The sequence below is a fragment of the Rhagoletis zephyria genome, unplaced genomic scaffold (assembly GCF_001687245.7).
Source record: "Rhagoletis zephyria isolate East Lansing unplaced genomic scaffold, Rhagoletis_zephyria_1.1 Rzeph_scaffold_00647, whole genome shotgun sequence".
NCBI lineage: Eukaryota > Metazoa > Arthropoda > Insecta > Diptera > Tephritidae > Rhagoletis > Rhagoletis zephyria.
The window spans coordinates 1-51,028 of NW_016157731.1; the positions used below are offsets into that span (position 1 = coordinate 1).

Below are 51,028 nucleotides of genomic sequence, written 5' to 3' on the forward strand. Positions count from 1 at the left end.
CTTGTGGCTGGCTCTTTACAAGAAACCAGAATGGTGCATAAACTTTCACTCCCCGGTTTTGCACTCCCCGGGTTGCTGATGCGACGAAAACAAAGAGTATGAATTTGGGAAAAATCGTAGCAAAAATGTACCTAAATTGGTACGAAAGCAGNTTATTTTAGTAATATAGTTTGAAGGCAACATTTTCTTGAATTTTTAAGTACTTTCGTTTGGTAAGGAAAAAAATATACTTTAGGGGGGGTAAAATTTTGTTTCTGCCCTTATCATGCGAACGCGACTTCAAAGCTTAAAAAGACATAAGAACGAAAAGTGAAGCTTCTCAAGACAAAAATAATGACATATCAATTTTAAAAATCGGCCGTCAAATAACCAAGTTACAACGAAAAAACCATTTCGGCTGTATTTCGGAGGGTTAAAAAAAAAAAAAAAAATTTTCCAGAACCCTCTCAACATAATCTTTAAATTTAGGGGCGGACATTAGCAACTTTTTTTTTTTGTATGGGGACCGACCCAGTCTAATATAGAGCCATTATTAAATACATATATAACAGCGTCAACGCGCTGATTTAGGTATACTTGCATAATACATATGTATATGTATACCTGCTACTCTTCTGGTATATTCTCCAACTGCCAAAATGATGAAAGTCATGATTTATTTAGATGCATATTTTAGCTAAATGCTATATCGTCGCCTGGGAAAAAATATTATCGCATTACTTTCGGCAGGTTTCAGAAATCGCGATTGAAGTTTGGAAATGCAATTTTACGACTCAAATGCATAGAAAATTTTGTCAATCGTATATATATTTATATCATATATCTCGTAAAATAAAGAAAATATTTAAAAACAAATAACGACAACAGCATTACTAACTTAATTTTCACCAAATTACCGAAAACATTTTAGTCAATTACTCGGAAACTAACGGAGATTACCCAAAACGGTTAACCAAAAATCGAAATATCTTATTTGAAATATATAACTGCATCTATAAATAATTTTCTTTTTTTGTTAGCTCGCGCCTTTATTCGTGTCTAGTGACGATAATGTGTTATATCATTGGGTTATATCTCTTTATATAGTTATAGTGACATACATACGTTCGATAATTGTACACAAACTTTATTTCGACTAATGAGACTAACTTACTGTCTCCTTTAGCATATAGCCATCGCAAGAGATCTGTCAGTTTCATCGCAAGCGAAATGCTCATCGCAGAGAAATTTTTATACTTGGGCATTTATTTCATCGCAGAAGATTTAATTTCAAAAAGTTCCATTCCACATGACAAAAATTACTATATTTGCAAAAATAGCTTACTCCACGTTGTTTTGAGTATATATTTTATAAAAAAAACAAGTAATTTTTAGCAAAAAAAAAAAAGACTTCAACTCTCATATAAAAAAAAAAAAATATATATATATACATCTCATGATCCACTGACCGGATCTTAACCACATTAGTATGGGACCTACCTTTCCGATGCAAAAAGAATTATCGAAATCGGTTGACGTGGTCCAAAGTTATGCGGTAACATACATCAAAAAAAAAAAATAAAATCTGACGAACTGATAACCTCCCCCTTTTTTGGAAGTCGGTTAAAAAAACAAAACTTTATAAAAATTCAAAGTTAAAACAAGCTGTGAAACTTACTATTGACATCTCATCGCCTGCGATAGCTCGCAAGCGATATCTCTTGCTATCTATGTATATTCTGCGATGGCAATGCCACGCGGTCTCCACAAGCGATTCATCGCCGGAGATCTATCGCAGCAGATGAAAAATCGCTAATGGAGACAGCAAGTAATGAATGGTAGGAAGGTTCAGACTCCGACAGTTACATTTCGCAGACATAACTTAAAGAAAAGATATTAAAAAACCAAATAGTTTCAAGTTATACTACACTCATTAAGAAATAGCTTTTACATTCAAACTTGACATTGTGTTTTATTTGCCGTGTGAAGCTTTAAAATTAATTTAAAAGCTTTTGCATACCAAATTAGGTTAAGATATCTCTAAAACAACTATCAGTTAAATTATATACCTTCAATATACCGTTTTTGCTACAAAATCTCCTCGAAAGGACCTCTGGACACATCCAATCAGGGACAATTTCCTTATGGCCACTTTTCGCAACAAATTTAAGCATCTGAAGCAATACAATTTTTTTCGCTTAACTTGTATGGGACGGCCCACTGTGTGGCGTTTTCGTTTCTACGAAAAATGTTACCTTCCCATCATTGCCCTCTAAACACAAAAACTAAGAATCGGGCAATGAAAGGGGAAAATATTTTGTAGAAACGAAAACGCCCTTTTTTATATTTCTTTTGTTTATTTAATGTTTAATACAGGGACGTGAACCGGGTGAAAAAATTAGCCGGTTCGGTTCAGTGGTTCGAACCGTTTTTTGCACTTTTGGATTGGTTCATCAAATCGGTTTTTTTGGTCTTTGAACCGGGGTTTCGGTTCGGTTCAAGGGTTCGAAAAACAAAAAAAAAAATAACGCGCAAGTTTAAGTGTCCAGTGTCTGTCAAATGAGATGCGCTGCCTTTACATTTGATATTGTCACATGGTAAACAATCATGGTAGGTATTACCATGTTTAACAAAAAGAAAAAAGTGCGTACATTTATCTATTGAAAATTGGTTGCAACGAAGCGCTAAACCTTTATAGAAAATGGTTCGGTTTTCGGTTCGGATCAAACATTTGTGGAAAATTTCGCTTCGGTTAATGGTTCAGTTAATTAATAGAAAAAAGCTGTTTTCCGGTTCACGTCCCTGGTTTAATATTGTTTTTTTTTTGTTTATAAATAACTTCATATAAATCCAAATTTCAATCTTTGTTCAAAAATTATAAAAATTCAACAACATTTTAAACCTTTTATTCATTTATGCAGTTTTACAGACCATTCAATTTTAGTACAACAAAAGTGCATGATTCTAGTGGCTACAAAATACCGTTAATTTTTGGCAGTTTTTGGTAACTAACCTCATTTTATGCTGGCGTCACTGATCTACAGTTTTTTTGCCTTGTTTTGAAAATATTTATGTATGTATTTACCTAGTCGTTTGTACGTACTTATTAGTACCAAAATTCTGCATTAAACCATACAATTTTTTCTGTGATTACACAGCGTTATTTATCGTACTCATATCTACATAGAGGACTTTATTGCTATTTTAACTTAGACCTGGTTTTAGGAAGTTTACTTCTGACAAATGAATTTAACAAAAACAAAAAAAATCATAGAAAGACCATAACTACGCGCATTAATTTTTTTTTAATTTCTATCATCTTCCAGGGTAAATAAAATCTTTTGCATTGTATTAGTAAAATATGTTGAAACGTAGCACCGCCAAATTGTGATGAGACTCAATCATACAAAATTCCTCATACACCAAGTGGAAATATGACATTTTGATAAGCTTTTTTTGATTTTATATTAATTTAAAATTAAAGTGATTTTTCATAAATTAACTTGATGTAACTTGTATAAACTATTATTTAATATGCTTATGATATTTATTAAGATATTAAAAAAAATATATAAAATGTATATATATATTTACATACAAAATATTATTATGTAAGCAATGCATATGTACATATATAGTACATACATAAACTGTTAATGCGTAATAAAAGAAAAAAAGAAAGAAATGAAATTAAAAATTGTTGTGCTAATTGCAGTGTGACCAGGTTGATCTTTTTGAGGCTAGATTTAGCATTTAATTGTATGCCATGGCCTCAGAAACTTAGATGTGACTTCGTAGCCTTTTTTACCTAACGCCCTATTTCAGAATTCCTCTCAAAAACGCCCTGTCTCAGCAGCCGAATAAAAAACGCCCGTTTTGAAGTGAGATAGGGCGGTTTTGAACCGAATTGTGAGATAGGGTGTTTTTCAAAAAAAATTCTAAAATAGGTCGTTCTTGAAAAGTTTTTTTTTTTGAGATAGGGCCTTTTCGAACTGGCTGCCGAAATAGGTCGATCTTCAACTCAACAATCGATATTTTTTCTGCATATATATGTTTTGAAGAGAATGATTTAAAAAGTTATTTACAGAAATTCGGATATCTTGCGGAGCTTATCGACTTTAAAGAATGAATATATACTGACTTCTTTTTAACTTAAATTTTCATAGCGTATAACTTTTTCTAACATTTTGTAGCTGAGTTTAGCTTTGCTTTTTTCAATCATCTGGTCACACTGGTTTATTGGGTAAGTAATTTTTTACAAGCTTTTTTAATTTATACTCAGCTCTAATTAAGTCATAAGCAATTAGGAGTGATAGTGAGCTTACTTTCCATAACTAAACCCTGAAAGAAAGTCCTAGACGTCGCCTTCGTCTCGGTAGTTGGGAAAGCTGACGGTCACAAACAGGAGGGAGGGTACTTAACAAGCATTTTTTCTATGATTGCAACTTATGCTTATTTATTTATTTTCAATATCATTTTGATTAAAAATATAAATATTTTGTTCTATAACGGGAATCACATTAATAAAAGTTTTATAGCTTGTACAAAGTCAACGAAAATTAATCAAACTTCAAAAAATTGCACACAAAATTCAAACTTTTCGTTAAGAATTTTTATAAAATTGAATGGGCTAAAAAACTGCATAGTCGAAAATTTTCTAAAAATCTTGAATAAAGAGTTTGAGATTTTAATGACATTTTTTTTTTTTTAGTTTTATTAATTTTTGTAAGCTTTGCGCATAGATCGAAGTATATTTTAAATGAAAGTATTAAAAATAAATAAATAAGTTGCAAACAATATCATTTTTAATTTTGCTCTCCTATCTTATTGACCGCATATCTATATATGGGTGTTTCCCTGTAAATGTAAACCGAAAATGTTAGTAAATGGGTTCAAACTACTAGGGTGTTCGATTATTTGTCATTTTTCCAAAACCGGTTCTGAGTTATTCGGAAAATTGCAATTTGAAAAAAACCGGTTCCCTATTTTTAAATAAAAAAAAACAGATAAACCGGTTTTATTTTACATAGTTTTCATACAGTGAAAACGCTTATTTCGGTATTAAGTCATGACCAAAAATTACAATTTAAAGATAGATTTTATTTAGAAAAAAGAATAGTGAAATGAATTAAAAATTTTTGTTTTAACTAAAAACTTTTTAGATCAAAAGTAAAACAAATAAAAATCAGATTTGGTCTTATTTTAACTTTTTTTTTTGTAATACGTAATTGCAATTTTCTGACTTTTTCCGGATTTGGGTAGTGCTCTTGCTCTGCTATTCGGCAGGTCCATGGTTCAGTTTCTGGTCGCAGCAACATCAAAAAAAGGCAATTATCCAAGTGTACTACTTCGGAGGTGGAGTAAAAGTGTAGATTTCTACATTTAAGGTATTCCCTGGAAAAAGCCTTGAATACTTCGAGATACTCGAAACTTTTATTGAGAGGTCTAGATTTGAATTTAATGAAAAAAAACTGGTTTGTTCGATAAAAAAACGCTTATAAGTATCGAAAAAATTGGTTGAAACCGGTTTGGAAAAACCAACTCAATCACCCAATAACAAACGGTTTTATAACTTGAAATCTCGTTTTCAGATGGCTAAAAAAGGTTATGAAAACGCGAAACGGTGGAGAGAAGAAAAATTCAATTATATACGTACATATGTATTATTAGTAAAAAATATTGTATGGGGGGAAAATCATGCACGTCCGATATGTCATGCCCGCTATCACATTTCAATTCAAAATAATATAATGGCAGGTTCTAGGCTCAGGAAGAGCCTCAGCATTTAAATGATTCATTAACCGACAATTCTCACGCCGCCGGGGCATTAGGTATAAATTTTTGAGCCTTTAACTAATGTTAACTGGATACTTAAGCAGGGACTACACGGTTTCTATATTTGGCAGTCATAGAAATGTGTTGTCTAGAAATTTGAATCGAGAATGAGTTCAGCTCAATAAAAACTTTCCTAACAACACCACTCTGTGACGGTTAAAATGGACAAATGTATCTATAAATCGTGTGATCCCTGCTTAAGTGATATCTGTGCGTGCAATTTCTTTTTGTAAGTGTAAAATGAACTAACAATTTTGAACACTGCACAAACAAAGGAAAACAAAAATTTACTGTGTATGTTGCTCCTAAATGAATATGAAGAAACTTAGTAGCTCGTTCGAAGTCAATTAGTGAAAACATTTCTTGGAAAATATAGGAAACTCGAGCGAAAGCAGTTTTCAAATTGGAATTTCGTTCAAAAAAAAAAACACATTGCAAAACATAAATTTCAAGTTTTTCAACAACTAATTCTGTACTATTGTTAGAATAAATGAAAAGGGAGCTACAGCGAAACATATTTTTAATAAGCCGTTATTTGTTTTGNATATCTTTCTGTACTATTGTTGGAATAAATAAAAAGGGAGCTACAGCGAAACATATTTTTAATAAGCCGTTATTTGTTTTGTGTAAAAGCTTGCGGTACCGAAAGTATTTATCCAAGTTTTTAAAAGCAGTAAGAGCAAACACAACGAAAGCCTTGATATTTTTCATCAGAAAAACGAAAGACCACAAAAACAACAAACAATTAATCTAAACAAAAAGAAAAAAAAAAACATTAAAGAGCCGTAGAAGAACAGGGAACAGGGAAAAAATACTTGAAAATTAATATTATCCTTGACAGCAGCCTGCAAAAACAAACGCAATAATTCCACCTTCGCGCTATTAAAGATAACCGAATTTTTTTAAACACCAAAGGGGGACACCTCACTCTCGAATCAAAATGGCCTTTTCAACACAAAAAGAATTCTTTCATGTGCCCTTCATGAACGAAACGGTCGACTATGAGTGCCGCAGAGCTTGCGTCAAATTGAAGACGTATCAATCGACCACCGACGATCGCTCGTGGGCCATGGATGAGTCGCTCCAATCGAGATTCCTGTCAGATTTGGTCACTTGCCAGACGCCGGTAAGCCAATACGAATACCCAACTCTGGAGTAATTTTAAACAAACATTTAATAAAAAATAATAAAATCCTTACTAGAAATAAAAACACCAGTTAAGGAATCTATGTGATAGCATAACATAAATGAAGTATTTTCCCTAATTTGAAACATTTTACTCGTTCCAGGTTGGCGGTTTCGGTATTGGCGACGATGACGAATATGAAAGCGATGAAGCAGGGCCTGCAGGAGGACAAAGACGAATAAATAGAAACAACGGGCGTGGAGGTGATGGTCGCGGCGATCGTGGAAAACATGCAGCTGATGGCAATCGCTATAGCGCTAGCGCTGGTATGGGTGGTGATGTGGGCAGTTCCGGTCCAAGTGGAAGTGGACGTGGAGGTGGATATGCTCCACAATATGGTTATCGCCAAGCCGCTTATATCGGAAGTGGAGGTGTTGGTCATGGTGGTGGCGCTTCTGGTGGTGGCGGCGGTGTAGCTGGCAAACAGGGTCAAGGTGGTCTCGTTACCGCTGATAGTGTACTTGCGTGCGCCAACGAACAAATGGGCCGTCTACAGGATCTGCTGTTGGACAAGCAGAAACTCGAAAAGCAATTAGAGGTGTCGAATGAACGCTTGAAAGTCGCCAATATGGAGAATGACAAAATCAAGGCGATCATGAATGATAGATTCGATAGCAATCATGCGAAGGATTTCTACAATAAAATACAGAAACTTGCAACAAGCGGCAAAATAAACAGAAGCGAAGAGAATGAACTACTCCACATCTACAATAAATTCGAAGATATGAATAAAGCGTATGAAGTTTTACAAGCCGAAAATGCCCATCTGAAGCGACTTATGGAGAAGCTGTCGTTGCGGGCCTCCTACGAAGCAATCAAAATGGAACCAGAAAAAAGCAATGATGTGCCGTTTCTACAGAATGAGGTAAACAAATTGCGCCAGGAGGTATCCATGCTAAGGAAGTACGAAGATGATAAGTTGAAGGGACGCACGGATAGTAATCGAAATAAGTCGCCTGATGTCGATCCCGACACACTCAAGGCAATTATAACGGAGCGCAATGCTTTGCGTGAGAAATGCAAAACGTTCAAAGATCTCGAGGCAAGGGTATATGAGCTGCAGAAGATAGCCAATGAAGCCGATAAAATGTCTGAGCATATTGTGAAAATGGAGCATGAGATGAAGAAGATGCAAGATTACTACGAAGATCAAATGGGCAAGCTGAAGTTCAACGAGGAGTTTTTGAAGGTGAGTTTTCTTTTCTTATTTTTTTTGTCGAAAAATTTGCGAGAATGTTTCAAACAAAAATGTATTATACAACGAAAACGAGGTAATAAGATAACAATAGCAGTCAAAGCTCAGTTGCTGAAACGATATTGCAGATAAAGGACTACCATCTGTAAGTTGCCAGTGACATTCTTACAAATCGACCCTTTAAGCGAACTAAAACCCGTATAATATACCAGGATCACGGCATCCGTTACCTCTCGAATAAAATTCGATTTGAAAATTATTTTTCTAAATTACAGCACTCGATAACCAGTCGCTTTTTCAATTCAAAATGTATTATTTCGATTTATAATTTATTTCATTCAATTCGATACGAGTTGATTGATCGTGGATGACGTCATTCGGGATCGGAGCTAACCAGCAGTCACCATATGGAACTCGACTAGTTTTTGCCTTCTAAAAGGTAGCAACTCCCTACCAGATGATTCAACGTTTTATAGGTTTTCACGTAAAAGAGTTTTAAGGGACCTTTAGCTCCTTATAGATTAATCTGTTGATCGTTAAAAAAAAAATCGTACAAAAATAATCGAATCGTTTCATCTAGACAAGTCGTTAATCGCGTTAATTGCTAAACCTTAAAGTATCACTGGTTCGCTTAATTTTCCCGACAAAAACTAGTTAGCCCTGCTATTCGAATAACTGATAATGTTAAGTTAGACGTGGCAAGGTTGGGTACTATCACCGCTGCTGTGGTTTTGCGTACTAAACAATATTCTTCTAAGTTTACACAGGGAAGGGGTCAAAGTTCTCGCGTATGCAGAGATGATGCGACATGACCTAGCCAGCGGAGCCGCTGAATTTTAATTCGCTGCACTATGTACATATATATCGTGGTAAAGCTCATCGATAAATCGTCTGCGGTATTCGCAATCGCCAACGCGTAAAGGTCCGCAAATCTTTCGCAGAATATTTTTCTCGAAAACTGTCAAGAGACGCTTCATCAGATTTTTTCGTTGTCCATGCTAGTGGCACAGGCATGATGAGTGACTTATAGGGTGTGATTTTTGTACGACGAGAGCGGACTTTACTTCTCAATTGCATAGTGATTCTCCGTTGGATTTCAAGGCTGACGTTATTATTGGTGTTAATGCTGCTGATTCCCAAATTAAACGAAGTCTTCTACCTATCAAATAACCAATACGTTTTTCTCTCTTCCCACCCACAGTGTCAGCTGGACGAAATGAAAGAAGACCTAATTCGTGCCAGATGTAGCGCACAAAAAGCGGAATGCTTACAAATGGAAATTAGCTGCTTGCGAAACGAGCTGATGCGACGTGATCGGTCGCTGAACGATTACGATTGCCAGTATAAACAATTGATGGTAAGTAAATTGTTCCGCTTTTTTCTTTTAACCCTCTAATGTACACGCTTGTCACTGGACAATTCTTTCTTAAAATCAAATAAATTTTAGCAGGACCAAAGCAATTTTTTGACAGTCAAGCACTATATATAATATAATTTTACGATAGCCAATCGAGAAGCTGTTTTCACCTTGTAACAGGTTTATTTTTTTTTTTGCTAGTTATGCAAAGCTCTGCCGATTGCAAGCACATCGAACTTAGTCCTTCATTTTTGCTTGTTAAAGCCTTTATTTTTGCAACAGGTGCCTAGACATCGTCGCGTCCAACACTATTTCACATTACTTCTTATCGTATCAAAGTTCTTGTCGCTCAGATTGTGTCAAAGATCGTAAGCATTCTTAATACTCTCCTATTATCTTACCTAGTGGCGCCCTCACCTTTGTTAGATAACGCGAAGCCAGTAAGAAATCAAAATAAAATAGAAAAATCAGAAACTGCTCTCTCAATTTCCAGCAGTTTTATCGTGATGCATTAGAGGGTTAAGACATATGTAGCTTAAGTATTTTAGCGAGCACTTTTTGTATGTATTTTCGTTTCTTTTCGATTTCATATGTATACATGCATAAATACATGTAGTACAAGGCCCAGAAATTTAGAAATAGTGGCTATTGTATGTGCTATCGAAACCCAGATGCTGGCCATGATAATGATAATTCTTTGTCGGATAGTTGACTGCAAGCCAATGCCTCCTCGCTAAATTCTATACATAAATATAATATGAATATTATGTTCAATAGCATTGTATTTTATGTTTACGTATTTTTTTCTACATATTTTTCAACGCCCATATCTACTACTGCATGCGAGGAACACCACTTTTATTACATCTAATTAGTTGTTTACTACAAATTAAACTGTATTTGCTTGCAATCTGTGTTTTTTTTTTGTTCAATACATATTTAAGAAATTGTGTGAAGTTAAATAAATCGGTTGTTGAAAAAAAAAAAATTTAAAATTTTGCAATGCAATTAATTCGAAAGTACGGGTATTTGCATAACAACGGCATTTAAAAAAAGAAAATATGCAGACAGTCAGAGGGATAGATTTAAGATAAAACAGGAACCGTAACGGTTATAACATATATATTGCGTTGTATAATTTTAAGACCGCCATATAGTAACAAGTTTTAACGTATTTATTTTTATAATATTTAATTTTAATTGTATGCTAATAAAAATGTTGTTCATCTATAACAAACACCATACCAATCCACTCTTCAGAATTTGTGCAAAAATTATAAAAAAAAAATTTTTTTTTTAATTTTTGGCATTTTTTTTCGATTGTTCTTGATGTTTTCCCTTGTAGACGAATTGCCAGCTGACTTTAGTACAACAACTTTTGATAAATAAATGTGCAAAAAATAGTTCCGATACTAGCAAGTCAATATTCTTATTAAGTTTCATTCAAAAATTCCTTGTCGTTTAAAGAATAAAAGGAATGCCGCATTATACTAAAGCCAGCCTTTCGAAATAAGCTACTTTTCCATACGAACACAGATGTAATAACTGAGAAGAAGCAAAAGAGCATATCGTTGTTGGTTGGTAAGCAAATAAATGTGATCACTGATAGTAGTTATAGGGAGTGCAGGCTTCTACGGTTTGTTTTTTAATTATAATTTTATAAAGAGGACATAAAACGTCGTGTTTTAATGTTACGTTTTCTTTTGCCTATATACCCAAAAATTATCTCGAATCAGTTTAAATTTTAATTTCCGAAAAATATTTTGAAATCGTATATTGGTCTAGGATATGTAAATATAAATATACGTACTTAAAATAACGTTCGAATATCTGCATTTTCAATATTCCCAACTTTAAAAATCTATATATTAATACGCTAACGAAATCCCATACAAATCTATTCCTCCCTACTGCTCCTATGTTTCTCAACCGATTTGAATGATTTTTCTTTTGTTCGAAAGGTATTATTTTCCGGTAGGCGCCCGATTTGGTTTCACCATCTATGAATTTTTAAATTATTTAACAGAATGTATATTACTCCACCAAACAGTATTAGGGGATTCACAAGACGTGTTAACCGTCGTAAAATCTTAAGCTTAACACTTGTTTATGTAAAATAGCGGTTAAAATGGTTGGGGGGCTGGCTAATTATATATTCTTTATCAGTTTAAAAGAATTTCGGTTTAGTTAGAAATCCCCTAAAACCATTTTAATTAAAAAAGATGTTAACCTTAAGATTTTACGACGGTTAACACGTCTTGTGAATCCCCTAATTGTGTAAGCGAGCTAGACGATTAACAGGTGCTGGTGGACCTAAAACACTTCCCTGGCATACAAAGCATGCACAGCGGTGACAACATATACACACATACATGGTACACGTTTTCACATGTAGTCACTTTTTTTTAATTCTAAAATATATGGTAACGAAGACGTAAGACGACATATAGATAGACATACATATGTATGTATCAAAAGCCTGCATGAATTCATTCAAAATGGCTTATAAATTATTTATATACAAAACAAATGAATGATTTCGGCTTTTTAAATTTGATTTTTTGCCGAATTTTCTAAAATGAAATAATATGAAATCTGAAGAAAATCGGTAAAGCAATGAAAACAATGGTGCTATGTGAAGAATTTCTTGTAGAATTTTTTCCGAATTTTCTTTATTTTTCATACAGAAATTTCTATACAGTTCGTGTCAACCCCTTCATATAATTTTCTTTGAAGATTCGTAAAAAAATCGTTACAGAAATGAGATACTCCTAACGATTTCCTTAAGATTTCGGGAACTTTGGTTTGCAGGGTTGCTAAGGGATCCGATTTTGTCAAGAGGGAGCGAGAGAACGGTTTTCTGAGCACACCTTTTATTATTGAATCATGGTATGTACTCAGTATGTACTTACATTTCTTTTTAAAACAATAAAATATACACATTAAAAGAAAATTAATAAAAAATAAAAAACGCTGCCCGGAGGCTTACCGGCGGATCTCTCGAATGGCGTGCCAGTGTTTTGCTAACTCGCTAACAAAATTATGTACAAGTGAAAAGAGCTTTTCACCATGAAAGTTAGAGCGTTTTTTTGTAAGACTATCGTGCCAGTGAAAATCATACCGATTACAGTGAAATATTCACTTCCTTAAAGTTCTTTCTTCTTTCTGTTCGAGTAGACTAAATACGCGAGTGAAGTATTCAGTGCTTTCTTACACAAATTCATTTTGTAAAATTAAAACTAATTAAAATTGGTGTGGTGTATGTATCTTTCATGGCTGGCTCTGGATCGGAAACGCAACTTGCCTGTCGTAGCTTCTTACTCATTAGATCAACATCTTTTCTACTCCCCCTACCATCCATTCAAAAAACCAGATATTCATAGCTTCAATCACGCTGGCCTTGATCGTATTTACAGCGGCAGTATGTAGACATGGGCTTGAAGAGCAACAGGAAAAGAGTTCGTTTTCGTAAGGTTTGGGCTTCGTGTGGGCAATTCGATCGAAGTTCATGGCCAGCAGACTCGACTACAGAAACGCAAATATTGACCACTAAATGCAAAAATAAAAGCATACTATGTAATAAAGTAAATGAATTAGAAAATCAGGAAAAGACAAATCAAAAATAAGTAAGGAAGAAATGCAACAAGATGATTGTTGCTGTACTGAAACATAAATTTGAATTTGCTACAAAAGAAAAAAAACAAGCAACAACATTACTCGGTAGAAAGTCTTAAGCGATTCGGTTGCACTCACAATTTCACTACAAATATGTATGTATTATGATTACAAAGTATTCATTTACTTTTTTCCTTCGCATCATTGATTTCGCACTTCACTTCGTCCAATGAACCGACGTAGAATGTCATCGACGAGTTGCAGGGCAACGCCATTCAAAATCTTCACGATACACAAACTCAAACTTGTGCCGATTATATGGAGGACTTGACATTCTTTGCGCGCGCCACCTTGAGCGAAATCAAGAAGGAGCTGAGGAAACGTGGCGGCGATGGCGACAAAATCGGTGGCGGCGGCATTTTCGATGGACACGCCATCACCGACGGCCTGAGTCCCGAAGAATGTTGTGCCGAAATGCGACGTCTACAAGATATCGTCAAGCAATTAACAAAACAAAACGAAATATTGCAAAGTAACGTAAAGAAAGCGGCCGAAGATTTATGCGCAGACGCTCTTAAAAAGTTAGAGGAAATGGAGGAGAAATATAAGAAAGCTCAAGACGATATTGCAAACTTGAAGAAGGATAAGGACGATCTTAATATGCGTGCGATAAATAAACTTCACGAGTTCTCTGATCGTGTCGATAAATTGGATTCGGATGTGGGTGAGACGGCAAAAGATACAGCTGGTATGGATAAGGATTTGAAGGAATCAATGAAACTAGTGAGGGAGATAAGTGATATACATCTGAAAAATGCGGAGCTGTCGAATGCAGTGCATGCGATTACCACGCGCGATGACGAGAAACTGATCGACGACCTACGGAGGCAATTGCTCGAAGAGCAAGCGAAGAACAATAAATGCCAGGAAGAGAATAAACACTTACAAGATGCTCTTGTCAAACGTGGCATTGATCCAGATTTGGTTAAGAAAGACCTCGTTAAGGGCACTGATGATGCGCAAAAAGAAGGTCCCGGTGTCGAAAGGGTCGGTCGTGGTGCCGATCAAGATACCCAGAGAAGGGGCCCTGGTGGCGGTCTAGTTGGGCAAAGAGAAGGTCCTGGTGTCAGTGAAGATGACAGAAGAGGGGGCTTTGGCGTTGGTCAAGATGACAGAAGGGGAGGCCCTGATGCCGGTAAAGATGACCGAAAAGTTGGATCTGGTGCCGGTAAAGATGGCCTAAGAGATGAACGAAGAGGAGGTCAAGATGAGAGAAGAGGAGAGGGCCCTGGGGCGGTCCAAGATGCACAAAGAGGCGGTCCTGATGCCGGCCACGATGACCAAAAAGGAGAACCAGGTGCAGGCCAAGATGACCGAAGAGGAAAAGGCCCTGGTGTCGGTCAAGATGCACAAAAAAGAGGACCTGGTGCCGGTAAAGATGCACAAAGAGGAGGCCCTGATGCCGGCCGCGATGACCAACAAGGAGGACCAGGTGCCGGTCAAGATGACCGAAGAGGAAAAGGCCCTGGTGTCGGTCAAGATGCACAAAGAGGAGGACCTGGTGCCGGTAAAGATGCACAAAGAGGAGGCCCTGATGCCGGCCGCGATGACCAACAAGGAGGACCAGGTGCCGGTCAAGATGACCGAAGAGGAAAAGGCCCTGGTGTCGGTCAAGATGCACAAAGAGGAGGACCTGGTGCCGGTAAAGATGCACAAAGAGGCGGCCCTGATTCGGGGCAATATGACCAAAACGCAGTACCAGGTGCCGGTCAAGATGACCGAAAAGGAAAAGGTCCTGGTGCCGGTCCAGATGCACAAAGAGGAGGACGTGGTGCCGGTCAAGATGACCAAAAAGGAGGACCAGGTGCCGGTCAAGATGACCAAAAAGGAGGACGTGGTGCCGGTCAAGATGACCAAAAAGGAGGACCAGGTGCCGGTCAAGATGACCAAAAAGGAGGACGTGGTGCCGGTCAAGATGACCAAAAAGGAGGACCAGGTGCCGGTCAAGATGACCGAAGAGGAAAAGGCCCTGGTGTCGGGCAAGATGCACAAAGAGGAGGACCTGGTGCCGTTAAAGATGCACAAAGAGGCGGCCCTGTTGCCAGTCAAGATGACCAAAGAAGCAGCCCTGGTGCCGGTCAAGATACACAAAGAGGCAGTCCTGATGCAGGTCTAGAAGAACAAAGCCGAGGCCGTACTGGGCCCGGTACCGGCCAAAAAGATCGACCCGGTGCGGGCAAATATGACGGTCCGGGTGCAGGTCAGAAAGGTGAGCCTGGTGCAGGCAAGGATGGTGGTCCAACTACTGGTCAGGGAGGGGAACCTGGTGATGGTAAAAGAACAGGGCCTATTGCTGGCATGGAAGGAAGCCCAGCTACAGTTCGTGAAGGCGGACCTAATGCTAGTAGAAAAGACGGGTCGGATGTAGGCATGGACGGTGGGCCAGATGCTAGTAGAAAAGGAGGACCCGGTACAGAAGAGGTCGGCGGATCTGATGACCTCAAAAGGGGTGAACTTTATACTTATTTAAAAGTTATAATATATTCAAATAAAATACATTCTTATTTTAGATGACGGTGCAGGCAGGGATGGCGTTCCAGGTGTAAGTGGACCAAGTACTGGTACTCCCGGCAGTCCCACTGCGGCTGCAGGTCCGTCCGGCGCTGACGGTGCTACAGCAGGTCCCACAGGGGATGGTTCTGCAGTCGGTGGCGGAATAACTGGCGGTGGTACCAGAGGTATTACAGATGCAACTGGCAACGTCCATGGTGTTGGTGGTGGTAGCCCGGGTAGACTACAAATGCGAAGTGGTGCCAGTCCTAGTGGTGGTGGGGGAAAAGGACGTAAAGGAAAAATTTCCGATGCTCCTGGCGACGATGCTTTCCAACAATTCATCGACGTTAATGCCACTACAATGATGTCAAATATAAAGGCTGGCAGTGCGCTGGAGAAGGAACTGCGCGGCATACTGAATGCTTTCATGATGGAGTGTGGATTCTGTTTCTGTAAAAGTCTTGTGCCGAAGAGCAAATTTTATGCCCTCTGTCACAAGCTATTGCACAGCGGCATACAATGTATGTCTTTTCGCGAGTTGGCATATATGCATCGAAAAGTATTCATGGCCGCTGACAAGTTGCATCCAGGCTGTCTACTAAATATGATACTCACCGAGCAAGGTTTCAAGGATGGCGAGCGTCTCAAGTGTTGCCATTGCAAAAACGCGCTCTGCTGCAGCAATTCAGCGGAAATGCTCAAAGAAAAAGGTAAGTGTGAAACGGTTAATTGGAGTACTTCATCAGCCTTATCATGAGTTTCATTTTCCCCGAACCGATTCACTTTTCAACTTTTGGTTTTCATGGTTTTACTATGGGTGGATGACAAATTTTCGGGTGAATTTTTTCAGGTGAAACTCAGGAGAAGACAGAATATCTTAATTTTATATATGTTTGTATACGTATGTATGTATATGTATTTTTTTCTAAGTGTACAAGTTGGAGCGGGACATTGAGATGGCCAAGGAACATCTGGACAGCTTGAGGGTGCAGTCACGATCGCCTAAGAGTCCATGTACAACACGCGGAAAGACATACCGGCAAATGGAAGACAGCTATTCAGAAGCTGTTGAAGAGTAAGAGCACAATCAATTGAGCATTTGCTGGAACTTGGAACAACCCACCCGCCTCATAATATTTTATTTTGTTTTTTTTGCAGACTTCTAACATGCCGGGAAACCAAACTTGCATTGTCCAAAACAACTAGCAAACACATGAAAACTTTGAAGGTAGCACACATTGGCATGCAATCTCTTTTTATACACTCAATTTAATGGTATTCTTCTTTCAGGCTCGCATCATGAAATGTTCCGACCTGATGCGTTGACGAATGTCGTCAAGCAATTTCTCCTGTACCTTTTTTCTGTGCGTTAGTGCCGTTATTTGTGTGTGTTTGTTTGTGAAAGACAGATTCATTGAAAATCCCAACGACCTTGTTACGCTGTATACATATTTACAGTATCTATTTTTAAGTTTTTTTTTTTTAATATGTTCATCGTACCAATAATGGTTTAGTTTATATAATATTTTCTCTTTTTTCGTGGTGTGTTACGCAGAAATTAGTGCAAATGATTGTATGCAAGCAGTAGTGTGTATGCGTTGTTTTTTTTTTATTCACTTTGCTTATGGAAACTCGTCAATTCCCTAAATACGTGTGAACAAAAGCACTCTCTTTGGGGAATATACAAGTTCTCATTGTCAAAGTTTGCAAAAAAAAAAAAAACATAGACGATGCATAAACCACACGATTTACGTGCTAATAACACTTCCACGGGTAACTTTTTGATGGCATTCTAGAAATGATAATTAAAAAAAAAAAACGCAAGAAAGCTAAATATAAATACTTTTTCAAACTAGTCAGGGGATATATTTTGAAAACCTAATACTGTATGTATGTATTTGTCACAGTCAAAACTTTGAAGTAGTGAAGGATTTTGTTTACTTGGGATGCAGCATAAACACCACCAATAATGTCAGTCTGGAGATAAAGCGAAGAATAACTCTTGCCAACAGGCGCTGCTTTGGGCTCGGTGTCCGATTGAAAAGCAGAGCCCACTCTCGACGAACGAAAAACGAAAATCACGCCCTACAAATCTCTCGTCATATCCGTACTTTTATAAGGCGTTTAAACATGCGACGTTTGCGTTTGCGTATTCTACGCAAAATCTATGGTCCCGGTCGCGTGGGAAACGAATACCGATGAAGATGGAATGAGGAAGTGTACGAGCTTTTTATAACGTTACAACATGGTTAAGTGCATAAAAATACAACGATTGCGCTGGATGGATGACTACGCTCCTGTGGAAAGATCCTACGCACCCATGGATGGAAAACGAAAGCAAGGGCGCCCAAGAACACAATGGAAGGACCAAGTGTAGAAGAGCCTGTCCGGCGAAGTTGTTTGTGGTCTCGGGCCCAAACCGACAAATTCATGCAAATTTTAAACTTTTTTTAGCCCAATCAGTTTTATTGTAATAAAGTAGAAGTTCTAAGTAGCTACGAATTACCGTTAATTTTTTTGCAATTTTTTTCACGCGGTCTTCCATACAAAAAAAAAATCGAAAATACTTGCATATGTATATGAAAAAAATTAAAACAAAAAAAAATCTCAATAATCAATACTAACTCCGAACTTGCATTTTTGATACTAGAATTTAATGGGCTACAAAACTGTATACTCGCTCCACTATATCTGCGTTCACCCTTGTTTTTATTTTACCTTCCTTTTATTATATTAATTAGCTCGGGATGTAACTATGTAATTTTGATGCGCCTAAAAGATGCAGCGATTTCTATTTTCAAGTTACATACCTGATGACAGTACGAATGGCAATTATAATGGGAGGTTTTAGTTTTTTAAACATAATTTTATTTTAAATATGCACAATGTTTTTGCAAGCAATAATTTTTTTGTTATTTTTATACAAAAATTATTTTTGTACAAAAATATGGTTCATGATACAAACAAAGTTTCAAACTGTACAAAATTAAGGAAAATTTGAAGATCATGAAAATTTTAACCTTTTTACTCGAAATTTTGTGAAGAAAATTTCTGGTATACAATTTTATAGCCCATTCAATTTTAGTATGAACAGTTTGAAACTTTATTTATGTGGTTTTGTTTGTAGCATGAATCATATTTTTGTACAAAAATAACAACGAATCATAGCTTGCAAAACATTGTGAAAGTTAAAAAAAAAACAGCATGAACGAAGATTTAGTGGAGCAAGCGTACATACTGACACATCTCTCTCAGCTCTCTCCACCGGCAAATCTGCTATTCAATCATTTCATTTCATCATTGACAAACCGCTTGTGTGGTGTATTTAGCTCTAAAGGTGAAATTTGTCAAGAACACAGAACTTATAGTTAAACGCAGTCTGTATACGCAGAATTTTGTCGATTACTGGAGCACTCGGTGTTGCCACTCGTCAATGCCTTTTCATAAACCTACCTTTTCAACTACAATTTTTCATGCTATAATAGATGCTAGCTAAATATAAACCATGATAAAAACATAGCTGTATTTATTTTTTTACTATATTTTTATCATGATATAAACTACTTATTTTCAAACAAAAAACCTTATTCGATGGTAAATTTCAAATATTTTAAACGTATTTTGAAAAGGAACTTATAACCATCTGCGAAACTGACGAAGTGGCAACCATCTATTAAACGAAGAAATTAGGTGACACGGAAAAATCTAAATTCCGCAGATTTCTGCGCTACGGGCTACAACTAGGGCTTGTTCGAGTTGTGCGAATTATTAAAGTATCGCGGTCTGTGTGAATTTCTAGCAATGTATGCAACAATGGTGCCATTTTTCATTAGTACGGCAGTAATGCCGCTTTTATTACGTGCTTCGAACAGGCCCCTTACAGAAATATTCTGCGGTGTTGAGTTCACTTGCATGGCGCTCTGGTTAGACAGATCGTGTCAGCTGACTCGGCTTTACGTACCGGTAGGTTTATGTTCTTGACTAATTTCACCTTTAACCGCTTCCGGCAGTGATGCATTTGGGCCCGAACCGTTAAGGATTGAATCACGAAATGGAATGTCAGAAAAGTTAAAAAAGCTTTTTGGTTTCGTTTTAATTAATTGGAAATGGAATTTTAAGTTTAATTGGGATGGGATATTATATGGGATCAAATGCACTACCGGAAATACAGAGTGAGAGCCCGTGTTTATCACCCTGTACTTCGGGTATTCCATTCCAATTATTTCCGGTAGTGCATTCCAGAAAATTTCCAGCAAGTTTGACATTCCATTTTGAACTGACATCCTAAACGGTTTGGACCAACTGAGCAAATTAATTAATTCGTGGGTGTAGTTTATAGTTTACTTGGCATTTGGAAAAGGCGAAAGAATTGTGCTCTACGTTGCTGATATCTGTGCCGTGTAAACATTCAAGTAGCAAAAAAGTGTATTAGCTATTAGCCAAGAATTTGTTGCGTTTGCGAACATTGGCGGTTGCGGCGGCAGCGGACGTATGTAGAAATTTGTTTATAATAAAAGTTTTTGAGGAATTTCAATTTGCATTGAATGTTGGCATTGTGGTGTGTGCGCGGAAAAAAAATCAGATTGGCCGTCGGTGTATCAAGATACAAAACAATTCTAAAGGGTGTGGTTGTTGTGCAGTGGTCGATTATCCAAGAGTTGGAATACATATAATTGATTAACAAATTCATAAATTTTCATATCTACATATGCGCTGTGGTTTTTGATGAAGCAGCATACGCAGGCATTCCAGGCAGCGGTGAATGGCCAACGAAAACGTATTTAAGATACTGTGAATTAATTTATGCGAAACGCGAGCGAAATTAATTGAAAAATGTATGCAAATTTGGCGATGTACGGGTTTGGTGGCGGTGATGGTAGCACGTCCGATTTTGTTTGGTATTTCAGGCATTGACATTGCCGATTGGGAAAGGGGATAACTCCGCGGTAGTGAAACGCTGCGACGACCGTGCTGCTCGATAAATAAGGAAGAAGCTCAGAATAATACAAAAGATTATTTCTTTATCATAAACAAAAAGAAATGCTGTCAACGTTCCAGCGCCTGCTATGTAGTGCATGTGTAAAAACAAAAACAAAGAAGCCAGTGCAAAAGTTGCATTGACGTTGAAAGCAGCGACGCCGACTTTAGTGGTGACAGCGTACTGTTGACTCCGACTGCATTTTATTACGAACAGGTGCATACAAAGAGCAAGACGGTCGCTTTGTTGGATGGCCGGCGTAACGAGCTAAAGCAAACAGACGTTGCAGAGACAACACCAACCACAAAGTTGACGAAATGTCCCGGCTTGCTGATTATTTTGTTATTGTCGGCTATGATAACGATAAAGAACGTGAGTAATTTGTCACATACATTTTTGCATAATTTTTTGTTATACATACAGTGGTGGCATCATAATTAGAGGCACAAGTTCTTACATATGTATATCTTTTCTTTATTTTTAACCGACTAAATACATAGGAATATTTATTTTTATGTATGTTACCGAATAACTTTGGCCCACGGCCGTGATTATTCTATTTTTTCGAAAAGATTGTACGTCAAGGGTGATGGAAGATTGTACGTCACGGGTAAAATGCTCAAAAATTGGAGCTACTTCAATTTTGCACAATATTATGATTAAAAAAATTAATGGACTACATATAATACAGCATACACGATTTTTTTATAAAAATTTTTATTAAAAAGTATGAATTTTTTATTCGTTATATAGTTTTATGGCCTTATTCATAAAAAATAAAGTAGGGTTAAAGAGCTTTATAAATTGACGTTTTCATACATTTTTCAATTTATAAACCTTTTGTAAAGCTACTTTATTTTTTATGAATAATGCCATTAGTTTGTAAAAAATATATTTAATTAAAGAAAAGTCGTGTTCATAATTATGTGGTCACCACTGTACATACATACATACATATGTATGTACCGTGTAGAACAAGAAATGGTTGGCAGCTTTAAAAGATCTTAATTATTTTGTATTTTTTGTAAAATAGGATTGTTTAACAAAATTCATTTAAGGTGTTTATGACAAAACAGCTGATTTTTTTTTTGTATACTCTTGGCATGTATTTTGTTTTTGCTGTTGGTGCTAGCGCCTTGCATAAATTCGCCTTGATAAAAATATTGCTTAGCTTTTTGGCTCAGTGGCATGGTTCATACTGAAATTTGAGGTCGTCCATATGGGAAAATGATCTTCATATGAATATATCAGAATATCCTATTAGCACTGAAATGGACAATTTTGGATTGTTCGAAAAGATTACTTTTCTCCAAGACTTTGGTCTATATTTTATGCAGTTTACTCATTGGAGAAAATTCAGCTGCGTTTAATTGACAAAACTGACTTCTTGGTGACATAATGGCCCGCTGTGCAATGAATATTGCACTCCTTATATAATCTGCTGGATCAACCCGCCAACAACGGTCGCATCCGCTTACCCGCAACGACCCACATCTACTTACAGTCAGTCAATAAAGGTTAGGTATAGTGAATTTTTTTAAAATACGGGCAACTATTTTTAAAATAATTAATATTTCGCTAATTTTTTATAAAATTATGGTTAATTCTACAACAAAAACCCTTAAAATCAGAGTTCCAAACCTTGTGTAATATTAAAGAAAATTCCACAAAATTTCTTTCAAATATTGCACTTTTTATTTACGCTTTTTTTGTCCGCTACTGTACATATCGCACACCGTCTTCAAAAGAGTCACAACTCAAAATAATATGTTTGTCAGAAAATCGGAAAAACTATTTCTTAGCACATAATTATCATATGGGCAAAAGCGGCTTTACCGTAGGTTTTTTTTTAACAAATTGTAACAAAAATTTAATCCAGCTTTTGCTGAAAGATAAATAAAACCTGTGCGTACATTTTTAGCGTATAATCTCAAAAATGCCAAATTTTGAGTTGTGACTCTTTTGAAGACGGTTTGCGATATGTAGATACATCAGAATCGTTTACTTTCGTATGCAACAATTTGGTTGCTATTTTAAAATCTTTGTTTTTTTTTGTATCAATGTAGTGAACAATTAGATAAATGAATTTTGTTAATTTAGTTAATTGGTAATGCTATGCAAGTCAATTTTCTGCGATATTCTAATTTGATTGTTTAAAAATTCTAGGAACTGCTGCTGGTAGCAGCCAAATGTCATGCGGCAAGATCGTGCAGCGTTTCCCGGAAAAGGACTGGCCGGATACGCCATTTATTGAAGGCATAGAATGGGTATGAAATATTTGCCAAGTGCACAAGGGCGCATACAAACATACATATGTACATCCATAAGAATTTTCCTATGAGTAACTAAAGAACTATTTTTACATGGAAGCATGTACATATGTATGTGTGTATTTGTATAAGCTGATTTTAATATCGGCCATACAATATGCTATTGTTTCAACATTTTTTTTTTATTCATAAGTATGCTATGTATGCACTTATTCTTTGGCGGCAATGCTAGTAATTTACAAAATAATCATTTACATATTAAAGTATATTCATGTGCATGTATGTTTTATGTAAACGATTATCTTTTTTTAACCGAACTTTGTTCTTTTCTCTATTCCCTTGTGTGACCATATGTACTTCATAAATGTGACTCAATTGCACTGCAATAGTTTTGTCAACCACTTGGTTGGGGTTTATCGTACGATAAGCAAGAACCGAAATTTTTCACTTCCGTACTCACTGATATCGATGCCAACAAGCACTATTGCGCCTGCCTTAGCTTCCACGAAACATTGGCCATCACACTTAATAAAGTCATCGATGAGGAGGATGAAGCGGCGGCAACTGTCGGCGGCATTGCTGGCTCGAAATTTCAGCCACCCATTGCGGGTAGCAGCAGTGGTGGTGGAAGTGGCAGCAATAGCATTATTTCACATCACAGCGTCATGTATGCGCCGAAATGTCTTGTGCTAATATCACGGCTCGATTATGCAGAGACTTTCAAGGTATGTATGTAGAGAATGCTCTTTAATGGCAAGTTAATGTAAACACACGCATCTAATTTTAAAATTTCGTTTTGTTTACAGAACTGTCTCGGCACTATTTACACCGCATACATTGAGAATCTGCCTTACGCGCTGGAGAATCTTATTGGCAACATACTTGGCTGTATACAGGTGCCACCTGCTGGCGGTCCACAAGTACGTTTTTCCATAGGCGCTGGCGATAAGCAATCGCTTCAGCCACCACAATCACCATCGCTGCCAGTAACGGGCACAGCTGTTTACTTTGCTTTTAAGCAGTTAGGTAAGCATTGTATGCACAACTACGTGTACAAACTTATTTAGATGAAAGCACACTTGTTGTAGTATATTTAAAAATACCTTTCAATACTAATTACATATTTTTACTATTATCAATTTTACATAATTCATTGCGCTACACTTGAATATTCGATATACAAACCACCACCAAACCACAACATGCCGCTCATATGTTTTGTTTGGCGTATTCAATTGCCTTCATACGCCTGTTGATTTGTTCTACAAACTATCGCCGCTAGGTATTAAGAATGTACTTATACTGCTGTGCGCCGTAATGACGGAAAATAAAATTCTATTTCATTCGAAAAGCTACTCACATTTGACTGAAAGCTGTAAAGCACTGGTATCGCTAATGTATCCATTCAGGTAAAAACCTCATTTGAAAAGCAAATAGGTTATTCACAAGGTGTCGTAAGGTCGTATTTTCTTATGTCGTAAAGTTTAACGGTTTAATACGTGTTAGCAGTGAGTAAATTTTTAATATCACTTTTATGAAACTTTTCGGATGCTAAAATACGCTTTTATACGTAAAAAAGTGTACGTCATGAGACAATACGAAATTGACGACACCCTTGTGAATGCCCCAATTGTACATACATACTTTCGTACGCTTTGCATTAAAGTAGTAGGCCTCATATATAAACATTCGTACTTGCTATTACGAACATTTAAATTTATTTTAAATCTATATACATAATTATCTTTTCACAGATATACGCACGTGTACATTCCGATACTACCAGCACCGCTAACCGAAGTGCTATCCACTCCCACCCCCTTCATAATGGGCATACACAGTTCACTGGTGAGCGAAATCACCGATCTGCTGGATGTTATCGTCGTTGACTTAGATGGTGGTATGGTAACGATACCGGAATCACTCTCACCACCAGTACCCATACTGCCATCACCACTTTGGGAGCAGACACAGGACTTGCTGACAATGATATTATTTCCCAATCTATCACAGGCCGATTTAGCCTTCCCCTCGCTCGAAAAGCCAACGAACTACCCAAAATCGGATGCTGTAATTGATAAGGAATTGCGTGCGATTTTCATGCGACTGTTTGCGCAATTGTTGCAGGGGTAAAGTGGCTTACACATACATATTTCAAATATATTTTTTGTATAACATTTATTTTATATATTCTTACAGCTATCGCTCATGTCTGACCATAATACGCATACATCCAAAACCGGTGATTACATTTCATAAGGCCGGCTTTCTTGGTGCTCGTGACTTAATTGAAAGTGAATTCCTGTTTCGCGTTTTAGACAGCATGTTCTTCACTACATTCGTAAATGAGCGTGGCCCACCGTGGCGTTCTGCAGACGCTTGGGATGAATTGTACAGTTCGATGAATGAGATTTTGAAGAGTGAGGCGCAAAATAAGAGTTTGGTAAGCTGGAGATGTTCACTATTTACAGCTTTGTAATTAATCCCTCAATTCGATTCAGATTTCAATACACATACAGGAGTTGGGTAAAACGCTCTACGAAAACGAATTTCCCAGCCAACAAGTTTACGCACAAAAAGTGCTCCGCCCACCAGACGGTTCCTTCCACCGCATACATCAGCCTGCATTTCCACGCATTAACAGCGAAAAAGTAGAGCTAATCATAAACGATGGCATGCGTAAGAATTGCATTTCGCATCGCCTGACGGTGTTGCGTAATCAAATGCGCATCATACCCATGGGTCCACGCTTGCCCGAAGTGTTGGAAGTGCGTCCGGCAGTATTAAATTCAGCGCGACGACTTGAGGTATACATTTCCGTACAAAGTAAAGTTTACATTCTATTAAAAAAAAATATTTTCCTCTCATTTCAAAAGGTACTTAAAACTTGTGTTGCTTACATTTTTGAAAATAAAATTGCCGACGCGCGAAAGCTCGTACCGGCTGTGATGCGCACACTCAAGCATCGTGATGCACGCCTCATACTTTGTCGTGAACTATTCGGCTATGTGCATGGTAATAAGGCAATACTCGATCATCAGCAATTCGATTTAGTTATAAAGTAAGGGTATTTTTAGTTTTCTTTTTTGAATCATCAAATCATTCAATATATACATATTTTTAATTTACAGATTTATGAACAAAACCGTGCAAAATTCCACCGGCGTCGATGAGTACACTGTTGCAGCGGCACTCTTGCCAATGTCGACCATCTTTTGCCGCAAACTCTCCACTGGCATTGTACAATTCGCCTACACTTGTATTCAAGATCATCCGATTTGGAAGAATTTGCAATTTTGGGAATCTACTTTCTATCAGGATGTACAAACACAAATTAAAGCTTTGTACATGCAACGTCGACGTCAAAATGAACACAAAAAAGAATCGAATATCGTGCTGGACGATGTGCCATTGGAAGAGCCGACTGCGTTGGAAATAACTGCCGAGCAAATGCGTAAAAGTCCAGCGATCGAAGAAGACAAAAAGTCGGTAAGAGTCATGAAATAAATTTATAAGTGGACTTTAATGTAGAGAGTAGTAAATTTTTAATGGTATGACATAGCCATCTCACCGCTATGTACATATACATACATATAACATATCCAATTTAGTGAACTAATTCGGTGTGGTTTTTGTTTATTGTGGTGTTTTCAGGAATTGGGGCAGTCTGAGGAATCCACGCTCTATAGCCAGGCTATACACTATGCCAACCGCATGGTTTCATTGCTAATACCACCGGATGTCAATGCCGTGGGGCCGAGGCCGAAGCAGTCCTTTCGCTTGGACGATAATCAAAGCGTATCAAATAGGTGAGTTTTGTTTGATAATCAATAATGTTAAAATTACTTGTCGGACAAACAATTGGCGAAAGTCAATTTAGTTTTTACTGTTAGTTTTGGATATAGTTGTTGAACACTTCAATTTCAAACCTAGTAATAAATATAAGTAACTGTTAAATTACAAAAAAAAAAAGGTTTCTAACTGCGGTCTAGGGCTCGATTTCTGCTGCATCCAGCAACATCGGCGTTTTTTTCGAATAGCGGTCCCCCCTCGGCAAGCAGTGACATGTAAAAGCTTCTCTTGTAAACCATCTGCGATTAGGAGGCGTAAGACTGTAGGTCGGCTAAATATGTATGTATGTAGAAAAATATGGAAGCCCCAAATATTTTTTTACCTGGTCAGTGTAACACAGCCAGCAAAGTAAACCCGGTTTGACAGGAAAAAATCCAAATTATATTCAGCCTCATTGCGTAAGTCGTAAATTAGGCTAAATTGTACGACTCGACAACAGTAGCATTGTCTATTGTCGTACTGAAATAAGTAAACGACCAAAATCGTCGAAAACTATACAGTGCTGCCAAGTTTTTCCGTTTTAATACACTAGTCGAGTGGAAATTTTAGGCAATGACGTGAAATTTTCGATACGATTCGACTCTCGAAAAACGTCTTGCATTTGATACGACTCTCGCAATGAGGGTGATTATTTTCATTGTTTTGTTATTTATTTTGCTACATTTGTCAAAAATTTTGCCACCACTTTTAATGACACTACAAAATGTGAACTTTTTTTTTACTAAATTAACGATACTGTTTTTTCAATATCTCGGAAACTGAAATGGATAACATCATTTGAAAGATCTTGATTAGTTTAGTGTGACTAATATTCTTAACTCAATTTGTACTAAATTACCTATACAATTTTAGTCAATATAAAGAAGATATCCAAAAACTGATAACACCAATCGAAAGGTCTTATTTTAATATATATATGTATGTAGGTAATTACATCTATAACTAAAAATCTTAAAATGGCGCATAAGACAATAAGACTACTCCACTTAAAGAAAATTAAAAGGGTCATTCCATGCGAAAGATGAAGACTACAAATTTAAGTAGTGCTAAATAAGTACATTTCATTAATCTGATAGAAAGATGCTTTATTTCTTGTCTACGGAAAATTTTACTTCATAAATAAAAGGAATTTTTCGTCTCCAAAAACGGTTCAGACAAAATATGTGTTATAATCTTGAAAATTTGGTAAAAAATTTTACATTGAACTGATGAGTGGAGTTTTTTTTAAATCCCATATGGCGGGAAAGTTTATAAAAATTTTTGAAATCCCACGAAAGTTGATATCCGGGTGTTTTAGTGGCACTAATTGCGAATATGATCATAAATTAAAATTCAAAATGGCGGATCCAATATAGCGGATATATTTTTAATAATTCATTCATCCTCTTTCCAAAATTGGTTCCGTTAAAAAAATCCAGGTTTCTTTTAAATAGTGAGTGGCGATTTTTGAAATCCAATTAGGCGGAAACGTTTTTTTAGGGTCATTCCAGCGAAGACGACACCACAGGTAAAAAAGAAATACATAGATTGCATCTAAATCTGTGACAACAGTTAAGCAGGTAGAATAATTGCTTAGAAATCGAATTTCATCGATTTATTTTTTCTCTTTTTATTGTTATAAATGTAACCGTAGTGCGATTTTTTCATCGAGTTGTCAAGACATTTCAAACACAAGGTACAATTCATGGACGTTAAAATAGTGATAAGTATGGTGAGAAGTTGGCAGCTTATATTACTCAGGAACTGTGTCTGCAACCCTAAAAGTGTTTTTGTCTTTAATTTTTAAATAAGTAATGCCATTAAAGCATAAAATGGACCTTAGCTTTCTATTAACTACACTCCTGAAAACTGTAAATTATATATGTTATTAAGTTTTATACTTTGCAAGTTCTTATATCTGTCTTTAAGTGTTAACAGTTAACAGGAATTATTTAAAATTTTAGCAAAAAAGGATTTAAAATTTAAATGACATTCTGTAATCAAAAATTCCACCAGTCACAATGGAATGGCCCAGAAGTGGGAAAGAAAAGTTAAGCTTGATAATAAAGATAATTATTTCAAAATTTAAATTTTGTCGGGAAACGCAATCAATGTTTGATTCATATACATATGTAGCTCATATCAAAAAGAACAACTGATGGAAAGACAGATATAATCTTCGCCATTCTTGGGAAATTTAGTAATCTATTATACCGAACATATTCTCCTTATATGGTATACTAATTGTATGATAAAATCTCCAAAAAACGTAAATATATAGTATTCAGCGTGCGATTTGTAGATCTGAAACTGCCATGAAACTATGGCTTGGTTCTAAACACAGCTGTATTTATGTTTTTTTTTTTCAATTTAGGTATTACTTTTTTATATCACGAAGCTAACAAAATTTTTTAACATTAGTTTTTTCATTTACTTGTAGAACGAATACTTTTCTTAAATTAAGGTACGATTATTTTACTAGCATTTTTAAGCACGACAAAGCCTGTTTGATTCTAATCTTATCACTAGCGTTTTTACATAGTTTTAATTTTGTATGATATGTAGAAAAATCTTTAAAACACTTACATATTTTTTTTTTGTTGGCGGCAGTTTTGGCATTCAATTTGCGCTTCTTAGATTTATGGTAAATAATTTTCCTTTTACATTTTTTTTTTTACAATAATTTAAGTTTTTATATAAAATTTCTGATATTTGTTGTTCAAGTTACTATTTCCTGGAATTTATTTATGCTGTTTTTAAGTTAAAATACACATACCGCTCATTTACACTTTTCATTTTTTAACTTTTACACTACTTTATTATGGAATTTTCAGCGTTTCAGGCCATCTGATTCGGCTTCTCTCAGAAAATAGAAATTCAGCAATAGGTACAGTTCAAATTTAGCTTTGCACAAGACTGTGATTTGACTTCCCTTGCTTAGGAAAGTGCGTTTCCTCGTTTTCCTTCGAATGTTAGGTCTATCGGAACTTCTTCTAAATCAGCTCAATTTATAAATTTATAAAGAACAAAAACTCCAATTTTTATAATGATTGTTTCAAAAATTAAATCGTTTTTTTTTTTGTTACCAAAAATCCGAATTCTTAGTACCGGTTACCAATTTCGTAAAAAACGAAATGGAGCCGAGCCGTCCATTTTTTAAATATATAAAAAAAAACGAATTTAACAAATTATTAAAAAAAATCTAAAAAATTATAAAATTAAAAAACTATAAAAAAATATAATAATAATTAGCATTATCATGAGTTTTCATACAGTGTGAACTCACCCCCTATCGTATACCGTATTCAGCGGTGAAATAACTGTCACTCGCACAGGTAACTGTCACCCGCACAGGTAACTGTCACCCGCACAGGTAACTGTCACTCGTTCAGGTAAACCGCAAAAATAAAAATTGTTTGTTCCTGAATTTTTATTTAATGGCTTTGAACTAATTTCGGGTGAACAAAATTTTGTTCCGGTGAAAATTTTCACCAGAATATTCATATTAGGGCTGATTGTTTTTCTTTCATATTAAATATCGAATCATTTAAAATTGGTTATTCACAAAGAAAGTTACAAATATTTTTTTCCAAATTGGCATCCCGTACTAAGGCTTCGGATTTTTCTAAATTAGTAACCGGTTAAAAAAAAACATTTATTTTTCGAAATCACCGTGAAGTAATCCTTGTAGGAGTTAAGTTTCAATTTGTTAAAAACTGGTTATTCGCAAGGAAAGCATCAAATATTTCGTAACTGATACAAAAAAAAAAAACAAACCGATTGAGTTTTCAAAATAATTTTCTAAATTTGTGCAAGTATCTTGTCAAAAATGAGAAGGTGGATGTTAAAAAAACGGGTTCTTTGTACAAGCCCAAAAGTATCAAACCGGTACATGATTGCTACGGAGGCGAATCGTACTCTAAAGATGTGGTTAAGTTATAGGAAGTTTACATGGTTCAACTTTCCCAAGCGATTAGTTGAATCAAAAGTTGAACGTAAGTAGGCAGCTGGGCAACTTCATTGAAAGTGATTAGTTTACCACCAGGCGATTGTTGGTCTCGACTAAAAGTTGCCTGAAAATGAGTTAATAGAAGCCTAGCTGTTACGAGTAACTAATAATAGCCTTCCCCTGAAAAACTCGAATGGATGCTTCTGACTTCTTTCCATTCGTTTATATCAGGATTCTTATGGAAAAAGTACTATCAAAAACTTCTGAGAGTTGCCTCTAGGTACTAAGGTATTTACTTACGAACTCGTCGAATAATTTTCAAAAATACACCTGCAGTGAAAGGCTAAACCTAAAGATGTAAATCTTAGATACGATTTCGTGATTGCGCTGTATCGACCCTTGTTTGTATTAAGAATACGCGGAGCAGCTTCTTTAAAGTCTTGAAAAAAAAATACGAATTGAGGCTTGTGGACTTCGGTTGCACTTCGGTTCTGCTTTAGATAAAATTACCAATTTCGCCTTAGTACACTCGTACATGATGTGATTCAGGACTAAGAACAGATAAGCGGCTAAAATTCCAACTAGTTCCGGGCATTTGTAGGTAGGCTATTCCGCTCAGATAGGGGAAAGTACTATTATCAGATGATAATCTGGTAGTGTGTTGAGAGCATCCTGGAGCTTCTTTGAACAGATTTTGCCAATATACGCGTTTGGATTTCTTAATGGAAGTTCGTCTTCTAGTACGCAGTATATGCCTACTCTTCTACTATTATACTACTGAAATCTTATTTTATACTACGAGATACAGCTTACCGAGAGAATCATATTTTGTAATCAAACACTTCATAATTCATTTTTCATTCATATTCATTGTTCTGCCGCGATCACCTTATGAATGAAGTCGCCTTGATCTGATCTAATGCTGGCTTTCCCTTTTGCATTAAATGACGAAGTTTTCAATGACAAACTTGAGCAAAAGAAAAAAAAAAAACAATTTCATTAAGCTAACAGAACAGACATTACCCCTTACAGGACCGTAAGCTTACAATTAAAAATATAAATGACGAAATGAGAACCTCCTCCTGTTTTGTAGTCGGTAAAAAAGTTTATATGTCAATGTTATTGTGGCTTATTAAAATTTTATTTTTATAAATAAAATAATATAAATAATAATAAACAATCGTAGAACAAAGCTCAATAAAAATATTAAAAAGAAAAAAAAAATTATAATTCACTTTCCTCAAAATGTTTTCCCACATTTTTTTCGCCACTAAAAAAATTATTTGCTCTTAGTAAAAATAGTTTATTTTAAAAAGTGCTCATTGCATTAAAAATTATTTTTTTATATAGACGGGATAATGACTCAGAAAATTCTATTCCGAAAACTACTCACTGCCTAAAAAATTTTCAAAAAAATTATCTGACGAATTTTTTTCTTAGTTTATGTTTCTCTAAAATTTTTTTTAAGCTGTTTTTTTCATATTTTAGTGCATTTTGTAATAAAAGTTTGCAATCAATTTCACCTACCCAAATTAGCTTTCACTACGGAATACGTTTTGTACTAAACTCTTTCAAAAAATAATTTTTACCTAAAGATTTTTTTCGCGAACTAATTTCTCATTTTAAAATAGGAGTTTTGTAAAAATTGATTTTTTCAAAAAAATTTATTATTTTCTATTTTTTTAATTTTTTTTTTCTAATTCGAGGTAAATTTTTGTAAGTATATACATACATATGTATATTTGTTTATAAAATTTTGTGATAAAAATAGAAACACAACGCGATAAAAATTATAGGCTGAATTTCTTTATTCATTCTGAACGTTTGGAATAAACTTTTTTGTTTACTTATTCTTTACAACGTTCCTGATGATATGTTAACGTATATTTCAAACGTATTCTGTTTATTCCGGCTGTGAAATGGGATTATCCGGAATGTATAAAGAAACGCAGCCATAAATTCCATACAAATTTAACATAACAAAACAGAAAGCTTTAAAACGACTCAGTTTACTCTTTGGGAAGCATGAAAAAAAAATTGACACAATAAATTATTGACTATTTACAAGCTTTTTTTATTGTAATGACACTGGTATTTTTGATGCCCAATTTTGTCATTAAATGTTTTGTAATTTGATTCGCAGAGGACATTCGGGGTATACATACGTTTGTTTCCACATTTCGTTTTGTAAATGGCACAAATTTTTTTTTATTTTTGTTTTTTGTAATTTGATTGTTTGGTGAAAATGCGGTATTGGAAAATTTGAATAAAAAAATGCATATCACTTGTTACAAGGCTATTGTATAATTTTTAACAATTTTATGAACCTTTTTTCGGACCATACTGCACATTTTATTTTCTACAAACGCGTTCAAATGCTTTGCGCCAACTAGATTTTGTATTACCACAAATAGTTTTTACTAAAACACATTTAAATATTTATTCAGAACTAACATTTTACACGGGTTTCCTCAGCATAAGCTTCGAGCTACAACAAAAACAACAACCGACGTTTTTACACTGCAAAATTATAAAAATCTACTAATTCGCATAGCCTTACCTTAGCACTGCTTTGTTTTAAGTTGGAATTCAAGTCGCTACCCCCTTTTCTCCTACCATTTATTGCAGTATTATGGGCTCGCATAGTTTAAGTGAACATTCAGACGAAGGCTTCGAGGAGAACGATGCACTGGAAGTGGGCGGTGCTGTCGGTAAAATTGTGTCGCGCTTCATCGATCGCGTCTGCACCGAGGGCGGTGTAACCTCCGAGCACATACGCAATCTGCATGACATGGTGCCTGGTGTGGTGCACATGCACATTGAAATGCTGGAGTCGGTGTATCTGGAGTCCAAACGGCATCCACATGTGCAGAAGCCGAAGATACAAACGCCATGTCTGCTGCCAGGCGAGGAGATTGTAACAGATCACTTGCGCTGCTATCTGATGCCCGATGGGCGCGAAGATGACACGCAAAGTTGGATACCAGCCGAAGGTGCACTGTTCTTAACCAACTATCGCATCGTGTTCAAGGGTAGGTCAAATGGGAGTCGCAATTTATAAAATAATGAATTTTGGATTAACCCCAAATACTTTTAGGTTCACCCTGTGATCCGCTCGCTTGCGAACAGACCATCATACGCGCCTTTCCCATCTCCTCGCTGCTGAAGGAGAAAAAGATCTCAGTACTTTACCTATCGCATTTAGATCAAACTCTGCCAGAGGGTTTACAGTTACGCTCCAGCACCTTTCAGCTAATGAAAATCGCATTCGACACGGAGGTGACACCAGAAATGATTGAGACTTTCCGCAAAATACTCACGAAGGCGCGGCATCCGATCGACGAATTCGAACACTTCGCCTTCCAATCGTACGGTACCATAATGCATGGCACTGCACCATCTAAAACCAAAGAAAAATACTCAACACTAAAGGGTTTCGCTAAGAAAACAATTTTACGCAAATTCAAACAAAAAGCACCAACTAAACGAAAATTGGTTGCTTCGACACTCGATTTTGATACGCTCGCACCATCGACGGAAGCCATCGATACACATTCGCTTGACGATGAACTCGAAGATGATGAGTTCGAAACAAATACAGACACCATGCCACGCCTGCTGACCGCCAAGGATGTAGAACGCATGCGGGAACGCAGTTATGTGCGCGATTGGAAGCGTTTGGGTTTTGATGATGCACAAAATGGCTTCCGCATAACCACTGTGAATGCCAATTACAGTCTCTGTCGTTCGTATCCTGCACTCTTGGTAGCACCTGTGCAAATAAATGACGCCGCACTATTACATTTGGTGCGCTGCTACAAGAGTCAACGCATACCGGTGGTGACGTGGCGTCACCGCAATGGTGCTTTGCTGATAAGAGGCGCGCTGCCACACAGCAAGTCGGTTATCGGTGAGTTTAATAAGATTTTCATTGCAAGCGAATTGGTGATGTTATTTGAAAATTTTACAATTCATAACAGGCATGCTTAAAAACTCCACGGGTTCGAACACGATGTCACACGACGTCGCCAACTATCACGAACAGGATAAATACATTTCAGCGCTCATTGACTCAATGCCGAAAAATCTCTCTCTAGCATTGGCGCAATACAATTTGACCGGCATGAATTTGTCAATGAATTCGCTGCTATTGAACGCTGGTGATGAGTCGTCCTACCTTAACCGCGCAGACACTTCACTGACGCCGGAAGTTAGTCGCAAACATAAGTCGGCACATTCAGCGAGCAGTGATGCGAAATCAAATAACTGGACCGATTCTTTGAAACCAAAATCGAATACAATAAAAAATAACTCATCAGTCTCAGCAGCTGCGTCAGCGTATCGAAAGTTGCGGCTGTATGTTTTAGGTAATTAGCATATTTTGTAACACTCCTATATTCACTTCTTCATTCTCGTACTCACCTCTTTTTCTTTTCGCATGTGTCAGGTGAAAAATCTCAAACAAAATCTGGCATCAATGCAGATCTCTGCGCCGAATTCATAGCCGTCGACTATGCTGACTATCGGCAATCACGCATCGCTTTCAAGAAGCTTATGCGCGCATGCCTACCCTCGAATACAACCAACGAAGCGGATCAAACGTTCGCCAAAAGCGTTGAACAATCCGAGTGGCTGCAACAAATCTCTTCGCTTCTGCAGCTTTCTGGCGCTGTGGTCGATTTAATGGATTTGCAAGAGTCAAGTGTGATGCTCTCGCTGGAGGATGGCTGGGATATTACTGCGCAAATATCTTCGATTGCACAACTATGTCTCGATCCATACTATCGCACAATGGAGGGCTTCCGTGTACTCATCGAGAAGGATTGGATTGCATTTGGACATCGTTTTGCACATCGTAGCAATTTGAAGCCAACGCATGGCAATTCGAGTATAGCATTTGCGCCAACTTTCTTGCAATTTTTAGATGCTGTTTACCAAATACAAAAACAATTTCCAATGGCATTTGAATTCAATGAGTTTTATGTACGCTTCTTGGCCTACCACATGGTTTCGTGTCGTTTTCGCACTTTTCTCTTTGACTGTGAAGTGGAACGTTTCGATTTGGGTATCGCTTCAGTAGAGGATAAACGGGGTTCATTGAGCACCAAACATCACATGCTAGGTAATAATAAGTTTAAGCTCGGATAATTATTTTTAAATGTCACAAGATATACCTACTTATCTGCTTCTGTACACGCTACACTCGACTACCATTAACTTAATTAACACATTTCTATAATCGCAGCTAACACCGGTTCCGATGACGAGTGCGTCTACCCCATGGACGTACGCAGCAAGGCGGCACAATCTGCGGTGAATTTCAATCGCATCGGTCACTCCATCTTCGACTACATCGAACGTCAGCATGCGAAGTCACAGATTTTCTACAATTTCATGTACTGTGTACGCGACGATGTACTGCGTCCGCAGAGCTCTTTGCCTGCCCTAGATCTCTGGCCCTACTACACCAACGAAGAGTTGGCGCAGGGTCCACCGTACGATCTGGAGTTGACAAATGCCGATGATGAAATTGATCTCTCCGAGTTGCGTGGCAAACGAATTGTAATTAGCGCTGGCTATGATAATATCGAAAAGAGTAACCCCAATGCATTTGTTTGTCTATTGAGTGATGTGCGACAAGCGGAAACCGAACGTGGCCATCTGCCACAAAAATGGTTGCAAGTGTGGGATCAATTGGAGGTACCCCAAATGGAAGAGCTGACGCGCAAGTCATCGTTGAGTAGTATTCTATTGCAATCGCACGGAAAATTAGCGCACAAACGTTCCACTTTGGAGATACTCATGAAGGGTCGCTTAAGTGGCTATCAGGATAAATTCTTTCATCCACATCGTTTCGAGAAGCATCCCTATACAACGCCCACCAATTGCAATCACTGCACCAAGCTTCTATGGGGTCCAGTCGGTTATCGCTGCATGGATTGTGGCAATTCTTATCACGAAAAATGCACCGAGGTGTCATTGAAGAACTGCACCAAATATAAGGCGGTGGATGGTGTAGTGCCGCCAAATGTCAACATATCGCAGGGTGACACCTCAAGTATAGCATCGAGTGCCGCTACAACGGCGCGTACTTCAAGTCATCATTTCTACAATCAATTTAGCAGCAATGTGGCGGAGAATCGAACACATGAGGGGTGAGTGTGATGACCTAAAACGTAGTGTTTTTATTTTTAATTTAAATGCTTGAAAATTCATGCATACATTTGGCTCGTCGAAGAAACCTATGTAGATTTATTATAACTGTGTTCGTATGGAAAAGTAGCTTATGTCGAAAGGCCGGCTTTAGTATAATGCGGCATTCCCTTTATTCTTTAAACGACAGGGAATTTTTTGATGAGACTTAAAAAGAATATTGCCTTGCTAGTATCGGAACTATTTCTTGCACGTTTATTTGCTAAAACGGCTTAGCGCCCGTAAGTCATTCGCAATCGTATGCTGCGAATGCCGATTTATACTAAAGCCAGCCTTTCGACATAAGCTACTTTTCCATACGAACACAGATAAGAATGAATACGATTTGCTAGAGACTATATATTTTTGGAAGGCTTGATCCGGAATTTTTTTTTATTCCCTTAGGTTTTGGTTTCTTAAAAGGGGCGGATTGCTAGTCTAGCAGACCGCCCTATATATTCTTTAATTTTCTGAATATTCTTAATTCATTCTACGACTTTCTTTTCTCTTTTTCAAGGCATCTTTATAAACGCGGCGCCCTGCTGAAAGGCTGGAAGCAGCGTTGGTTTGTGCTGGACTCCATAAAACATCAACTGCGTTATTATGATTCTGGCGAGGATTCACAATGCAAAGGGGTTATAGGTGAGTTGTCGAATGGAAATATTTACTAAAATCTTATCAGACAACTGGAAAATAAACGTTAGCTGCATTTGATAGTAGTAGGTTGAATAAGGAAATGAATTAGGGGTATGCACTTCTGACTTTGCACATCGATGATGTGGGTTCGATACCTGCTGAAGTCTAGAAAAAGAAGTCTGATGAGGAGATGTGGTGATCTCCGAAATAGCATATAACTTCTACCGCTTAGACTTTGTTGCTTTTTTCATTTTCCTAATAGACATATTCGTGATACAAAGCACAATAACAATATTAAAATTTTAAAATTGCGTAATACAAAAAAAAACTACGCTCTTTTATAAAACTTTCTAAAATATTGAATTGCCTTTTTTACATATTTTTAATCCTGACACAGAATTGGCCGAAGTGCAATCAGTTACGCCAGCGCAACCAGCACAAATTGGTACGAAGCGCATAGACGAGAAGGGCTTCTTTGATGTAAGTAATCACAAATACTCCTATGCATATACATATGTACTTATGTTAAGGCCTTTTTTCTCGAGCTTTTGAGTTTTTGGATTATGTCACTCTGATCGTGATAGACACGGATCTGAATAAGCAACATCTCAAAACCAATGCAAGAACTGTACATATTTAAACAAAAATAACCCTCCCTTTCTCTTCCCTAGAGAGGAAGCGATGTTGGACGCACCAGGGCTATTTTTTTTTTTTTTTTTTTTGAAAGGGTTCAGTTTGACCCTTGATAAATCTTCATGAAAGAATTCGGGTATGCAGTTTTATAGCCCATTAAATTTTAGTATAATAATGTGCAAATTTTAAATGTCTAAAAATTCGCGTTGATTTTTGAGAATTTTTTTTTGCTGACTGTCTTACGCATTTGTTCCATATAAAGTATTTTCAGATTTTTTTCGTTATACAATGCATTTTTTTTAGAAATTCTTATTAAAACAGTATATGGCTAGCTTAAAGTGAAAATTTGTTAAGTCCAATTTTTAAAAATGTACAGGAGAAAAGAAAAACATAGAAAACTAATTTAATTTTTTTTTGTTGGTGTATTCAAACTAAAACATAACTGTACTATTTGGTAGAATTCGACATTAATAAAAATTCTGCATTCCTTTGAATTTTTCGGCTTCTTTGCGCTTTCTTTTAAAATTTTCATTTCACTGCCTAAAAATAGGCAGAAATAAAATAAATAGTTCGGTGTTTTTGAAAATGATTTTTAATTTTCCTTGTTTTCTGTATCACAATGTTAGTTTTTACAAAAAGTAGACTTGGCAACTTTTCACTTCTAGCTAGCGATGCGCATATACATTCATCGTCCATTAAAATTTTATCAACGGCCCTTATTGTCTCCAAAGTTCTGTTGGCTGAAAAATGCGGCTTTGAATTTTTCCAACACCCGTTTGGAAGTAGAGACCTGCGCTCCTCTAAACAGCTTCATCTGAATCTTATCCAAACCACTTATTTTCGCAGAGCTGTGGGCTTTATTTTTAATATAAAATTTTCTGAAATTTTTTAAGTTTGCCATAATCACTTAAGTAAAGGCAAAAAAGGCAACATCATATGTACATATTTGGAACCAAGGAAAGCTAAATCGTGGTCATTATTTAAAGAAACTACTCTTAACGAAAGGTCTACAACTCCCATAAATCCGTTCCCTGTTTATGACAATAAATGTTGCAGTACAAATAATTTCTTTTTTTTTAGATAGTTTCTATGCAATCCAGCTTACGAATTACAAAATATTTTGGTAGGTGTCATGAAAATAAGCAAATATTATAATTTGCTTAGAAAAAAAGGCACCGGTAGTGTACAGAATATGTATACATATCGTTGAGGAAATGTAGAAAGGCCTTAACTGAAATTTTTTCAAGAAAACATTTTGTTGCGTTTTTAAGTAGTAGCTCACACTAAAACCAGTGACGAAAATAACAGTTAAATATCAAGCTTTTTATTTTTAGATCATTGCAAAATCGTTACTTTTTCCATTCAAGAACAGTCGTTAAATTTGGATTTTTAAGTTTTCGATTAAAAATCATCGTTATATTGAATTTTTATTTATGATTTATGATCTTAAAACCGATATGTACATAAAAACATACATATGTATGGATGTACAAAGATATGATATATTCATAAATATATATGTAATTCAAATCTATACTCTCCTTTTTCACATAGCTGAAGACCAATCGGCGCACCTACAACTTTTATGCGGTTAATGCGAATTTAGCACAAGAATGGATTGAGAAAATTCAAGCTTGCTTACAGTAAATGAATTTAGCTGCTCATTGGGAGCATTTCCTCATACATATTTCCGTTTCTTGCGTGTATTATTTTTTACGTATAAATATTTTAGCTAAGCTAAGCTTAACATAGAAGAAAAATTTAATTAAACTACAAAAAATGGACGACCAAATGAAATAAGTATAAATAAAAAAATATATAGCGTTATACTCAAAGTTTAGCAGCGGTAATGAAGCGAAAAACAAAAACAAAAATATACAAAATTAAATATACAATATATTAGCATTATTTAAGCAATTATGTTTAAGAAACTTTGTGTGTGATTATTATTTTCTGCTTCGCTTTTTGTAATATTTTTTTTTTTTTTAAGAAATCAAATGAAATCTTTTATACTTTAATTACGCTGCCAACAGCAAATAAAAAAATATGAATCGTTAGTAAAAAAAAAAATAAAAATTAATTAAATATACATAAATATCGACGCTCTCCCATCTGTGTGCGTAAGTGTGTGTATGCGCGCGCATTTTGTATTTACATACATACTTGCATACTACATAGTATAAATTAGCTTTGGCTTCAATTTCTTATTATCTCTTTACGAAAAACGCAATTTCTCTTTAGTACTAGATGACATTGCGCTGCATTTGTATGTCCTGTATAGTAGTATATACATAATAAATGAGTTATAGATCGATTAGTCTAATTATTCTTATAATAATTATTAAACGTTTCTTTTTACTATTTAAAAAACATATTTTATAGACAAGCTGCAATTACCCTGTATTTAATAGAGAGGTGAGTTTTGAAAATTACTTTTTTCTATATTTAAATAAATATGCATACATACATAAACACACCTATAAGTAAATGTATACAGAGATGGGCAGCTAAATAGAGCCAATATTTAATTGTGTAGATATTTCGAAATAAATTGCATATTTTACAAATCAACCGAAATGTATAACAGCAGGTGTAAAAACGCGTGTAAAGAAATACATGAAAGAAATTGTTGTGCTCTATTTGGTGGTTTACCTCTGTACACAATAAAATATACATACAAAAAACCTTGTGTACCAAAAGATATTTGAAAATGCTTTTCCGCATGCTAACCTAAATGTAAAAGAAATACATAACATAAATACATACATAAATAACTTAATAAATAGATTTTTTCAATGTGATCAACCGATTAAATACTAATACATAAATACATACATATATACATACATACAACAAGAAAGTTAAACTTATAAATAAATAGCATACATGTAGTATTGTTTAATATTTAATAATTGAAATTTTCTTATTCTTGAAGGAAGGGAAAGGTAAGCACAACATCGGAAAAACCACTTTTTAGGAAAAGCCTGGAAATTGTACAAAGCAGAGATCGTACCGGTTATGCAATGTTTGCCTGACCATTTTTTTTGAGGCGGCAGTATTTGCCTTTTATTCTTCAGGCCTTGATATGTATGTAAGGGTGGTCCATTTTTATGTATGTGAAAAACAAATTTTACTGCTCTCATCCCCTAGCATTTTTCTGTATCGAAAAAAATATTTCGAAATAAAAAAATATTTAAATATTTTTATTTTATATATTTAAAATATGATTAAATAAACATTGGGCATTGTTATTGCAAGTTTCCTGAAGAGAAACAAAGTTTTCCCGTCGAAAATTATTGAATTTCAAGACATCTGTACAATTTCTACGCTAATTTTTTCCCCCCACATAAAATACATGGAAAACTTTGATTGCTTTGAACGGCCACAAAATAGTTTCTTATTTCAAAATAATAAGAAAATAGGGGAGTATTTTTTCGGTATAGAACATTCCTAGGGAGTGAGAGCATTAAAATTCCGACTTTACTTTTTTTTTGGGCCCCCCTAATGTACATACTAGGTGCGCAAGATTTTTTTACTTTCGTGATTCTTCGTATTATATACTTGGAATTTTTTAAGTAATTAGGGGACTCTTCGGGACTTTACGGCAACCACTTGTTATATATTTTGGGATCAAACAGGATTTTCAGGACTAAATCGGGATTTTCGGGATTGTTTAAGGATTATCGAGACATTCGGGACTCTCTGAACTATTTCGGGACTACTTTGGGATACTACTACTTTGGAATTTTCCGAACTATTTCAAGATTAAGTGATCGTAACTTTGCTAGAAGTGGTTCTGCAACAAATTTAATAACTTTTTAAATTATATTTTTTTAGGCAAAAAGGGTCTCGGTTCTAAAATTTATTAAAGAAGATGGAATAAAAACATTAAATTTAAAAAAATAAAAAATAAAATGATTCTATTGTTTGCCACTTATGTTTATTTATTTTTAAGAATTTTCAATTAAAACACATCTCATTTTCGAACAAAACCCTGTTTAAAACTTTGTAGAAAACTAAAAAAAAATCAACAAATTTTCATCCAAATTTCAAACTTTTTTCTCAGAAGTGTTAGAATTTTTTTATTATACAGTTTTATAGCCCACTCAATTGTAGTGTAATAATTTGCGAGTTTCAAGCGCCTTTAATTTACCGTTTATTTTTTAGATTTTTTTGTCGCATTTGCTTCCATATAACGAATAAACACAATTTATTTTTATATAGACGAAAACCGCAAAATCTTACGGTTAGAAAACGTCTCAAAATCTTAACCTCAACATTTTGGAACCCATTGTGAAACGAACTGTGAAATCGAAAATAACTAGTTACAGGTTGGGTAATGAAAATTGTGAATGCCATATGAGTGCTGGGAAAGTTACTCCTTAGACTAAATATACAATTATTTACGCATAGCGCATTACTACTTAAGTAAAGGCCTTACTTAACGTCAATCCTGTAACAGGACAAACCCATTGAGCTATGCACACCCCGTAAGCTCTTGTTGCTAATCCATTTCCTTATTCAACCTAAAATACTATCAAGTGCAGGTGATTCGCCGCTATTTCCTAACAAACAAATCGTGGGACAAGTCGCAATAACACTATTGAAATAAGCATTAATACGCCACAATAAAATTAAGAAAGAAACCCATTCTAGATGTAAATTACTCGTCTAATATTTTAAATAGCTCTGATATAAAAGACTTTAAAGTAATTACATACCAATTTCAAGCATTTTCAAACAATAACAATTTGCTCGTTTATTTAAGCGACACTAACCACTAAAGGAATGTTGTCCAGTACACAATATTTAGTATAAAAAAGGAGAATGGAAAAAAGAAACGCGAAAATTTATCAATATAAATCGCTGTGGCATGTCCATGGCAGAATGTGTCATACTGTGGCTCAATTATGGATTCACGGTGATGATTCTACATAGAAATATTAGTGATATTATTCGTATTTATTTATTACAAAATTTAAAAATCAAAGCGGTCACCATCACCTTTCTCACCTTCAAATCACCCAAATCGTGTATATTCTCATCCGAATAACCCTTCATGGCTTTCGTTGCCACGGGTCCCATATAGTTATTGACCACAGCAAATTCCATCAACGATAGGAATACAAATACCGAACATGATGACATCCACACATCGATGGCTTTCACATAGGATACGGGCGGCAGCGATTGTTGTGATTGTGTATTTTGTGTAGCGAGTGTTAGTAGCGATGTGACGCCGAGTGTGACGCGTGCCGGTATCGCTTCGGGTTTAATCCAAAATGAAATCCATGACATGACCACAATAAGTGCAGATGGAATGTAGCTGTGAGTGAGGAGTGGAATGAGGAATGAATTAAAAAAAAAATAATAATGTGCTTCATTTACCGTAATAGGGGCACTTACGTGTGAAAGAGATGATAGCCAAGACGTCGACGCAGATTGAAAACTATAGCCAGGCAAGTGAAATTACCTGAAAAATTAATTTTGGGAAACTCATAAATGTCGATAGATAAACATCCAAGAAATAATTTTTATGCGAAATACGTATATGGAATTTAGATAAGGATATGAATATGTTTAGTCATCGCTATCACTACGTTAATGAAAGTATTTTAAAATCCAAAAGATATGTCTTATTGAAATCGCCTTTCTCATTGCAGATTATGATTTCCTCGTGCTATAAAAAAAAAATAAACTCATGATTTCGAGACAGAATTACTGCTTCACTTTTTGTTTTTTTTTTATGTTAATAGTAGCTTGTTTTAAGCATTTCTAATAAAATTAAATTAAAAGTTTCGTGTTTTTTGAATCATTCGCAATTTTCTAAGGATTTTTTCAGGGCCGTTCAGAGTTTTCGGTAGTCTACATGTTTTAATTTTCGCGAACTTTTGGGATTTTATTTTAGCTATTCTAGATTTTTTTCGGACTGCGGAAATTTTTCGATATTTCTGTTTTACGTTTTAGGATTTTTTCGGAGTTTCTGTGTTTTTTCGAAGATTTTCTGGGTTATTTGTATTTAATTTTCCGGGATCGAGTTTACTTTTCGGATTACAGAGAGTCGTCGTGCTTTACGTTTTGCGATTCTTCTGCACTTTTCGGATTCGTTTTACTTTTCGCGAGCTTCGGGATTTTTTAGGACTTTTCTGAACTTTGTGAATTTTTTCGAGACATATTTGGAAATTCTCTCAACTTCTTCTGCGCTTCCCTGGATTCTTGGTTTCTATTTCACGATTTTTTCGAAGTTTTCTAGATTTTTCGTAGCTAACTCTGAATAGCTTGTGCTTTCTTTTCCAGGATTATTTGGAGCTTTTCGAGACTTTTCGGTATTCTTCAGGCTTTGCAGATTCTACAAGTTTTATTTTTCGAGAGCTTTAAGCATTTTTTCAGGACTATTCGGAATTTTTTCGGTGTTGGTCGTATATTACTTTTCGTTGTTTTTCCGACTTTAGGAGCTTTTCAGTATTCTTATTCCCAGTTTCGCCAATCAATATTAAAATTTATCAGGTTGAAAAAAAAAACTTGAAGAGTTTTGGTCCATATTGAATTTCAAATAAAGTTTGTGCCTTGAGTCTTTGGTTTTTGCGCAGCTCCTTGTATGCGCAGTGCTTATGTATGTATGTATGTATGGACGCATGGGTGAGTGTGTGCGTGTGTGTGTGTGAATTTTTGCACCCGTATTAAATTTCATTTATCCACCTAAATATCAAATAATCATACCTGTCGAGTATTCTATGGTACAATCGGTTGTATAATTATTCGATATATCCAATTGTGGTAATTCAATTTCGCTATTAACCACCAATGGATCGGTCATATTCCAAATGAATACCAAATCTTCAACCGTGTGTGATACTAAAACAGAAAGTTAGTTACATAAGTTCAAACAAGAAAAAAATTACTAATTTAAATCAAAACAACTTACAACTCTCAATCATCATGGAACAAATTTGTGTATCATGTGGATAGGATTCGAATTTCATGGCACAAGATAACACCAAAGTTAGTCTGCAAAGGCAAAGTAGGCAATGGGATTACATATTTCAATTTAATGTTCTGTTAAATTTTTATGAAAAAATGCATTCTCATCAACAAATCAATTGCATACTCGTAACTCACTTTGACATGTAGAGCAATGTCTTGTCATGATATAGCCATAGATAATGATTTGGTATGCTCATCTCATGGAATGTGACTTTTTTGGCATTCTTGAAGAAGCAATCTGGCCGCCAAATGCTATGCAACCAATCGACATCCAGTATACGATACTGTTCGCTCATGTTCTCTGGCAGTCGCAGGCGGGGATCACGCCAACTTTGTGCTAGGAATACGTCGGTGACATATGTCTATAAGTACAGATAGTTTTGCATATTCTTGAATTTTGCAAAATAGTTTTTTTTTTTAATTTTTTTTTTGTGTAATTACCATCGATTCTTCATTGATCGAATCCAATGACAACACTGTCACATGAAAATAGACAACCGTCGGCTGTCCGAGTAATTTTGGCGCGCGATTTTTGTCGTAATTTTTCGATGGTATTGGCAATATATCAGGCAATGATAAGCTGGATTCGATGCCGGTGACTAATTCTGCACTTTCAGTGATATTTCTAAAAATTAAAGATGGTGGTTATTTTGTAAATGAAAGTAATTTTTTGTTATATTTTAATCTAAATTATAGTTCTGGCAAAGCCGATCCCAAGGAGAGAAATCCCTCAATGTCGAGACACCACACTTGTCCCCCTACGAGCTCTGCCAACTCACTCTACCAGTTACTTACACGGGTCCCATCACCCGTGAATGAGGAGGAGCACCAAGCCATGCAACTAAACTGTCTACTCGTATTTGAGGCGAATCCCAGTACATTTACAACATTTTAAAGCGGCCTTAGCCGTTTTGGAACGGACATTTTGCAAGCATCGCCTTTATACCGCAAACGATGGAACGATAATATATATGAGCTTTACAACGATATAGACATAGTACGGCGGATTGAAATACAGTGGCTCCGCTGGCTTGAACATTTCGTACGAATGGACAGACAACGCAGTTAACTACTAAGGACTAGGTCGCAGTGTAGGTGGATTTATCTTTCTAGAGATTTTAAGCTCCGCCCACTACAGAGACTAACAAACCATTGTGGCAGGCACCGTTGGCAACTCATGGTAGGATATGATGCAAATGCACATAAAACCAAGTGGCGCGGCAGTGAGCGAGTGGTTCTTCTTGTTCTTGATTGGCACTACCACCTCTTAAGCAATTTTGGCCGAGTTAAACATAGCACCAATTAGAATGGCCGAGTGAAGCTATGTAAGTCCCTATCCAGCTGATCTTTCCAATGCAGAGAAGCCCCATTCCTCTTTCTCTGCAACCACCAGCTCGTACCATACGGAGTACTTTCAGGGTGGTTCTTTTGTATCCATTCGTACGATATGACCAGGTCAGCGCAGCGCCAAATTTTGATTCTCGTGGTATGTCAATGTCACTGTAAAGCTCATACCATTCCATAGTGTCTGCGGTACGTCGAGAGAGGACTTTAATTCTCAATTTCCTGCTTAATCCAAAGTAGCACTTGTTGGCAAGGGTGATTCTACGTCAGATTGCAAAGCTAACATTATAATCGGCTTTCACGATAGTTCCCAAGTATAAATACGAGTTCTTCATAAACTTCAAAATCATATCTTTCAAATGTTAGGTGCCCAGGCGCGCCTGTGCGGTTCAGTTCCGCAGTTCTTAATATCTTCTTCAACTTTAGCTTAAAGAAATCTCACGAAACCTGTTTTGGTATCAAACTGCTCCTTTCAAAATCTGTCGGAGCAAATGGTGCTGCTCAGCGCCATTTTACACGGTCGTTTTAGCGCGCAATTCTGGCTTAGGTGGTTGCAAGCCTTTTGTAAGAGAATTGAAAAAACTATAGGCAAGATAGTTTGAAAGTTTTAGTTTAGTCTGGCAAGAAAGTCTTCCAAAAAACAGCTACCTTGCCAATTTTCATGATGAAAAGCTCTTGGCCGAAAGCACTTGAGCGTGTTCCAAATGGAGATGTATATCATTTTGCACCAATAGTCGCAATGGCGAGGAAGCAAAGCATTGGCGTGGCATTCGAGAGATCCGAGGCTCAAATCCTGGGGCAGCGTACTTTTTTATTACATTTTTTTAATCAAAATTTCTAATTAAATTTTTAAGTTTAACAAAGGAAAAATATTTTTTTTTTTTTATAAACTTATTTTATATATTTTTTCTTTTTTAATTTAATTTTCTTTTAATTTTTATATATGAATATGAAAAATATATATTTTTTAAATTTCGTTTAATTTTAAATAGCTTATTTTTTTAATTGATGTACTTTCTTTTCTTTTTTAATTTATTTTTCTTTTAATTGTATACTTTTCGATTCATTTAATTTGTAGGACCTTTTTAATTTTTCAATTTGTTTATCTAATTCTCCTTTAATTTCTAGTTTAGTTTATTTATATACATATATTATAACAAGCGAAGTGTCAGAAGTTTGCATGTATAAACTTAAACACGTGCATCCAATTTGCTGATGTAACATTTAGTATATTCTATGCAAAATATGTATTCGAATTATGTCAATTGCAAATATAGAAATATTAAATTGTCAAAATGCACATTACTCACCTGAAACCATGAACACAATTGCACAGCAATATTGATTTTTCCAACAAATACAAATGAATAACGAAAATGACTAGAAATCTTTGTTGATTCAGTTGTTTAAGCACCGTACGCATTTTGTTGCACACACAACGGTATTGAAGTGAAAGTTTCATATGCATTTATATAATAAATATTAAAGCACTGCTGTGACGTTATTTTGTGTACCAAGTAAACGCGCAGCATAAATTTTAAATTTAATTTGCTATTTGCTTAAAAGTGTAATATTTAACCAAACGATTATATTTAATAAAAGTTTCTCATTTGTTATATTCACAAATATGTACATATTTTATTATAAATGTAGTAATTATTGTACTCAATTAGCAAGTTTTGTATGTTGGCGCTTGTCTGCGTTAGCACTTTTCATAAGTTTGCGTGGAATAAAAATAATTGCGATTTAAAAGTTGTTGCTTTTATTAATTTTGTTCGCACTTTGAATTTACTTAAAAATCGTTGCAGCAAAATATGACACATCATCACTAATTTGCACTCACTTCAGTGCATTTTTTTATTTTTTTATTTTTTTTTTTTTTGTATTGCAAAAATAGCCTACAAATTTTGTAGCACAATTTCACGTGGCTAATAATACAATATGCCCATTTGTAATAATTTCTGCGGATTATTTTTCGTTTTTCTAACTAAATGAATGCTGATTTGACACTTTACGTGCACTTTTTTTGGCCAGGTGTGATAAATTGCATTGTACGGCTTCTTTGAATGCATTTCAGTTGCGGATTTGCATTCTTGCATTTCAAATTGACATTTGGGGGTGGCGACGGCGCTAAAGCTGACTGCAATATAGGAAAATAACAAATGATTGTAAATAAAAGCAAAATGACAAGACTTGCACTAGTTTTGTTTTCATCGTAAATTTCGCGTATTTAGCATTTTGCATTCCGTAAATGACCCCAAATGTAAACAAAATTAAATGAAATGTAGATCCAGAGAAAGTATGAGAAACACGTGGTGGATTACATTACATATGTATGTACATATGTACATAAATAGTTTTGCAAATTTAAAGATAAGTTAGATTGGGATACTTGCACATACATATGTACATATTTTGTATATATGTTTATTTTTAATAATTTATTAAGGAAATTAAAATGCATATCTATGCTCATAATTTTGAAAGTGGTCTATATCATTTCAAACAAAATGCATCTGTAAAGCATTCTACTGTCGTAAACTAATCACCTTTTACTTTTTGTTGATGAAGTTAGATGAATAAGCGACCAGTTCAGATAGAGGTACATAAGCCGTCATCGATTCGCCACTTCGCTGCTTGCTATGTTTGAGTTCCGGTCGCTTAACGAAAAATTTTGCATGTGAAAGCAACAACAAAGTTAGCTAGCACGGATAGACGATAGCGAGTTTGGTTGTACCTCATTGTGTTCGTTCGTTTCGCCACTCGCTAACTGTTGGCGAATCGATGACGGCTATAAATGATCACTGAAGCGCAAAAGATAACTACTAAATGGCTGCTCGTCGCCATGTAGTCGAGGAGGGTTATGTCTGCAATTTTATTAATACAATTGTTGTAACAGCTGCAAAATGCCGTCGGACCATGTGATCGAGTAAATTGAATAGCATTTGATTGATTGATTCGGTTAAAAATTTTGTGGAAACTATATTTTTGTGACTGCTCTGGCGTAATGGTCTCCGGACCGGCCATCTAAATTTAAAACCAAACAAACAAAGTAACACAAAAGCTGTGAAATGATTTAGACCACTTTCAAAATTTGCGGCACGTGCCTGCTACAGTTTAGCGGAAACAAGTTAAAAACTCAAGCCGCCAGTTTTGTATCCGCAAATGTTTAAGCGGAGAAAACAGCCGTGTCGGCGTTGACACTAACAGCATACAGCGCCATCTATTTTTAATATTCCTGATGCCAGATATACATCATCATATCCGTTCATTTAAAAATAGGCTGGTGGTAATTCCACCAGAGAACGTTTACAGAGAACGTTAAATACAGAGAAGCAGCATTGTCATCGAAATGGCAGATTTACGTTCCAACTGGTTCAGATCGCGTACACACCACTCGGCGGCGTACGGCTGTTAATAATCGCGTACTCACCACTAATTAACAGTGAGACCGTGAGAACCGCCAACTAACAGAATTTGAGTATGTAATGAAATTGGAAAATCTTCATTTTTTTTGTGAATTGTACAAACAAATGTNTTTCTCTGACGTTTATAAATTAGAAGGCGCATTTTCAGTGTGAACTAATTGTAACAGCTACTTTAGAAGATCATCTTGCCTTTCAGTCACCGTTAGCGCCCCGCCGGCGCTTTTAGGCGCTGAAATATGCATTTGGTAAGATTTTATCGATAAGGCTTGCGAATTGAATACGATAGCATCGGAGCACACTTTCTTTTACATTACTAAATTTCTTTTCTTCTTATATTTCTTTTTTATTTCCCCCCAAAAAAAATAAAAAATTCCTTAAGCACAAATTTGAATTGCAAACATTATTCTATGTTAACACGATAACATAAACCGTTAATATCGATAACTCGATTTATTTGAATAAAAAAACATCCTCTTCCACATGTGTTTACATTTATTACTTGTCACATATTACACTAGGCCTGGGTAACGGCGCAAATTTTTTGGCGCTGACACACCAACTCCAGCGCCACTGTCGGAATCAGCACAGTGTGTTGGCGCAATTGCGCCTCTTCAGGCTAAAGCTCATTTCCTTTATTGCTGCACGCTACACCAGAGTGAATTAATACAAGGTGATATCGGTTGAGAAAAAACTCATGTATACCCAAGTTCAAAACCCAAAAATACAACAAACCCATCATTTGCACATTCAGAAGGACCGCGACGAATTCTAGCTGTGCTGCACATTTTACAAGAGACATTTCTGTTTCGGGTGTTCTTTGCTGGTTCTTTGCGACACCCGTCGTTGTCAGTGTTCCGGTGTTGAACTAAGGTGAATTAATACAAGGTGGTATCGGTTGGGCAAAAACAAGCCAAGTTCAAAACCCAAAAATACAACAAAGACATAATTTTCACATTTAGAAGGACCGCGGCTAATTTTAGCAACAACACCTTGTAAAAATTCGCCTTGTGCTGCACATTTTACAAGTGACACTTCGCTTTTGTGTGTTCTTTGCTGGTTCTTT

The 51,028-nt window shown here is 35.9% G+C and overlaps 3 protein-coding genes across 4 annotated transcripts; 2 read left to right on the forward strand and 1 right to left on the reverse strand.

Moving 5' to 3' along the window:
* The first annotated feature begins 6,364 nt into the window (after nt 1-6,364).
* Nucleotides 6,365-17,171, forward strand: LOC108360889 (uncharacterized). The gene is made up of 8 exons (XM_017613351.1): nt 6,365-6,940; nt 7,104-8,189; nt 9,397-9,552; nt 13,411-15,676; nt 15,738-16,430; nt 16,651-16,795; nt 16,879-16,948; nt 17,011-17,171. The coding sequence occupies exons 1-8, from the start codon at nt 6,755-6,757 to the stop codon at nt 17,044-17,046; spliced, it is 4,638 nt and encodes a 1,545-aa protein (XP_017468840.1). The 5' UTR covers nt 6,365-6,754; the 3' UTR covers nt 17,047-17,171.
* A 2,739-nt stretch (nt 17,172-19,910) lies between these two features.
* Sbf (SET domain binding factor) lies at nt 19,911-41,284 on the forward strand. Of its 2 annotated transcripts, XM_017613324.1 has the most exons (19): nt 19,911-21,070; nt 22,865-22,965; nt 23,358-23,693; nt 23,775-23,994; nt 24,251-24,377; nt 24,723-25,097; nt 25,168-25,411; nt 25,470-25,775; nt 25,845-26,029; nt 26,100-26,457; nt 26,623-26,777; nt 33,377-33,780; nt 33,846-34,658; nt 34,729-35,115; nt 35,196-35,870; nt 35,994-36,903; nt 37,458-37,582; nt 37,974-38,056; nt 39,764-41,284. In XM_017613324.1, exons 1-19 carry the CDS (start codon nt 21,016-21,018, stop codon nt 39,854-39,856), a joined length of 5,952 nt encoding a protein of 1,983 aa, XP_017468813.1. In that variant the 5' UTR covers nt 19,911-21,015; the 3' UTR covers nt 39,857-41,284. The 2 variants fall into 2 exon arrangements, with proteins under 2 accessions (XP_017468813.1, XP_017468814.1); XM_017613325.1 differs by lacking the exons at nt 19,911-21,070; nt 22,865-22,965; nt 23,358-23,693; nt 23,775-23,994 and adding an exon at nt 24,113-24,250 and having other exon boundaries at nt 24,321-24,377.
* Nucleotides 41,285-42,877: 1,593 nt separating this feature from the next.
* HisCl1 (Histamine-gated chloride channel subunit 1) lies at nt 42,878-49,147 on the reverse strand. Its single transcript, XM_017613352.1, has 9 exons — nt 49,087-49,147; nt 47,848-48,677; nt 45,635-45,818; nt 45,329-45,555; nt 45,135-45,217; nt 44,930-45,064; nt 43,616-43,682; nt 43,223-43,535; nt 42,878-43,139 (listed from the first exon to the last, which is right to left on the reverse strand). Exons 2-9 carry the CDS (start codon nt 48,003-48,005, stop codon nt 42,990-42,992), a joined length of 1,317 nt encoding a protein of 438 aa, XP_017468841.1. The 5' UTR covers nt 48,006-48,677; nt 49,087-49,147; the 3' UTR covers nt 42,878-42,989.
* Between the last annotated feature and the right edge of the window lie 1,881 nt (nt 49,148-51,028).

Coding starts and splice junctions, on each gene's coding strand:
- LOC108360889 (XM_017613351.1), top strand. CDS start 6,755: ATGGCCTTTTCAACACAAAAAGAATTCTTTCATGTGCCCTTCATGAAC. Junction 6,941..7,103: donor TGGTCACTTGCCAGACGCCG/GTAAGCCAATAC, acceptor TACTCGTTCCAG/GTTGGCGGTTTCGGTATTGG. Junction 16,431..16,650: donor GGAAATGCTCAAAGAAAAAG/GTAAGTGTGAAA, acceptor TTTTTTTCTAAG/TGTACAAGTTGGAGCGGGAC.
- Sbf (XM_017613324.1), top strand. CDS start 21,016: ATGTCCCGGCTTGCTGATTATTTTGTTATTGTCGGCTATGATAACGAT. Junction 25,098..25,167: donor TTTGCGCAATTGTTGCAGGG/GTAAAGTGGCTT, acceptor ATATTCTTACAG/CTATCGCTCATGTCTGACCA. Junction 34,659..34,728: donor ACACAGCAAGTCGGTTATCG/GTGAGTTTAATA, acceptor AATTCATAACAG/GCATGCTTAAAAACTCCACG.
- HisCl1 (XM_017613352.1), bottom strand. CDS start 48,005: ATGCATATGAAACTTTCACTTCAATACCGTTGTGTGTGCAACAAAATG. Junction 45,218..45,328: donor ACATTGCTCTACATGTCAAA/GTGAGTTACGAG, acceptor TTGCCTTTGCAG/ACTAACTTTGGTGTTATCTT. Junction 43,683..44,929: donor TACCATAGAATACTCGACAG/GTATGATTATTT, acceptor TTAATTTTTCAG/GTAATTTCACTTGCCTGGCT.